General features: G+C 46.3%; 1 protein-coding gene across 2 annotated transcripts; it reads left to right on the top strand.

Moving 5' to 3' along the window:
- The first annotated feature begins 14,732 nt into the window (after window positions 1-14,732).
- On the top strand, window positions 14,733-42,376 carry LOC132207863 (utrophin-like). 2 transcript variants are annotated; one of them, XR_009443923.1, is made up of 3 exons: window positions 14,733-14,831; window positions 35,670-35,790; window positions 42,236-42,376. XR_009443923.1 is itself a non-coding variant. In XM_059643699.1 (3 exons), exons 1-3 carry the CDS (start codon window positions 18,148-18,150, stop codon window positions 42,343-42,345), a joined length of 252 nt encoding a protein of 83 aa, XP_059499682.1. In that variant the 5' UTR covers window positions 18,107-18,147; the 3' UTR covers window positions 42,346-42,376. The 2 variants fall into 2 exon arrangements, 1 of the variants encoding a protein (XP_059499682.1); XM_059643699.1 differs by lacking the exon at window positions 14,733-14,831 and adding an exon at window positions 18,107-18,168.
- The last annotated feature ends 29,713 nt before the right edge of the window (window positions 42,377-72,089 follow it).

Raw genomic sequence — 72,089 nt, 5'->3', positions numbered from 1 at the left:
CTCCAGTCAAGGGAGGCAGTTTCAGGCAGCAGATCTAGGTAACTCCAGGGCATTGTCTGATATCACTCGAGGGGCTTGGATGCAATCAGTTGGCTGCTCAGGATGACCATCGTCAGGACACTATCCTCATAGGTTGTGAGAAGTCGAACGTTAGACACCTCACTACCTGTGTTGGCTCTTTCTGCCCTACTGTGGGCTGTTTTTCCAGGATGAAACAAAGGGAGGGATTGAGTGAGATGAAATGAGCTGGTGCATTTGTTAGTGCTCATGTATGTTTGGGAAGGGAGGTGAGGTCTCCTGGGTGAGAGCAAGAGGCACAGAGACATAGAGGATTAATAGCCTTGGGCCCTCAAGTAGGCGAGAGCAAGTGAAGACAGACATTGAATGCTTTGGTGAGAATGGTATTACATGAGCTGTGCTGAAGGGTGGTGCAGAATTAGAGAGAGGGTGAATGTGAGGTAGCACAGAACAATGAGGCTCTTCTTCTGTTGGAGCAGGGGTCACTGATCTTGCAGCACTGCTGGATGGTTCTTTTGGTGGTTGAGCCTGCATTGGCACTGGACAGCCTTGGATCAGTCTGGCCGAGTCTTGTGTCGTGGCCTCCTGTGCTTGTCCTTGGGAAAGAGGACAGTTCTGCACTGCACCAATCCATCCACCAGGACCTCCAGGTCCCTAACTGTAAAGTAAGGTGCTAATTTCCCCTTTCCTGCCCTGTCTGGGACAAATGCTATGAACGGTACGAGGCAGTTCTGGATTCTGAGCAATTTACTGGTCCACAATAGCCTTCAAACATGGCACGAGTGCCAGTAATACCGGGATGGTCCAGTTACTTTGAGTGGAGAACTAACTAGCGTCGGTTGAGAGAGGCACAACAGGAGCATTGTTGCCAGTTATTGAATAGGTTTGCAACAACAGAGTGAGAAAATTTCTTCGGTCTTTTGGAGAGATACTGTCCTTGCAGTGCAATAAAAATGACACTGAACTGATTCATTCCAGTGTTTTAGACCTGAAGATTTAAGAACAGAATTAGATCATTCAGCCCATTGAGTGGGATCTATCATTCTCAATCCCATTCTCCTTTGTCCATACTAAGCAAGAACATATCTATCTATGCCTGAAATCACCTCTGACTTGGCCTCCACAGCTTTCTACATCAATGAGTTCCACAGATTCGCAACTTTCTGACTGAATAAATTCCTCCTCATCTCCATCCTGAAGGGTGGTCCCTTTGACTCTGAGGCTGTGCCCTCAGGTCCTAGTCTCTCCGACTCGTGGAAACAACATCTCCGTGTGCACTCTATCCAGGCCTGACTGACCTTCAGTGTGACCCCCTTCGTCCTTCTAAACTCCATCGAGTACAGACCCAGAGTTCTCAGCCACTCCTCACATGACAGTCCCTTCATCCCCAGGATTATGTTTGAGAACCTCCGCGAGACCCTGACAAAGGCCCGCACATCCTTCCTTAGATAGATGGCCAAAAACTGCTCTTAATATTCCAAATGCAATATGACCAGAGCCTTACACAGCCTCAGCAATACCTCTCTGCTCTTGTATTTTTGCCGTCTTGAAATGAATGCTGACATTGCATTTGCCTTCCCAACTGCCAACTGAACCTGCATGTTAAAAGAATCCTGAACTGGGGCATCTTTGTGCTTCAGATTTCTGAAGCCTTTCCCCATTTAGAAAATAGTCTATGCCTGTAATGCCACTTCTCGAAAGACTCTCTGTGACCTCCCAACCCCCTCAACACTGCCTGCCTTTCCACCTATCGAAATGTCATCTGCAAACTTAGCCACAACCCACTATGGACAACAATACCATCAGTTCCTTTGTCCAGATTGTTAAAGTATAATGTGAATGGCTGTAGTCTGAACTCTGATGACTGCGGAACTCCTATAGTTGCTGGCTGCCATCCTGAAAAAGACCCTTTTATTGCCACTCTGTGCATTCCGCCAGTTAGCCAATTCTCTGTCCGTGGCAGTACCTACTCCCGAACACCATAAGCTCATTTTTTTAAATTTTGAAGCCTCCTGTGTGGGACCTTCTCAAAGGCTTTCTGGAAATCCAAACAGATAAAGTTCAATGGTTCTCTTTTGTTTTAACTCACTGGTTACATTCTCAAAGAATCTAACAGAGACCTTCCCTTGACAAAGTTGTCTTTTCTCAGCCCAATTTAGCATGTATTTCCAAGTATTACCATGTACTTCCAAGTACTCTCCGGCCTCATCCTTAATAATGGACTCTAAAATCTGACCTAATGACCAGCGCCAGGCTAACAGGTCTATAATTTCTTGTCTTTTGCCTCCCTCCATTTTAAACAGGGGCGTTATATTTGCCATTTTGTACTCCTTTGGGACCCACCCTGACTCCAGTAATTCCTGAAAGATCACCAATAACTGCATGGTTTTTTCACTTATCTCCTTCAGAACTCTGGGGGGCAGTCCATCTGGTCCATGTAATTTACCATCTTCTCGGAATTATAGAATTCCTACAGAGCGGAAAGAGGCCATTGGGTCTGCACCATCTCCGCAAAGAACATCCCACCGAGACCCAGCCCTGTACTGTTTCCCCGCAAGCTCACATTTGCCATGGCTGATCCACCTTGCCTGCACATCTTTGGACTGTGGATGGAAATCAGAGCACCTGGCGGAGACCCGTGCAGACATGGGGAGAATGTACAAATTCCACACAGACCCTTCAGCTTCTCCTTTGAGATGGCCACCACACTCACTTCTGCTTCAGACTCCCTTAAAGTTCTACTACTGGTGCCTTCCAACCTGAAGACTGATGCAAAATACTTGTTCAGTTCCTCTGCCATTTCTTTGTTCCCCAACACGACTTATTTGGCCCCTCTTGAAATTTTTTTTGGATTTTCAGGGGTGTTTTACAATAACAATATCTACTTTATTGTGTTGACAAATGGATTATTTAGATCATCACAGAAACAAAAAGCAAAATTCATCAGTACTCTCAATTAACAATCATATATATATATTAATATCACAATCAATGCATTTCCATCAGGTAAGCACGTAGCTGGAACTTTCTAACCTGGCAGTTTTCACTTTTCATTTCTCAGATTTCACTCTCAGACAGAACAGTTGATGTTGACACACTGTTCATTAAAAATAGCATCCACTGTATTTTTCCCCATGTTGTAGCTCGTGGGCTTGTGTCACCTTAACCCATAGAGTCCATGTTCATTTTCAAGCAAGTTATTACTTTCGTGATTTCAGGTGTAACATTCAGAAGGGTACCATGCTGCAATTCGAGCCTGCAGTTTCCAGAGTCATCCCAATGTGGAAGATTTTGAAAAGTATCTAAGTTTCCCTAATTTACTTGTCTTTTAGATCCAAACTGATGAAGACCACGGTCCAGATTTCTGTTCTTAACAAGAATGCCTATTTATTACAACTGCATAGATTCTAGCTACAGTCAGATATTTACAAACATTGGACACATATCTGTACAAATTAAAACTGTAAGCCCCCTGTTAACTCATCTTCCTGCAGACAAACATCGAGGGGAGAGGGATAAAACATGGATATTATAGGTGTAAAAGAAAGGCTAAGTAAGCTGTTCAGTGGTCCCTGTTCACAGGATTTGCAAAGATGATCTTGAGGATATAAAACAAATGAATAAATATCCCGGAGTGACTTATTATCTATTAAAACATGTGTTGATGATATGGCATTGCTATGATCATAAAATAGAACGTTGTCCAATTTCCTATGAGCATTACCGTAGTTTTCATTTGTATTCTCCATGTCGGGAACATACTTAATTAGTACTTTACTGATTAAGTGACCTTTGCTCATCTACAGTGTTCAGTTGCAAACAGCCAATAGTTTATTATTCTAATTTCGTAACTTTGGTTTGGAATTTTGTCATAGGAAATGTATTTCACCTACATTACCCTGTGTAATTGTAGCCAATCCTCCATTGGCAAAGAAGCACACAACTACAGAAGTTAATAAAAGAAAGAAGTGCATTTATGTAGCTCATTTTATGGTCTCAGGCATAAAAAGTACTTTATAGGCAGCTAAACTACCTTTGAAATGTCGTCACTGATGTAGCATAAGAAAACCTGTTGTATTTAAAATAGTCAGAAGTAAAGAAATATGAAATAATAAAGAAAGAAGAAATAGTAAAATAGATATGAAATTATGAATGTAAAGAAATATAAAATCTTCAGCCCTTTGCGAGTGGAGACGTAGAATCAGGAGATGCAGAGTCAGTATGGAGCCTACCAGGGAGGAGGCAATTCTGGATCTGGTGTTGTGCAACGAACCGGATTTGATCAGGGACCTTGAAGTAAAGAAGCCATTAGAGGTAGTGACAATAATATGATAAGTTTTAATCAGCAATTTGAGAGGGAGAAGGGAGAATTGGAAGTGTCAGCATTGTAGTTGAAGAAAGGGAACTATGGAGCGATGAGGGAGGAGCTGGCCAAAGTTCAATGGTTCAATACCGTAGCAGGGATGGCAGTGGAACAACAATGGCAGGTATTTCTGGATATAATGCAAAAGGTGCGGGATCAGTTCATTCCAAAGAAAGATCCTAAGGGGAGGCAGGGGCGGCCGTGGCTGACGAGGGAAGTTAAGGACTCTCTAAAGATAAAAGAGAAGTATAACATGGCAAAGATGAGCGGGATGCCGGAGGACTGGGAAGCTTTTAAAGAGCAACAGAAGATCACTAAAAAGGCAATACGCGGAGAAAAAAATGAGGTACGAAGGAAAACTGACCAAAAATATGAAGGAGGATAGTAAGGATAACAAAGTGTGGAGCTGGATGAACACAGCAGGCCAAGCAGCATCTCAGGAGCACAAAAGCTGATGTTTCGGGCCTGGATGAAGGGTCTAGGCCCGAAACGTCAGCTTTTGTGCTCCTGAGATGCTGCTTGGCCTGCCGTGTTCATCCAGCTCCACATTTTGTTATCTTGGATTCTCCAGCATCTGCAGTTCCAATTATCAAGGAGGATAGTAAAAGGTGTGTTGAAAAAAAAATGGTTAAGACTAGAATTGGGCCCTTGAAGACAGAAACAAGTGAATTTATTATGGGGATCAAGGAAATGGCAGAAGAGTTGAGTAGGTACTTTGGAACTGTCTTCACTCGGGAAGACACAAGCAATCCCCCAGATATAATAATGGCTGAAGGACCTAGGGTAATGGATGAATTGAAGGGTATTTATGTGAGGCAAGAAATGGTGTTGGATAGACTGTTGGGTCTGGAGGCTGATAAGTCCCTGGGACCTGATGGTCTGCATCCCAGGGTACTTAAGGAGGTGGCTCTGGAAATCGTGAACGCATTGGTAATCATTTTCCAATGTTCTCTAGATTCAGGATCAGTTCCTGCGGATTGGAGGGTGGCTGATGTTGTCCCACTTTTCAAGAAAGGAGGGAGAGAGAAAACAGGAAATTATAGATCGGTTAGCCGGACGTCAGTGGTGGGAACAATGCTGGAGTGAATTATAAAAGATGAAATTACAACTCATTTGGATAGCCGTAACAGGATAGGTCAGAGTCAGCAGGAATTACGAAGGGGAAATTGTGCCTGACTGATCTTCTGGAATTTTTTGAGGATATAACTGTGAAGATGGACAAGGGAGAGCCAGTGGATGGGGTGGACCAGGACTTTCAGAAAGCCTTTGATAAAGCCCCACAGAGGAGATTAGTGAGCAAAATTAGGGCACATGGTATTTGGGGCAAAATACTGACTTGGATTGAAAATTGGCTATCTGACAGGAAGCAGAGAGTAGTGATAAACGGGTCCCTTTCGGAATGGCAGGCGGTGACCAGTGGGCTACCACAAGGTTCAGTGCTGGGACCGCAGCTGTTTACAATATACATTAATGATACAGATGAAGGCACTAAAAGTAATATTAGCAAATTTGCCAATGACACAAAGCTGGGTGGCAGTGTGAAATGTGAGGAGGATGTTATGAGAATACAGGGTGACTTGGACAGGCTAGCGGAGTGGACGGATGCATGGCGGACGCTGTTTCATATGGATAAATGTGTGGTTATCCATTTTGGTGACAAGAACAGGAAGGCAGATTACTATCTAAATGGAGTCAGGTTAGGTCAAGGGGGAAGTACAACAAGATCTAGGTGTTCTTGTACATAAGTCAATGAAAGCGAGCATGCAGGTACAGCAGGCAGTGAAGAAAGCTAATGGCATGCTGGCCTTCATAACAAGAGGAATTGAGTATAGGAGCAAAGAGGTCCTTCTGCAGCTGTACAGGGACCTGGCTTAGAAGGATGAGAGGGTGTCTGATTGAGACGTATAAGATTGTTAAAGGATTGGATACTCTGGAGGTAGGAAGCATGTTTCCGCTGATGTGTGAGTCCAGAACCAGAGGACACAGTTTAAAAATAAGGGGTAGGGCATTTAGAACAGAGTTGAGGGAAAACTTCTTCACCCAGAGAGCAGTGGATGTATGGAATGCTCTGCCCCAGAAGGCAGTGGAGGCCAAGTCTCTGGATAGTTTCAAGAAAGAGATGGATAGAGCTCTTAAAGACAGTGGAATCGAGGGTTATGGGGATAAGGCAGGGACAGGATACTGATTGTGGATGATCAGCCATGATTATAATGAATGGTGGTGCTGGCTCGAAGGGCCGAATGGCCTACTTCTGCACCTGTTGTCTATTGTAAAAGTTAATTGTATAAGAATGATTAAGACGGTCCCATATTTCTGGTGTTGGCAGCTTGTTCAGATAGGGAAAGCAAGGTTGATCTTGATTCTGCTCCTGTTTGTTACACAGAAGCCTCTTTGAGCAACAATTCTTGCATGTTGATGGGACGTTGAAACGCAGGTAGATTATCATGATCACTTGTTGAAAATGGATAGCAGCTAGTAGTTCTCTTTCCTCTCAACCAGTGACCAGTAGGCAATGGTCAAACAACACCTAACCCAGAGGTCACAAGCTCCCCTGAGACATGATGTCAGTTGAGCCTCATGAATAACTACCTGCAGATGGACTATCTGTAGATTAAACATGGTATTAAATCTCACATATACTGCTCTCAACCATTTCAATCGAAGTGTTTATCACTCGTTGCATCGAAACAGATCACACAAACTGAAATGGCATCTGCACAAATACCAACATACAAGTTCCATATAGTGGCATTTTGTTTAAAGTTGTATTTATAAAATGATCGGGTGAAGTATTAATCTTCACAAATCATATTAAGATGCTACAGAAATCTATGGAAGTGAGAAATTTGTTTTTTGATTCAATACATGTGTGACAAATGACAATTCAAAGAGATCTTTGTTTCAGCTGGAGTGGGTTGCGGAGTCGGCCTCATTCGGGGCATTTAAGTGACTATTAGACAGGCATATGGATGGTCATATAAGATAGGGGTGGAGTTAGATAGACCTGAGGTTTAGGGTAAAAGTTCGGCACAACATTGTGGGCTGAAGGGCCTGTACTGTTCGATGTTCTATGTACCTTACGCTGTATTCAAATAAGGAAAGTCAGTCAGTGACGTTCTGCAACTTCCTTTTCCAGAAGTATGAGTGGAAGAATCAGAGTGCTTTCTTTGAAAATTGGCTTGACGTGACTCTACAAGGGTCATCTGGAGGAAAAATACAAGTGTCAGTACTAAATCTATCATTGCTGATACACATGTAAACTGTAGATTTAACTGTATGTAAACTTTGTTCAACAAACTAGCACACTCAATAAACTGACAAAAATTATACACCAGATGTTTACTGTATTCTCATCATCTTGTGATGTATGGTGAGGATGCAAGTGAAAAGGCACTCTGCCAGTAAGTTTTAATTGAGGCAAAGTTGCCTCATTACTGAAGTCATTTATGCTGTAAATGAGGGAGAACAGTGATGTGTATATCCCAGATAATAAAATGTGAGGCTGGATGAACACAGCAGGCCCAGCAGCATCTCAGGAGCACAAAAGCTGACGTTTTGGGCCTGGACCCTTCATCTGATGAAGGGTCTAGGCCCGAAACGTCAGCTTTTGTTCTCCTGAGATGCTGCTGGGCCTGCTGTGTTCATCCAGCCTCAGATTTTATTATCTTGGATTCTCCAGCATCTGCAGTTCCCATTATCACTGATACAATGTGTATATCCCATGCATTATGTTCCTATTATTGAGTGTGTGTTTTTTGCGTGTGTGGACCTATTGATCAACTGGAATTTTTGATTATTCAGCTCATTCCTGGTACCGCAGGTGCTGTTTAACAAAAGGTTTGCTGTATTAGTATATTTCTGTATTTAGTCACTGCCACATGAGTGTTAAGTCATAACTTGGTCTGTGCAGAATGTGCACAGTGCATTCCTGCAAGATAAATGATGCGCTACATATGTATGATGCTATTGTTTCTCAAAGGCACTAACCTTAGCGGCTGTTTTTGTGACCAATAATGTTTTCATCATTCGCACTGGGAAAAAGATTTGGAAGTGCTGTATGACTCTACTGCTCACTTGCAGAAGTGATAACACTGAATGTGAGGTAATGTTTTTGCCCATTTGTTGTTCTGTTGGTCAGCAATGTATCTCACAAACTAATGGGCATATTTCATTGAAAGCTGGTACGTACGGGTATGGTCCAAGGAAGAACTGATTAGTTTTTGACAGATCCAGATTTATTTCTCTATTTTTTAAAGCAACAGTTAAAATTGGTCGGATAGGCAAATGATCATCTTTCTGGAATATTATTGATTGATTTAGAATGTTGTGGATTGTGTCAGCCCTGATAGTAGAATTTGTCATAACTATCAAAACATGAGCAGATTTTTGAGAGCAGATTATCAAATTGGCCTGAAGCTTTCTCAGTGAGATGGAAGCTTTTAAGAAAAGGATTTATTTTATCGGCCTTGCATTTACAAAGAATCAGTCAAGTGGAGAAATGCCTCAAAGAAAAGCTGTGTAATTATAGTCTCATGGATGTTTTTTGCACAGGAGGAGGCCATGCGGTCCGTAGTTCCTGCACTGCTCAACAAAGATCTGTCTGCATCGAACTCACTTTGGCTCATAGCCCTGGAGCCTACGGCAACACAAGTGAATATCTAAATACTTAAATATTCAGACACTTTCTGAATCAGCCACACTTTCAGTCAGTGAGCTCAGGACTCCCACCACACTGGGAAAATAGGTTCTCCTCAACTCCCCTCTTAGCTTTCTACCTGTGAACTTCAATCTATGCCCCCTGTGTATTGACATGTCTACGAATGGAAAAAGCAGCTTCCAGTTATCCTTTCTATGCCCTTCAAAATCTTAAACATCTTTACCAGTTCCCCTTGTCTGCTTCAATCTTGGCATCGGTCAGATGGGCAGGTCAGTGGCAGATTGATATAGCCTGAAGAAGGATTAAGATAAGAGAGTACTTAATGTGGCAAAGCCTGTCGTGCCCGATGGAGGTCAGCAACGGCAGTCAGCAGTGAAGTCCACCGGCAAGGATGGGCGGGCCTTAGCCCAGCGCAGGGGAATACGAACCGTCATGGGGGAAGCCTCGGTCAGAGTGTCTGAAAACTCGTGGCTTAAGAAAGGACTGTAATGTTTGACTTTTTAAACTTTTGTTTTTATTTTTCTACTGTTATACTAAGAAGACTGTAGTGCTGAACTTTTTAACGTATTCAATTATTTTTATAACATAGAGCATGGAACGGTACAGCTCAGTACAGGCCCTTCGGCCCACGATGTTGTCCCGAACTATTACCCTCATCCCAAGGTCTGTCTCACCTCCACCACTACCTTATACTGTCATCCATGTACTTGTCTAATGGCCGATTAAATGCCCCTAATGAGGCCGACTCCACTACCCTCTCCGGCTTTGCGTTCCACTCCCCTGCGACTGAGTAAAGAAGGATGGATAAATTTTCTACGTTTGCAACTGAAATTTCGTACCGAGGTACTTTGCACCTGAGATGGCACCGTCTGAGGTGGCATTGCACTCCTGTACCCTGTATTGAATATGTGTGATAATAAAACCTAAGTCTAAATCTAATGCATAGCAGGACACTGGGAAGCTGAGAGGAGAAAAGGGATCCTAGGGTGCTAGTTCATAAATTCCTGAAGGGGTCAGGTCAGGCTAGTAAGGGTTGTTACAAAGACATATGGGACATCTCCCTTTATCAGATGGTAAGAGTGGGGAGGTCACTTTGTGCTGTTTAAAAGTTTGGTTAGGCCACAGCTGGAGTTGTGTGTGGCATTTTGGTCACCACCCATCAGGAAGGATGTGATTGCACTGGAGGGAATGAAAAGGATGTTGCATATGTTGGAGCATTTTAGCTGTGAAGAAAGGCTGGAAAAATTCAGATTATTTTCTGTGAAGCAGAGAAGTTTTCGGGGTTGAGTGGAGGTCCTGATAGAGGCATATAAGATTATGAGAGGTAAAGATAGGTTGAGTAGAAAGCATTGTTCCCCTTAGTTAAATCATCAATAACGGTAGGGCATAATGTTAAAGAGAAACACGGGAAATTTAGCGGAGGTTTGAGGAAAATCGTTTTCATCCAGAGTGTGGCAAAGGTCTGGAATGCATTGCCTGGGAGGGAAGTTGAAACAGGAAACCTCACACCCTTTGAAAAGTACTTGGATGAGCACTTGTAATGGCATAATATTTTTGAGAATGGCCTAGTGTGTAAAAATGGGACTAGTATATGTCGCAGTGTGTTTTTAGAGGTACAGCCTTAGTGGGCCGTAGGACCTCTTCTGTACTCTATGATTCCATGAGAACCCCCAGCCCAGGCAGCATCTTGGTTTTTTCAGTAATGTCCAGGATCACACCCTTCATAGTGTGATCCCTTGCCTTGTTAGCCCTCCCGAGTTCGTCAGCTCACCCTTTTCCTGGTTGAGTTCCAATTGCTGTGTCCAGCTGACCAGTGTGCTGATCTCCTCCTGAAGTTTATTCTTTCTGTCTGTCAACCAATTTTGGGTCCAGTGTACCACTTTGCCTTTGATCCCATGGCTGTTATTTACATGACCATTCCGTCGATATCCTCCTCACTAAATTAGTCATTCGCTAGCAACACGGTCATACACACTGTGTTTAAGCCAAAATGATGAATCTCGTTGACAAATTTCAAGGGTCCTTGTGGCAAGCCCTGCACAACCCCACTCAAAGCAAACATCCTGTCAAATAGATATCCCTCTACCATCAATCACCCTGTGCTCTCTGCCTCAGCCAGTTTTGGCTCCAGCGTGCCTCTTTGCCTTTGATCCCGTTGACTGTTGCTTTCTTGATCAGTCTGCCAAGGGGGGCTTTACTAAGTCCACATCGAATGCATAAGCTCATCAACACTCCAACATCTCCTCAAAAAAGGATCAAATTTCTGAAACGTGACCTCACCTTAACAAATCCATACTGACTATCCCTGATTAGTTCATGCAAGTACATTCTACCCCGAAGAATGCCTCTTTATAGCTTCTCCAGTGCTGAGATTATTCTGACTGGCCTTTAATTTCCTGGTCTGTTCCTCTCTCCATTTGTTCATCGTAGGACAATGTTCATCGTCCTTCATGACTTCACGTGTGATTGACAAGGGTTTGAAAATTGCTGACAGGGGCCCAAATATCTCCTCCCTCACTTCCCTTGCTCGCTGGTATACATTTCAGTTCGGCCTGTAGATGTATCCACTTTTAAATTTGCTGAACCAGCTGCATCTTCCGATGTCTAAACTTCTGATGTTCCTAGGTCCTCTGCCCTGATATCAATACTTGCAGTGTCCTTTTCCATTGTAAAGATTGACACAAAGTATTCATTGAGGACAGTGCCCATGTTTTCCAGGTCCACACAAAGATTATCTCTGTGAAAAGAACGAGGAGATATTAGAGAGGTTTGAGATTTACAATCAAGAAAGAAATGACTTCCTTGGAGAATCATACAACATACATTGTCCATTGGTGCCAAGAAACAGAAGTTTTTGTTTCCACAGTTGTTTGCAAATAGCCAATCAAGATCATAAAATAATGTTTTAAGATAATTTACAAAGCAAGGCAATTGAGGAAGATATATTGGATGTATTGAACTCTTAACTACCTCCCTTAAGTTTCGGAATATCAAGTTTTTTCTTATGGATAACTTTTGCAGACCTCTTCAAACAAGGAGCTGAACCCACAGAATTATGTGACCAACAAAGCCTGAGCCTTTTGCTTCACAATGCAGTCCAGATCCCTCGGCAGCTGGGTGAGGTACCTTCATTTGGAGGCAGCAACATTGAACCAAGTGTCCGCAGTTGCTTCCAACATGTAAGTGTGCTCTGCGCCACTTCAGAAGGTCAAGCGGGTCTACTTGCCAGTATGAATTTTGTGCTCATTTTCGGTTTGAATTAGTTCCAGAGGCCAACATGTACCACCACTAATCCAAGGCTATCATGTTTATAAATAGTCAATGTTTTTAATCATTAATTTAATAAAAACAATGTCAGAATGTTTGGGGAAGAGGAAACTATGATGCGATTAGACACGAGTTAGGAAGCATGGACTGGGAGCAGTTGTTCCATGGTAAGGGAACTATAGACATGTGGAGATGGTTTAAGGAACAGTTGTTGGGAGTGATGAGTAAATATGTCCCTCTGAGACAGGCAAGAAGGGGTAAGATAAAGGAACCTTGGATGACGAGAGCGGTGGAGCTTCTAGTGAAAAGGAAGAAGGTAGCTTACATAAGGTGGAGGAAGCTAGGGTCAAGTTCAGCTAGAGAGGATTACATGCAGGCAAGGAAGGAGCTCAAAAATGGTCTGAGGAGAGCCAGGAGGGGGCACGAGAAAGGCTTGGCAGAAGGAATCCGGGAAAACACAAAGGCATTTTACACTTACGTGAGGAATAAGAGAATGGTCAAAGAAAGAGTAGGGCCGATCAGGGATAGCATAGGGAACTTGTGTGTGGAGCCTGAGGAGGTAGGGGAAGCCCTAAATGAGTTTTTTGCTTCTGTCTTTACGAAAGAATCGAACTGTGTAGTGAATGAAACCTTTGAAGAGCAGGTGTGCATGCTGGAGTGGATAGAGATAGAGGAAGCTGATGTACTGAAAATTTTGTCAAACATTAAGATTGACAAGTCGCCAGGCCCGGATCAGATTTGTCCTCGGCTGCTTTGGGAAGCGAGAAATGCAATTGCTTCGCCACTTGCGAAGATCTTTGCATCCTCGCTCTCCACTGGAGTCGTACCTGAGGACTGGAGAGAGGCAAATGTAATTCCTCTCTTCAAGAAAGGAAATAGGGAAATCCCCGGCAATTATAGACCGGTAAGTCTCACGTCTGTCGTCTGCAAGGTGTTAGAAAGGATTCTGAGGGATAAGATTTATGACCATCTGGAAGAGCATGGCTTGATCAAATACAGTCAACACGGCTTTGTGAGGGGTAGGTCATGCCTTACAAACCTTATCGAGTTTTTTGAGGATGTGACTAGTAAGGTTGATGAGGGTCGAGCTGTGGATGTGGTGTATATGGACTTCAGTAAGGCATTTGATAAGGTTCCCCATGGAAGGCTCATTCAGAAGGTCAGGAGGAATGGGATACAGGGGAACTTAGCTGCTTGGATACAGAATTGGCTGGCCAACAGAAGACAGCGTGTGGTAGTAGAAGGAAAATATTCTGCCTGGAAGTCAGTGGTGAGTGGGGTTCCACAGGGCTCTGTCCTTGGGCCTCTACTGTTTGTAATTTTTATTAATGACTTGGACGAGGGAATTGAAGGATGGGTCAGCAAGTTTGCAGACGACACAAAGGTCGGAGGTGTCGTTGACAGTGTAGAGGGCTGTTGTAGGCTGCAGCGGGACATTGACAGGATGCAGAGATGGGCTGAGAGGTGGCAGATGGAGTTCAACCTGGATAAATGCGAGGTGATGCATTTTGGAAGGTCGAATTTGAAAGCTGAGTACAGGATTAAGGATAGGATTCTTGGCAGCGTGGAGGAACAGAGGGATCTTGGTGTGCAGATACATAGATCCCTTAAAATGGCCACCCAAGTGGACAGGGTTGTTAAGAAAGCATATGGTGTTTTGGCTTTCATTAACAGGGGGATTGAGTTTAAGAGTCGTGAGATCTTGTTGCAGCTCTATAAAACTTTGGTTAGACCGCACTTGGAATACTGCGTCCAGTTCTGGGCGCCCTATTATAGGAAAGATGTGGATGCTTTGGAGAGGGTTCAGAGGAGGTTTACCAGGATGCTGCCTGGACTGGAGGGCTTATCTTATGAAGAGAGGTTGACTGAGCTCGGTCTCTTTTCATTGGAGAAAAGGAGGAGGAGAGGGGACCTAATTGAGGTATACAAGATAATGAGAGGCATAGATAGAGTCGATAGCCAGAGACTATTTCCCAGGGCAGAAATGGCTAGCACGAGGGGTCATAGTTTTAAGCTGGTTGGTGGAAAGTATAGAGGGGATGTCAGAGGCAGGTTCTTTACGCAGAGAGTTGTGAGAGCATGGAATGCGTTGCCAGCAGCAGTTGTGGAAGCAAGGTCATTGGGGTCATTTAAGAGACTGCTGGACATGCATATGGTCACAGAAATTTGAGGGTGCATCCATGAGGATCAATGGTCGGCACAACATTGTGGGCTGAAGGGCCTGTTCTGTGCTGTACTGTTCTATGTTCTATGTTCTATGTTCTAGAAACCCCAATGATAGTGTATTAGATATGTCTGAGGATAGCGGATGTAAACTTGACATAATTAATCATGCAGCTGATCTTTTATTTTCTTCTAGGGCCAGAACAAACCAGAGATTGATGTTAAACACTTTGTAGAGTGGATGAGATTGGAGCCTCAGTCCATGGTGTGGCTGCCTGTTCGACACTGTGTGGCAGCTGCTGAAACTGCAAAACATCAGGCTAAGTGTAACATCTGCAAAGAGTACCCACTCGTAGGTTTCAGGTGAGATGTGCAAACCAGCAGAAAGTTAGAGGGAGTTAGTTTTTAAAGAAAGCTTTTACTTTAGATGTTCTATTAGAAACTCCATCAGTCAACAACACAACTGAGATCATCACAAAACCCGAACAAATTCATGGACCAGAGAAGTAATTAGGACAAATTAAGTATCAACTTCTTTACCTTAATTTTTTGTGAGAGGTGAGTGCTGCATGCTTTTGGTATTTTGTTCGCAGTTGCATTGATCACAGACACTGTGGCTCAGAACGGATTGTGACTCGACTTCCGGTTGGTTCTGTAATTTGCAATTATTGGGAATTTACAGAAAGGCCTTTTTATTAGTCCTGTAATCAGTGTGTGTGCATCCTATGAAAGTGATTGCTGTGGTGTTGCTAAATGATCGATAAAACTTCTTGTCCATAATTAGTAAATTAAAATGCATATTTGGACAGGATTTCTAAGGGGTAATTGAACCTTTTTGGTTAACTATTCTCCTACATTTCTACGATTGACCATCTTGGAGAAGGTGCGTGTTACTGCCATTGATCTGATCAAACAACTCTCTGTCTGAGAAGAACTGGAGTGAGAGCCCAACTGTGGATGAAACTATGACTGCCATAACTAAATCAAGAGCAACAACGACCCGGAGTCACTTGAATTCCATCTGAAGCTTGAGGAATGGTGGCCTAACTCTGAAGGCCAAGATCTGTTAGCTTTTCATGGACTATGAGGAACAGGGCAGGATTTCACAGAATCTTTAAGATGCCATATCTTGTACAAAACTGAAGGAGAAATGTCAGATTGCTCAAAGAACCATGAGATCACCAGCCTTTGCATTGCTGGGAAGATTCTGGCAAGGTTACTTCTGAATAGGTTTATACCACCATGGCAAATGAAAACCTTCCGTGCGAAGGGAACTTTGTGAAAATGTTGGAGAGAGACAGAGCAGGACCAATTTACAATAACGATTCCAGGGTTGAGATATCTCATTATGAAAATTGATTAGAGGAATTGGGACAGCTTTCCTCGAAGATGCTGAGACTTAGAAGAGATTATTTTGAATCTTGCAAAATCATTCGAGGTCTGGTCAGAGTAGACGAGGGGAAGACTTTGCTACTTGTGACAGAATTGAGAATAAGATGCAGAGGTTTGAAGTGATTGACTAAAGAAGTAACTGCAGTGTAAGAAATAGCTTTATCACAGTCTATAGAATGCATTACCTAGAGGAAGCAGTTTCAGTAAAAGATGCAAGAAAGCACTAGTTGATTAATTAAAGAGAAATAATGTGCAGGTTAAGGAAAAGGCACTAATTTGTGATATGTATTTGGAGATCTAGTTCAAACATGATGGACCAAATGGCTTCCTTTTACTGTGATTTGGACTTAAAATTACTTTAAAGTAAAGTGTAATTGGCTCTGGGACACGGCGGAAAAGGGTGAGGTAAACAGGACGTGAGTGATCGCAGACTTGACAGTTCGAGGGACAGATAGGAGATTTTGTAGCCGCAATCAGGAATCCAAACACAAAACTTGCATGAAAGAACAAAGAAGAGGAATAGATTCAGTTGCCCTGAGCGAAGACTGTGACCACACCTTCACCCGCTGTTGGGGAATCTGCCTGATATGAATGAACCAACCACCAATAGGTCCGCAACCAAAAAGCACAACTTTCCTCGCGTGTTCATCCAGTGAGAAGCACCAAGAGGAAGGCAGCCTTTTTCCTACATTTTGTAAGCTTGACCATTTGGGAAGAGAGCCCCCCTTCTCTGACATTCTGTTCTCTAAAGATCAAATGTATTGGTTCCTGATGTTGCGTGAGGCCAGTGAACTTCCACAATTCTACCACACTGTTGCTTCCAAATCTATTTCTTTCCTTACCATCTTCTCATGTTTCATCTTCTCAATCAACCGTCTGTCTGTGTTTCTTCCGAATGTTGTTCAGAAAAGTAATTCCTTTCATCCCTTTAACTTCCAAATTATGTTTGTTCCTCACGGAAACTGGTTTTCTGCTTCACTTTATCTATTGCCTTGAAAATTCTGGACTAATCTGTAATTGACAGTGAGTTTCCTGTTAGCAGTGCTATTTACAAGAGGATTAACTGAACTTAACCACTTCAGTGCATAATTTAATATTGCCTTGCATATCTCCAAAAATTTTAAGAGCCTGCTGTTTGTACTTTTATGTTGGTTTTCATGGCTATTTAGTTTCTGCTCACACATTTGAGTGCTTGCTGAGTCTCAGAGTTTGGCTTCATGACAGGAATCCTGAAGGCAATATCCTCTGTTTTGCACCATCTCATCGTATTGATGACCTACATTCTGTATGCAGTTCTATCCATTCATCTGTTGATAATTTCACACTACATTGATCAAGTCCTTCCATTTCATGAGAACATTTTCCATTCTTGCAAGGGATTTGGCTATCACTGGTGAAGTTATCATTTGTTGTCCTTCACTAATTGCCGTGGAACTGAGTGGATGGCTGGGAGGGTGGTTCAGAGCTACCTACATTGCTGTGGCTCTGCAGCCACATGTAGTGGTGTAAGGATGATCGAATACTCCCCGAAAGGACATGAGTGAATCGGATGGGTTTTTACCAACATTTGTTGATAGTTTCATGATAGTGTTGCTGGAAATAACTTTTAGTTCTGAGTATTTTTTAATGAAATGTAAATTTGACCAGCTACAGTGTTGGAACATGAACCTACATTCTCCAGAGCATTTAGCTCAATGATATTGCCACTATACCACTGTGACTCGGCCATTATTGCAGTTTATTTCTTCGCTATTTCTTCTCTTTCCCTGGAGTACTTCCCTTCTGCTGTCTGAGCTGAAAATGTGTGTCCTCCTCCTTCAGTGTTGCCTTTACAGCTTCACATGTTACAATCGCTGCTCGTCAGATTTACCTTTTCCAGGAAGATTCTGGCAAGGTTACTTCTAAATAGGTTTATGCCACCGTGGCAGATGAAAACCTTCCATACTATGGGAACGTTGCAGCGCAGAAGCAATTTAAATAATTCCAGGGATGGGATATCCCATTATGAAAATTGACTGGCTGAGTTGGGACAGTTTTCCTCGACTGACCTAGCATTTGCTTCTCCCCACACAATTTTGCCGTTTCTTCAAAATAAAAAAAATACATAATTTAACTACTTAACTTGCATTCCTTGGATGGTTAAAAATATCCAAACAAAAATGAACATTTCTCTTACTTCTTGTTCTTCCTTAATAGGTGCCGCAGCCTCAAACACTTAAATTATGACATCTGCCAAAGCTGTTTCTTTTCGGGACGCACATCCAAGGGGCACAAGTTACATTACCCAATGGTGGAGTACTGCACTTCAGTGAGTAATACATTGTTCCACTTGATAGAATTATTCCGATCTGTGGAAACTTAGGGATTTAACCATTTAAATACAATCTGCCCTCAAAGTTGAAGTAGTTTGCTAAAATGATAAAAGGCCAACAGCTTAAATCAGGCTTCAATACCAGAAATACAATGTTGTGCAGAAGCTCTTTGAGGTCAAGTTGAGGCTCACGCCCACTCTTTTCTCCAGCTTTGTCACCACCATTCTTAATCTCATCAAGAACAAGCTTCTCAGTGGCCTGGACAGGATGGATGGAAAACCTTTTCACCTCAACCAGTTAAAATCACCGAAGAAAATGACACTGACCTCGCTTATGGAGCTTCAGTATGTGGTTCACAACGTCATTTCCGCTCGCAGAAGTCTTCAAATCTCCCTTAAGGCCTTTGCAGAAGTATACTGAAGAATTAGCCTCAACCTTAAATTTGCCACCCAGGTTGATGGGGTTGTTAGGAAGGCATACCGTGTGTTAGGCTTCATTGGTAGAGGGATTGAGTTTCGGAGCCATGAGGGCATGTTGCAGCTGTACAAAACTCTGGTACAGCCGCACTCGGAGTATTACGTACAGTTCTGGTCGCCGCATCATAGGAAGGATGTGGAAGCGTTGGAAAGGGTGCAGAGGAGATTTACCAGGATGTTGCCTGGTATGGAGGGAAGGCGTTATGAGGAAAGGCTGAGGGACTTGAGGCTGTTTTCGTTCGAGAGAAGAAGATTAAGAGGCGACTTAATAGAACCATACAAGATGATCAGAGCATGAGATAGGGTGGACAGTGAGAGTCGTTTGGCTCGGATGGCCATGTTTGACACGGTGGGGCATAGCTTTAAATTGAGGGGTGATAGATATAGGACAGAAGCCAGAGGTAGGTTCTTTACTCAGAGAGTAGTAACGGCATGGAATGCCCTGCCTGCAACAGTAGTAGACTTGCCAACTTGAAGGGCATTTAAATGGTCGTTGGATAAACATATGGATGATAATGGAATAGTGTAGTTTTGATGGGCTTCAGGTTGGTTTCACAACATCAAGGCCGAAAGGGCCTGTACTGCGCTGTTATGTTCTGTGTTCGAACCTCAAGATGACTCAAATCCTTTACCAATCTGTCAAGTTGTGGCCCATCTTTTCATCAAAATTAATAGAGAAATCCTCCCAAATGTAGAACATTTCCCTTAGATGGGACGCTCTCTCTCTTTTAAGGCTGACATCGATACAGAGATTCTAACATTACGTCCAATCTGCGAGTGGCACCTTTGGACTCCAGAGGATGAGAATGCACAATTGTGACATCTGTGCTGATCGCAAGATCCTTGAGTTCAAGGCATGCATCGTTCAGCCTCTTCTATATGACTGTGAAACCTGGATAACATAGAGCTGCCACTTCAAGACCCTTTCAGCACAGTTTTGTCATGGATTCTCCACATCAGCTAGGAGGAAAAACCTCCTAGCATCAGCATTGATGCCATGATGATTTGAAACAAACCCCATTGGGCTGGCCATGTACTTTGGATGCCTAAGTTATGACTACCAAAGTAAATTTTTGCCAACTCAAGGAAGGCATCTGATCAAGAAGTAAAAGGAAGCATTTCAAAGACCTTGAAATGTTCCTTCAAGAAATACTACATCGAGGTCAAAGTATGGGATATCCCCATTCAGAAGAAACCAACTTGGTGAATCTCCTGTATGAAGGCACATAATTCTTCAACAGCACCAGACAAGAAGTTGAAGTGTGGGAAAGGAACTGGAGAAAGGAATGCTGGTGTTCTCAAGGCCAAGACCACTTCCATCACACTGAAAGACCTCCTAAACATGTGGTCAGATATGTGGCTCTAGTTGAGGCTAATCAACCCGCACAGAGCTCATGACCTGTGATATGGAATTTCCAAGCTGGGCAATCATACTCATCAGCCAGTGATGGCTCTTAATATTGTGCAGAATGTGATTTGATCACAAATGAGTACTGTGTGTAGCTTTGAGCATTGCCACAGAAAGACCAGGTTTTATAGAATAATCAGAATGGTGCTGCATGAGAAACTGGAATTAGGAGGAGATAGGTGATACTTAATTGTTATTTGTTTCTGGGCCATTGGCATCGCTAACTGGGCCAGCATTTACTTCCCATCCTTAGTTACCCTTGTAATTGGTGAATCAATGTAGCCCATGTGCTGTAGGTAGACTCAGTCAGTCAGGGGAGAATTTCCAGGACTTTGACCCAGTGGTAGTGAAAGAACAGCAATATATTTCCAAGTTGAGATGGTGAGTGGCTTAGACAGGGTGTTGTAGGTGGTGCTGTTCCCATATATCTGTTACGCTTGCCCTTGTAGATGAAATTTGTCATAGGTTTGGAAAGTCCTGTCTCAGGATCTTTTGCAGATTTCTCAGTGCATCTCATAGATGGTGCACACTGCTGCTATTGAGCACTGCAGGGAGGAGGCTGCTTTTTCCTGGATGGTGTCGAACTTCTTGAGTGCTTTTGCATCTGCACCCATCTAGGCAAGTGGGGATTATTCCACCATTCTTCTGACTTGTTCCATGTAGCTGGTGGACAGGCTTGGGGAATCAGGAGGTGAGTCACTTGATGCAGTAATCGGAGCTTTGGGCCTGCTCTAGTAGCCACTGCATTTAAATAGGAAGTCCAGTTGAATTTCTGTTCAGTGGTAAAACCCGGGATTTTGATAGCGGACAATTCAGTGATGGTGACACCTTTGAATGTCAAGGGACAATTTATGGATTTTCTCTTCCTGGAGATGGTCATTACCTGGTATTTGTGCAGTATAAATGCGACTTGCCAATTACCAGCCCAAGCCGAGACATCGTTCTGGCCTTGTTGCATTTGGACATGGACAGATTCAGTATCTGAGGAGTGGTGAATGATGCTGAATATTCTGCTATCCCTGGTGAACATCCCCAGTTCTGAGCTTATGATGGAGAGATGATGGGATAAATCAGCTGAAGATGGTTAGGCTTCGGACTGTACCCTCAGGACCTCCTGCAGGTGACCTCTAACAACCAAAATGCCAATCATGAGAGGCGATGACCTAATGGTATTATGACTAGACTATTAATCCAAACACTCAGGTAATGTTCTGAGGACCTGGTTCAAATTCCACCATGGCACATAATGGAATTTAAATTCAATGAAAATCTGGAATTAAGCGTCTAATGATGATCGTAAATCCATTGTGGTGAGTTTCTGCTGGATTCCCACCAGCTCCAGTTATGCGAGCGCTCTTTGATGCCACACTCGGTCAAATGTAGCCATCCTTAGCTCACCTCGGGAATTCAACTCTTTTGACCATGTTTGAACAAAAGCTGTAATGAAGTCAGGAGCTGATGAGGTGGCAGAATTGAGGATCTTCTACAGGGATCCGAGGGATGTGGCATATCGAGATTTCCAGAAAGAATTTGACCAGTTGCTGCATAAAAAAGTGAACCAGAAGGTTAGATCCAAGGGGATTAAGGGTAGAATATTGGTTTGAATAAAGGGCTGGCTAACTGACAGAAAGCTGAGTGTCAGGATAAATGAGTCTTTGCCTGGATGGTGAATTGTTACTGGTGGGTTGCTGCGGGGTTCAGGTCTCTGACCTGAACTATTTGTAACGTATACAAATGATATGTAAGCAGAGACAAAATGTAACATAACAGAATGCGTGGATGATTCTGAAAGAGATGGGAAAACAGCCTGTGATGTGAAATAAAACAGAGACAGCTGAATATTGACAGGCGAGGAGAATGGACCAGAATCTGGCAGGTGGTTAATGTGCATAAGCACAAGGCTTGCCTATTTTGTCCATGAAAAAATGGGCGAATTTTTATTTAAATGGAGGGAAGGTTCAAAGTGTGTCAGTGCAGAGTTGTCTGGCTGTCTTTGTAGCTGAAAGTGGGTATGCAGGAAGAGCATAGCATAAGAAAGGCAGATGGAACTCTGGCATTTATCACCAAAGGACTGGCTCATTAAAGTAACACAGTGTTTTTCCGAACACATTGGGTGTTGGTGAGACCAAAGTATTGTGTCCAGTTTTGATCCCCTTACTGAGGATGGATACATCTGCACTGGAGGCAGTTCAGAGGAGGTTGGACTGATTGATTCCCGGGATGAAAGGGCTGTCATATGAGAAGTTGCTGAGTAGCTTGTGCCTGTACTTGCTGGTGTTCGAGAGAGTGAGGGGGTGGTTCTGATTGAGGTATATAAAATAGTAAAGGGGATTGAAAAGATGGGCATTGAGCACATGTTCGCCATTGTGGGACAGTCTCAAACAAGAAGCTGTAGCTATCGAGTGAGAGATGGAATGTTCAAAATGGAGATGAGGAGAGAGTTGTGAATCTGTGGAATTCATTGCCCCTGAATGCAATGGAGGCAGCACCAATCGACCGATTCAAGAAAGAAATAGATATGTTTCTGATGAAAAATAGGGAGAAAGGGCCATGGGGAGCAGGCAGGAGAGTGGAGTTGAGATCAGGAAAGGATCAGCAACCACGGCTAACAAGATAAGTCAGGGACAGGATGAAAGCAAAAGAAAAAGCATAAAATGTGTTGTGGTTAGTGGGAAGCCAGTGGATTGGGAAGCCTTTCGAAAACTAGCGGCGGACATGTAAAAAGGCAATAAGGGGGAAGATGATGAAATTTGAGGGCAATATTAATGAGGGTAATATGGAAAAAAATTGCATGAGTTTTTTTCAGCTAGAAAAGGTATGAGAAAGGCAAGAGTACAAATAAAGAGAACAAAGAAAATTACAGCACAGGAACAGGCCCTTCGGCCCTCCGAGCCTGCTCCGATCGAGATCCTCTGTCTAACCTGTCACCTATTTTCTAAGGGTCTGTGTCCATTTGCTCCCTGCCTATCCATGTACCTGTCCATAAGACCATAAGACATAGGAGTGGAAGTAAGGCCATTCGGCCCATCAAGTCCACTCCGCCATTTCAGTCATGGCTGATGGGCATTTCAACACCACTTGCCTGCACTCTCCCCATAGCCCTTGATTCCTTTTGAGATCAAGAATTTGTCGATGTCTGCCTTGAAGGCATCCAACGTCCCGGCCTCCATGCACTCTGCGGCAATGAATTCCACAAGACCACCACTCTCTGGCTGAAGAAATGTCGTCTCATTTCAGTTTTAAATTTACCCCCTCTAATTTTAAGGCTGTGCCCACGTGTCCAAGTCTCCCCGCCTAGCGGAAACAACTTCCTAGCGTCCACTCCTTCTAAACCATACATTATCTTGCAAGTTTCTATTAGATCTCCCCTCAACCTTCCAAACTCTAACGAGGACTATCCCAGGATCCTTAGCCGTTCATCATACGTTAAACCTACCATTCCAGGGATCATCCGTGTGAATCTCCGCCGGACATGCTCCAGGGCTAGTATGTCCTTCCTGAGGTTCAAAATTGGACACAGTATTCTAAATGGGGCCTAACTAGAGCCTTCTAAAGCCTCAGAAGCACATCGCTGCTTTTATATTCCAACTCTCTTGAGATAAACAACAACATTACGTTCGCTTTCTTAATTACGGACTCGACCTTCAAGTTAACTTGTAGACAATCCTGGACCAACACTTCCAGATCCCTTGGCACTTCTGACTTGCGAATTTTCTCACCATTTAGAAAATAGTCCATGCCTGTATTCTTTTTTCCAAAGTGCAAAACCTCACATTTACTCACATTGAATTTCATCAGCCATTTCCTGGGTCACTCTCCTAAACTGTCTACATCTTTCTGCAGCTTCCCCACCTCCTCAGTACGACCTGACTGTCCACCTATCTTCGTATCATCGGCAAACTTCGCCAGAATGCCCGCAGTCCCTTCATCCAGATCATTAATATATAAGGTGAACAGATGTGGCCCCAACACTGAACCCTGCGGGACACCGCTCGTCACCGGTTGCCATTCTGAAAAAGAGCCTTTTATCCCAACTCTCTGCCTTCTGTCAGACAGCCAGTCCTCAATCCAAGCCAGTAGCTCACCTTGAACACCATGGGCCCTCACCTTGCTCAGCAGCGTCCTGTGAGGCACTGTATCAAAGGCCTTTTGGAAGTCTAGATAGATAACATCTACTGGGATTCCCTGGTTTAACATACTTGTTACCTCTTCAAAGAATTCTAATAGGCACGACGTCCCCTGACTAAATCCATGCTGACTTGTTTTAATCTGACCCTGCACTTCCAGGAATTTAGAAATCTCATCCTTGACAATGGATTCTAGAATTTTACCAACTACTGAGGTTAGGCTAATCGGCCTGTAATTTTCCATCTTTTGCCTTGATCCTTTCTTAAACAAGTGAGTTACAACAGCAATTTTCCAATCATCTGGGACTTTCTCTGACTCCAGTGACTTTTGAAAGATCACGACCAATGCCTCCGCGATTTCCTCAGCCACCTCCCACAGAACTCTAGGATGTAGCCCATCGGGGCCAGGAGATTTATCAATTTTTAGACCCTTTAGGTTTGCTAGCACTTTCTCTTTTGAAATGCCTACCGTACTCAACTCTGCCCCCTGACTCTCCCTAATTGTTGGCATACTACTCATGTCTTCCACTGTGAAGACTGACGCAAAGTACTTATTGAGTTCTTCAGCTATTCCCTGATCTCCCATTACTAGCCTTCCAGCATCAATTTGGAGCGGCCCAATATCTACTTTGGCCTCTCATTTGTTTCTTGTGTATTGAATGAAGCTTTGACTATCATTTCTAATATTACTAGCTAGCCTACCTTCAAAATGATCTTCTCCTTCCTTGTTGCTCTCTTTGTTATCCTCTGTCTGTTTTAGTAGCCTTCCCAATCTTCTGATTTCCCAGTGCTCTTGGCCACTTTATAGGCTGTCTCTTTTACTTTGATATATTTCCTGACTTCCTTTGTCAGCCATGGCTGTCTAATCCCACCCCAGATAATCTTTGTTTTCTTTGGCATGAACCTCTGTACTCTGTCCTCAGTAACACGTATAAACTCCTGCCATTGTTGGTCTACTGTCTTCCCCGCTAGGCTCTGCTTCCAGTCGATCTTCGTCAATTCCCCTCTCATGCCCCTGTAATTACCTTTATTTAACTGGAATACCATTCCATCCGATTTTGCCTTCTCTCTTTCAAACTGCAGACCGAACTCTCCCATATTATGATCACTGCCTCCTAAGTGTTCCCTTACTTTAAGATCTTTTATAAAGTCTGGCTCAGTGCATAGCACCAAGTCCAGAATAGCCTGTTCCCTTCTGGGCTCCATCACAAGCTGTTCCAAAAAGCCATCCTGCAAACATTCCATGAACTCTTTTTCTTTGGATCCACCAGCAACATTATTCACCCAATCCACCTGCATGTTGAAGTCCCCCATGATCACCGTGACCTTGCCTTTCTGACGTGCCCTATTTATTTCTAGGTGCATCTTGCGCCCCTCATCCTGATCACTGTTAGGAGGTGTGTACATAACTCCCATTATAGTTTTTTTTGCCTTTGTGGTTCCTCAATTCCACCCACATAGACTCCACATCTTCTGACCCTATGTCATTTAGTGCCGTAGATCTCATTCCATTCTTAACGAACAAGGGAACCCCACCCGCTCTGCCCACCTCCCTCTCTTTTCGATATGTTGTGAATCCTTGGATGTTTAACTGCCAGTCCTGAGCTCCCTGCAACCATGTCTCTGTGCTGCCTACCACATCATAATCATTCAAGAGGATTTGTGCTGTTAATTCATCTACTTTGTTGCGAATGCTAAGAGCATTTAGATGAAGTGTCTTAATGCAAGCTTTCTTATCAATATGAGAGAGGTTGGACATGCCAAGATGCCTTAAGTTATCCTTCCTTTTTGCTGTATTCCTAGTCTGCCTCGAGCTTAAATCCTCCTGTACACATGCTATCCTGTTGCTTATCTTTCCATTTAACTCCATACTCCCTGTCTCTTTCACTTTCCCTTCCCCCCGACTCACGACTTTAAAGTCTGACTGACCACCCTATTCATCTTTTTTGCGAGAACACTGGTTCCAGATCGGTTCAGGTGGAGACTGTCCCGATGGTACAGATCCCCCCCGGTTCCAAAACTGATGCCAATGCCCCATGAAATGGAATCCCTCTTTCCCACACCAATTCCTTCGCCACATGTTTACTTCCCTAACTTTCTTTTCCCTATGCCAATTGGCACATGGCTCGGGCAGTAATCCAGAGATTATGACCCTTGAGGACCTGTACTTCAATTTCTTTCCTCGTGTTTCATAATCCCTGAGCAGGACCTCTACCCGAGCTTTGCCTATGATGTTAGTCCCAACGTGGACCACAACAACCGGATCTTCCCCCTCCTGCTCCAATATCCTTTCAACCCGGTCGGAGATGTCTCGCACCCTGGCACCGGGCAGGCAACACACCGTGCGGGACGCCCGATGCAGCTTGCACAGGATACTATCTGTCCCTCTAATTATAGAATCCCTGATAACAACTACCTGTCTTTTTGCTCCCCCCCCTCTTGAATGACCTTGTGCGCCACGGTGCCATGGTCAGCTGGCTCATCCTGTCCACAGTCCTTTTCCTCAACCGTACAGGGAGCAACAATCTCATACCTGTTGCAGGTATCTGTCCAGATATATCTGAAAAGACGCTAATGTGTCTGCGTCTACCAGCTCCGCTGGCACCGCGTTCCAGGCACCCACCACCCTCTGTGTATAGAACTTTCCACGCCTATCTCCCTTAAACTTTCCTCCTCTCACTCTGAACTCATGACCCCTAGTAATTGAGTCCCCCACTCTGGGGAATAAGCTTCTTGCTATCCACCCTGTCTCTCCCCTCATGATTTTGTAGACCTCAATCAGGTACCCCCAATCTCCATCTTTCTCATGAAAATAATCCTAATCTACTCAACCTCTCTTCATAGCTAGCACCCTCCATACCAGGCAACATCCTGGTGAACCTCCGCTGCACCCTGCCCAAAGCGTCCACGTCCTTTTGGTAACGTACACAGTACTCTAAATGTGGCTGAACCAAAGTCTTATACAACAGTACATGACCTGCCAACTCTTGTACTCAGTACCCCGTCCGATGAAGGAAAGCATGCCGTATGCCTTCTTGACCACCCTCTTCACCTGGCTTGCCACCTCCAGGGAACAATGGACCTGAACACCCAGGTCTCTCTGTTCATCAATTTTCCCTAGGACTTTACCATTTACTGTATAGTTCGCCCTTGAATTAGATCTTCCAAAATGCATCACCTCACATTTGCCCGGATCGAACTCCATCTGCCATTTATCTGCCACACTCTGCAGTCTATCTATATTCTGCTGTAATCTCTGACAGTCCCCCTCACTATCTGCTGCTCCACCAATCTTAGTGTCATCTGCAAACTTGCTGATCAGACCACCTACACCTTCCTCCAAATCATTTACGTATATAAACAACAGTGGTCCCAGCACAGAACCTTGTGGAACACCACTGGTCACAGGTCTCCAATTTGAGAAACTCCTTACTACCGCTACTCTCTGTCTCCTGTTGCCGAGCCCATTTTTTTTTTATCCATCGAGCGAGCACACCCTGGACCCCATGCGACTTCACTTTCTCCATCAGCCTGCCATGGGGAACCTTATCAAACACCTTACTGAAGTCCATGTAAATGACATCTACAGCCTTTCCCTTTCAATCAACTTTGTCACGTCGTCAAAGAATTCTATTAAGTTGGTTAGACATGACCTTCCCTGCACAAAACCATGTTGCCTATCACTGATAAGCTGATTTGCTTCCAAATGGGAACAGATCCTATCCCTCAGTATCTTCTCCAGTAGCTTCCCGACCACTGACGTCAGGCTCACTGGTCAATAATTACCTGGGTTATCCTTGCTAACCTTCTTAAACAAGGCGACAACATGAGCAAGTCTCCAGTCCTCCGGGACCTCACCCGTGTCTAAGGATGCTGCAAAGATATCTGTTAAGGCCCCGGCTATTTCCTGTCTCGCTTCCCTCAATAACCTGGTATAGATCCCCACCTTAATGCCTTTTTGGAGACCCAACACTTCATCCTTCCTTGTGTCAACTTGACCTGGAGTAAGCAAACATCTATCCCTCACATCACCATCTGTCATGTCCCTCCCCTTGATGAATACCGATGCAAAGTATTTGTTAAGAATGTCAAGATAATACAATGTGAGGCTGGATGAACACAGCAGGCCAAGCAGCATCTCAGGAGCTTTTGTGCTCCTGAGATGCTGCTTGGCCTGCTATGTTCATCCAGCCTCACATTGTATTATCTTGGAATTCTCCAGCATCTGCAGTTCCCATTATCTCTGTTAAGAATGTCACCCATTTTCTCTGACTCAGTGCATAACGTTGCTTCTTTGTCCTTAAGTGGGCCAATCCTTCCTCTAGTTATCCTCTTGCTCTTTATATATGAATAAAAGGCTTTGGGATTTTCCTTAACCATGTTTGCCAGCAATATCTCATGTCTTCTCTTAGCCCTCTTCATCCCTCGTTTCAGATGCGCTCGAAATTCCCCGTGTTCTTCCAAAGAATCATCTCTCTTCAGTCGCCTGGACCTAATCTATGCTTCCTTTTTCCTCTTGGCTAGTCTCACAATTTCATCTGTCACCCATGGTTCCCTCATCTTGCCTTTTCTGTTCCTCATTTTCACAGGAACATGTCCTGCACGCTAATCAAACTCTCTTTAAAAGCCTCCCACATATCAAATGTGGATTTACCTTCAAACAGTTTCTCCCAATCTAAATTCCCCAGATGCTGCCAAATCTTGGTATAGTTGGCCTTCCCCCAGTTTAGAACTCTTCCTTTAGGACCACTGCCATCCTTGTCGATGAGTATTGTAAAACTTAGGGAATTGTGGTCGCTATTTCCAAAGTCACTCCCTGCTGTAATTTCAACCATCTGGCTGGGTTCATTCCCCAGCACCAGGTCCAGTATGGCCCCTTCCCGAGTTGGACTACATACACACTGCTCTTGAAAACCCTCCTGGACACACCTTACAAATCCTGCTCCATCTTGACCCCTAACACTAAGTGAATCCCAGTCAATGTTGGGAAAATTAAAATCTCCCATCACCACCACCCTGTTTCTCCTACACCTTTCCATTATCTGTTTACATATTTGTACCTCTATCTCACGCTCGCTGTTGGGAGGCCTGTAGTACAGCCCCAGCATTGTTACTGCATCCTTCCTATTTCTGAGTTCTACCCATATTGCCTCAATGCTTGAGCCCTCCATGGGGCCCTCCTTCAGTACAGCTGTGATATCGTCTTCGACCAGTATTGCAACTGACATTAAAAAGTAGCAGTAGATCACTGGAAAAGGAGGCTGAAGAATCAGTATGAGGAATGAAGAAATGGAAGAGGAACTGAACAGGTACTTTGTATCAGTCTTCATGGTGGAAAACACCCATCGCATACTAAAACTTTGAGAGTTAGGGGCAGTGGTGAATTTCATAGCCATAACTAAGGAAAAGGTGCTCGGGAAGCAGAAAAGTCTGAAGGTGGACCAATCACCCCTGGACCAGATGGACTGTACTGCAGAGTTCTGAAGGAGATAGCTGAGGAAATTGTTGAGGCATTAGTGGTGATCTTTCAGGAATCACTGGAGATAGGGAGGATCTCAGGGATTTGGAAAATGGCTAAAGCAACACCCCTGTTTATGAAAAGAGAGAGGCAGAAGAAGGGAAATTATAGGCCAGTTATCCTGACCTCAATCATTGGTAAGATTTTAGAGTCCATTATTAAGGATGAGATTGCAGAGACCTTGGAAGTACATGACAAAATCGGGCTGAATCAGCACAGCTTCATCGAGGGGAAGTTATACTTGACAAATCTGTTAGAATTCTTTGAGTAGAAAGTGAGCAAGTTAGACAAAAGCAAGCCAGTGAATGTGATTTGTTTGGATTTCCAGAACGCTGTTGAGAAGGTACCAAATAAGATGAGAGCCCATCGTGTTTTAGCAAGGTACTGCCATAGATAGAGCATTGGCTGACTGTCAGAAGGCAGAGAGTGTAGATAAAGGGGTCTTTTACAGGATGGCAGCTGGTGACTAGTGGAGTCCTGCAGGGATCAGTGTTGGGACCACAACAGTTCACGTAATACCTTAATGATATGTACGAAGCAACTGAGACATTGTTGCTGAGTTTACAGTCGACACAGTGACAGATGGAGGGACAGATAGCAGTGAGGAAGTTGAAGAAGGACTTGCATAGGCTCGGAGACTGGGCAAAGAAGTGGCAGACAGAGACTGTGTGGGACACTGTGAGGTTATGTGCTTTGGTAGGAAAAATGGAGGCGTAGATTATTTTCTAAATGAGAACGGGCATTTGAGGTCTGAAGCACAACTGTCCCTCGTTGCCCTTGAGAAGGTTGCAGTTAGTTTCCTTCTTGAACTGCTGAAAGTACATTTGCTGTTGGTTGATACAATGCCATTAGGGAGGGAATTTTGGATTTTGACCCAGCATGTTACCAGCTGAGCCTGAACATTGTCCAGTTCACTCTGCACAAAATAACCCTTTTTACCCCTGGAATTAACATCATGAACGTTCTGAGAACTGCTGTTGTAAGCATATCCTCGCTTAATAGACCAAAACTGTACACTGTGCTCCTTGAGTGGCGTCACCAATGTCTTGTGTGGAAAGATTTTCACTCCTTCCCTCCTTGAAATAAAGATTTGCACCTCACGTGCCTTCTAAAATACATGCTGTGCATAGAAGCTAAATTTTTGTGCTTCATGTACGCCTTTTGGAAATCCAAATTAACGACATCTGCTAATTTCGCTTCAACGACCCGGTTTGTTGAAGAATTAGAATTCCTCAAATGGATTCACCATATTTTTAAATTTATCCTTTTCACTTAACTTATCAAATCTGCCTGAATATGATCTAAATGGTTTGCTGCTGCCTTCTCAATAATAAATTCTAGCAATTTCCCAATGACAAACTTTAGACGAAGTAAATTCGTACTTCGCTGCATTCTGCTGGGATCTTTCCACAATCTAGAAAAGATTACAGCCAATACATCCATTTGGGCAGCACGGTGACTCAGTGGTTAGCTCTTCAGCCTCACAGCGCCAGGGCCCGGGTTCGACTCCAGCCTTGGGTAACTGTCTGTGCGGAGTTTGCACATTCTCCCTGTGTCTGCATGGGTTTGCTCCATGTGCTCCAATTTCCTCCCGCAGTCCAAAGATGTGCAGGCTAGGTGGATCGGCCATGCTGAATTGCCCATCGTGTTCAGTGGTGTTTGGGTTATAGGGGTGGGGTGGGATGCTGCAAGGGGCGATGTGGACTTGTTGGGCTGTCGGACCTGTTTCCACACTGTAGGGAACCTAATTTAATCTCATCTCTGCAGTCAACTCTTATAATCCTCCATGTTATCATCTAATTTAGTCTGAAGGGATGCCTGAGAACTAACGAAGTGAGGGAACAGGTTTTATGTCTGTATTAATTGAGGATGAATTGAGTGTGAGTTGGTTGTATAAATATGGGAGCTAGTAATTAGGGGTTGAAGTTTATGGAGTATTATTAAAAGAAATAAAGCTCTGATGGTACGATGTGGGGTTGGACTCTTTGCATACCTGGGATCCAAGTCTTTAGGTCCCAGGGAACCTGTTAACTTCATCTTCTCAGTTTTCCTCAATGTTTCCTTGAGGATTTCCTTCTCCCTTTCGCTCCCTACTTTTCGCCCATTGATATTTTTTGTATGTTTTCTACTGTGAAATCAGATGGAAAATATTGGTTCAAAGCTTGTGCCATTACCCTCATTTCCCTTCATGAATTCCCCAGTCTCACCCTCTCATGAGCCATTATTCACTGTCTTTACTCTTTTCCTTTTGATACACTTGTGGAAGCCTTTACTGTATTTATATTAATGTCTCCCTCATTATTACTTTGGTCATCTTTTGTTCACATCTGAAATATTTCCAGTTCCACAATTTTCCAATCTTTCTTTCAATTTATACTATCTTTAACTTTCTTAGATAGCAACAGATGGCACCATGGTGCATTCTAGCTGTACATCCTTTCATTCTAAATTGACAATATTTTTGTTCAGAGTTATGAAATATCCCCTGAAACATCTGCCATTGTTTCTCTATGGTCTTACCTTTTAAACTGTTTTCCCAGTTCAACTCTGCCTTTATACTCCTGAATTATCTTCAATGAAAGTTTAAGATATTAAACAGTTTCAGACCGAATTCTCAACCTCGACCTTGATGTAAAATTCTCCCACATCCTGATCATTCTTATCCAGAGAATCCTATACTATTGATGAGTTGTATCTCAAAACATACTACCAGGTCTAAAATATCTTAATCCCTGCTTGGTTCCAGTGGTACAGTTTTAAGACTCCAAATGCATTCTGTGAATATATGCTGAGGGGTAGATAACTGCTCTTAACATCAAGGTGCCATTCAACCAAATATGACATCAAGGAGCCGTCGCAAAGCTGCAGTCAGTAAGAATCAGGTGAAAAACCCTCTGCTGGCTGGAACCTTACCATAAAGCAAGTGGTTGTGGTTATTGGAAATCAGTTGCCCCAACTCCAAAGCATCACTGCGGGGGTTACGTAAATTTGTGCCCTGAGCTCAACCATCTTCAACTATTTGATCAAATGCCATCCCTCCGTCAGAATGCCATACGTGGGGATGTTCTCAGTTGATTGTGTCATGTTCAGCACCACTCATAGCTCCTCAGATGCTGAAGTAGTCCATGTCCACGGAACATAAGTGATGAGAAGCAAGTGGTAGTTGTGCTGTGCAACTTACGGGCAATGAACGTCACCATTAAGGAGAATCTAACCATTACCCCATGACTTACACTCCTTTACTGCCAATATTCTGAGGCTTATCAGGTTTCCAGAAACTGAATTGGACCAAACTTATAATTATTGTGACGACAAGAGCAGGTCAGAGGTTAAGAATTCTGCAGTGAATAATGAGCCCCCTGTCTACACAAAGCCTGTCCACCATCTATCAAGCCCAAGTCAGGAATGTAATATCCACTGGTCAGGACTGGTGCAGCTCCGTCAACACTCAGGAAGCTTGAACCATATGGGACAAAGCAGCCTGTTGGATTGGTACCCCACCCACCACCTTCAACATCTGTTCTATCATCACTAATGCATAATTAGTGCCCCATGCAAGTTTCCCTCCAAGCCACACACACTATCCTGACTCGGAACGATATCACTGTTCATTAATAGTCATTGAGTTAAGATTCTGGAGCTTCTTTCTGAACAGCACTGCTCTAAGGACTGCAGTTATTCAAGAAGGCAGCTCACCACCACCTTCTCCAGGGTAATTGGGCTTAGCCAGCAACATCCACATCCCGTGAATAAAAAAGAATCTTCCAGACTACCTGTGCCAATTGAATTCACAGTTTATTGTAACATCTTTCTGACAAGATCCCATTACTTCTTGGTCTATAGCCTCTCTGCTATCCTGGACTGTATCTTCTGTCAGGGGATCTATGAATCTGAAACTGTCACAGCCGTGACTTCTTTCCTTTGCTGCTCCTTATCTCTACCCAAACTGATTCTATATTTTGCCTGGGAGCCAGTTAGCTCAGTTGGCTGGTTTGTAATTCAGAATGATACCAACAGCATGGGATACTACACTGTCTGAAGTTACAATGAAGGAGTCTCCTTCTCAACCTGTCTCCTCATCTGAGGTGTGGTAACCTTCAATTTAAACCACCTCCAGATATCTCTCTTGACTGTGAGAGCAGCCCTGTGGTCCCATCTGGGACTATAGTGACTTTGAATCTCCAAACCAAGATAATTTCTCACCAATGTATTGATCTCATCTTTGACACAGTACAGAAAACCAAAAAAATTAAACCCAATGAGATGAATTTTGGATCACTGGATTATATGGCAAAATTGGACAAAAAAATGCACTATTGTTAAAATAATTAGCAGTTCAACCAGAAAGGCCACGAATGTGAATCCTGGATCTGTGTATCATTTGAAATGACTTAATTGTATAGTTCTAGTATTTGGCCACAAGATGGAGAATTCTTCTCAGGTGATGTTGTAGCCAGAAGATAGAAAGATGACAGAAATGTTTGGAGAGATATGGGCCAAGCACAGGCAGGTGGAACTAGTTCAGTTTGGGATTGTGATCAGCATAGACTGGTTGGACCAAAGGATCTGTTTTCATGCTGTCTGACTCTATGAAACTGAAGCTTAATAGTCTGAAACTCACATTCAGACATATCTAACTTTATCATAATCTTACAGAAAGATAGCCGACTTTATCCCTCAGAGTTGCAGACTCTTCAATTTTACATCTTCAAAGACATTTAGCAGGGAGAGCATGGATTATCGAGTGAGTTGAGTCATAGAGAACATAGAACATAGAACAGTACAGCACAGAACAGGCCCTTCAGCCCACAATGTTGTGCCGACCATTGATCCTCATGGATGCACCCTCAAATTTCTGTGACCATATGCATGTCCAGCAGTCTCTTAAATGACCCCAATGACCTTGCTTCCACAACTGCTGCTGGCAACGCATTCCATGCTCTCACAACTCTGCGTAAAGAACCTGCCTCTGACATCCCCTCTATACTTTCCACCAACCAGCTTAAAACTATGACCCCTCGTGCTAGCCATTTCTGCCCTGGAAAATAGTCTCTGGCTATCGACTCTATCTATGCCTCTCATTATCTTGTATACCTCAATTAGGTCCCCTCTCCTCCTCCTTTTCTCCAATGAAAAGAGACCGAGCTCAGTCAACCTCTCTTCATAAGATAAGCCCTCCAGTCCAGGCAGCATCCTGGTAAACCTCCTCTGAACCCTCTCCAAAGCATCCACATCTTTCCTATAATAGGGCGCCCAGAACTGGACGCAGTATTCCAAGTGCGGTCTAACCAAAGTTTTATAGAGCTGCAACAAGATCTCACGACTCTTAAACTCAATCCCCCTGTTAATGAAAGCCAAAACACCATATGCTTTCTTAACAACCCTGTCCACTTGGGTGGCCATTTTAAGGGATCTATGTATCTGCACACCAAGATCCCTCTGTTCCTCCACGCTGCCAAGAATCCTATCCTTAATCCTGTACTCAGTTTTCAAATTCGACCTTCCAAAATGCATCACCTCGCATTTATCCAGGTTGAACTCCATCTGCCACCTCTCAGCCCATCTCTGCATCCTGTCAATGTCCCGCTGCAGCCTACAACAGCCCTCTACACTGTCAACGACACCTCCGACCTTTGTGTCGTCTGCAAACTTGCTGACCCATCCTTCAATTCCCTCGTCCAAGTCATTAATAAAAATTACAAACAGTAGAGGCCCAAGGACAGAGCCCTGTGGAACCCCACTCACCACTGACTTCCAGGCAGAATCTTTTCCTTCTACTACCACTCGCTGTCTTCTGTTGGCCAGCCAATTCTGTATCCAAGCAGCTAAGTTCCCCTGTATCCCATTCCTCCTGACCTTCTGAATGAGCCTTCCATGGGGAACCTTATCAAATGCCTTACTGAAGTCCATTGAGTCGATTGGTTCATTGTTAATTCTGAACTAAATTTGATTTATTTTACATTTTTAGACAACATCAGGTGAAGATGTGCGTGATTTCACCAAGGTGCTGAAAAATAAGTTCAGATCAAAGAAATACTTGGCCAAGCATCCTCGTTTGGGTTATTTCCCAGTACAAACAGTCCTAGAAGGTGAGAACCTTGAGATGTAAGTTTATTGATGTGAGATTTACTAATGTATCAATGCCCATTTGGGAGTTGACAAATATTGCAGCATTATTCATTCTGCAGCTTAGCAGGAGAGTGAGGTTGTCCATTTGCGCATATGTCAGACATACACAATACAAAAACAAGGGGGGCTTAATGATATCATTGGTCCTCTCGCCTTCAAAACAGTGTAGTTACTCAGAGAGTGCATCTGCTGAGGACTTGTTGATACTGTCACTAACGTGCAACCTTCCTTGATATCTTTCTCTGTCCTCCAGTTCTGTCTTTAAAAACGACAATCAATTCCCCGCTCCTCAAAAGAAAAGAACCTTTGGCTGAACAGAGAACAAAGAACAGTACAGGCCCTTCGGCCCACGATGTTGTGCCGACCTATTATCCCACTAAGATCAAGCTACCCTGCATACCCTTCATTTTACTGTCCTTCATGTGCCTATCCAAGAGTCGCTTAAAAGTCTCTAAATGTATCTGACTCCATTACCACTGCCAGCAGTGCATTCCACACACCCGCCACTCTCTGTGTAAAGAACTTAGCTCTGACATCTCCCCTCCTCCTTCCTCCAGTCACCTTAAAATTTCTCCCCCTCGTAATAGTCATTTCTGCTCTGGGAAAAAATCTCTGACTATCCACTCCAGCTATGCCTCTCATCATCTTGTGTACCTCAATCAAGTCACCTCTCATTCTTCTTTGCTCCAATGAAAAAAGTCCTCGCCCCCGAACCCTTTCTCCTAAGACCTGCCATCCATTCCATGCAGCATCCTGCTAACTCTCTTCTACACCCTCACTAAAGCTTCCACATCCTCCCTGTAATGAAGCAACCAGAACTGAAGGCAATATTCCAAGCGCTGCTCCATCCCCACGAACTAATGCTCGATTCCAAATCCCTTTCCTCTTGATGCTTTAAATTCATTGCTGTCTTTCGTGTAATTTCATATTTGAATTCACTGGATCAACTTGCCCCTGCATTCCTGAGACGGTCACAGTGACTTCCCCCCGGCAGTCCTGTCCCGCTCACAGTGACTTCTACCTGCAGTCCTGATCCGCCCGAAGTGACTTCTCCCCGCAGCCCTGACCCGCTCAGAGGGACTGGCCCCCGCAGCCCTGACCCGCTCACAGACTGGCCCTTGCAGCCCTGACCTGCTCACAGGGACTGGCCCCCGCAGCCCTGACCTGCTCACAGGGACTGGCCCCCGCAGCCCTGACCCGCTCACAGGGACTGGCCCCCGCAGCCCTGACCCGCTCACAGGGACTGGCCCCCGCAGCCCAGACCCGCTCACAGGGACTGGCCCCTGCAGCCCTGTCCCGCTCACAGGGACTGGCCCCCGCGGCCCTGACTTGCTCACAGGGACTGGCCCCCGCAGCCCTGACCCACTCACAGTGACTGGCCCCCGCGGCCCTGACCCGCTCACAGCGTACTGCCCCCCGCAGCCGTGTCCCGCTCACAGCGTGCTGCCCCCCGCAGCCGTGTCCCGCTCACAGCGGACTGGGCCCCGCAGCCCTGTCCCGCTCACAGGGACTGGGCCCTGAAGCCCTGTCCCGCTCACAGCGTACTTCCCCCCGCAGCCGTGTCCTGCTCAAAGCGTACTGCCCCCCGCAGCCGTGTCCCGCTCACAGCGTACTGCCCCCCGCAGCCGTGTCCTGCTCACCGCGTCCTGCCCCCCGCAGCCATGTCCCGCTCACAGGGACAGGCCCCCGTAGCCCTGACCCGCTCACAGGGACTGGCCCCCGCAGCACTGACCCGCTCACAGGGACTGAACCCCGCAGCCGTGTCCCGCTCACAGGGACTGGACCCCGCAGCACTGACCCGCTCACAGGGACTGAACCCCGCAGCCGTGTCCCGCTCACAGGGACTGGACCCCGCAGCCCTGACCCGTTGAGAGGGACTGGCCCCTGCAGCCGTGTCCCGCTCACAGGGATATGCCCCCGCAGCCCAGACCCGCTTGCATCGACATGCCCCCCGCAGTCCTCTCCTGCTCACAGCGACTTGCCCCCCGCAGTCCAGTCCCGCTCACCGCCTACTGCACCCCACAAACCTTTCCCGCTCACTGAGACTGGGCCCCGAAGCCCTGTCCCGCTCACAGCGTACTTCCCCCCGCAGCCGTGTCCTGCTCACAGCGTACTGCCCCCCGCAGCCGTGTCCTGCTCACCGCGTACTGCCCCCCGCAGCCATGTCCCGCTCACAGGGACAGGCCCCCGTAGCCCTGACCCGCTCACAGGGACTGGCCCCTGCAGCACTGACCCGCTCACAGGGACTGAACCCCGCAGCCGTGTCCCGCTCACAGGGACTGGACCCCGCAGCCCTGACCCATTGAGAGGGACTGGCCCCCGCAGCCGTGTCCCGCTCACAGGGACATGCCCCCGCAGCCCAGACCCGCTCGCATCGACTTGCCCCCCGCAGTCCTCTCCTGCTCACAGCGACTTGCCCCCCGCAGTCCAGTCCCGCTCACCGCCTACTGCACCCCGCAAACCTTTCCCGCTCACTGGGACTGGGCCCTGCAGCCCTGTCCCGCTCATCGGGACTGGCCCCCGCTGCACTGACCCGCCCACAGGGACTGGCCTCTGCAGCCCTGACCCGCTCACAGGGACTGGTCCCCGCAGCCGTGTCCTGCTCACCGCGTACTGCCCCCCGCAGCCATGTCCCGCTCACAGCGGACTGGGCCCCGCAGCCCTTTCCCGCTCACAGGGACTGGCCCCCGTCGCCCTGACCCGCTCACAGCGACTTGCCCCCCGCAGTCCTAACCCGCTCACAGCGACTTGCCCCCCGCAGTCCTGTCCCGCTCACCGCGTACTGCCCCCCACAGCCCTGTCCCGCTCAAAGGGACTGGGCCCCGCAGTGCTGTCCCGCTCACAGGGACTGACCCCTGCGGCCCTGACTCGCTCACAGGGACTGGCCCCCGCAGCCCTGACCCGCTCACAGGGACTGGCCCCCGCAGCCCTGACCCGCTCACAGGGACTGGCCCCCGATCCCTGACCCGCTCACAGCGAATTGCCCCCTGCAGTCCTGTCGCGCTCAGTGGGACTGGCCCCCGCAGCCCTGTCCCGCTGACAGGGACTGACCCCCGCAGCCCTGTCCCGCTGACAGGGATTTGCCCCTGCAGCCCTGACCCGCTCACTGTGACTTGCCCCCGCAGCCCTGACCTGCTCACAGCGACTTGCCCCTCCTTCCTGACCTGCTCACAGGCACTTGTTCCCTCCGTCGTAACCCGCTCACAACGACTTGTCCCCTCTGTCCTGACCCGCTGACAGCGTCTTGCCTCCCATCCGTCTTAGACAGGTCACCCCTTGCTCAGAAACGGTCCCAATTATCCATGAACCAGAAACCCTGCCCCCTGTGCCAGCTCCTTAACCATGCATTCATCTCACCTATCTTTCTATGACTTAGCTCACTAAGATGTGGCACTCATGGCAACCCATAAATTATTACCCTCTCGGTCCTGCCTTTCAGCCTCTTTGCTAACTCCTTGCACATAGTCCGCAGAATGTCATCCCTCTTTCTGCCGATGTCATTGGTACCAACGTGCACCGTGGCCTCTGGCTGCTCACCCTCCCCTTTTAGAATTTGTTGCAACCACTCAGAGATGTCCTTGACCTTGCACCAGGGAAGCAACACGCAGCCCTGGTGTCTCAAATGTGGCAACAGAATCTATGCCCCCAACGAATGAGTCTCCAACCACACTCGCTCACTTGGATTTGCCTTACTCTGTCCCACAGCAGGGTGGTTTGCACTATGGACCTGGCTACTGCTGATTATATAACTGACCCAGTTTAGTTTTAGATCAGTGTTAACCTTGGTTTAGTGGATAGCCAAGCACCTCAGTAGTCTACAATACAGGAGAAATGCATTCTTAAGCTGACAGATTCTGTGACAGTCAAGGACAAGCACTGAATTGTTCTGACCTCATTTCCAACACCTGGCCCGTAGCCTTGCATGGCTTGGATTGCACTTGCACATTTAAAAAAAAATAAATGTAACGATGATGTGAGGGTAAGGACATGGAATTTTTTTGATATGGCCATATTCTCTCTTGTTGGAGCTGATTGCTGCTCAGCACTTGTATGGTGCAAATGTAACTTATCCTTTCTCAGGCCAAGCCTGATCGTTGTCCAATTCTCACTGTATTTTCTCATCGTTGACTGAATGTTGGTTCGGCCCAACAGTGTTGTACATACCCTGCCTATTCTGAAACTCTGTCACTTAATATTAAGTCTAATAAAGACAAGTATCCAATCTGCCTTCCAAACCACTTCAACGACCTGGTCCATTACATTGTGGGATCAACAGGCACACACATCAAGATCCTGAGATCCCTCTGATCATTGGTGCTTGTGAGGTCCCTATGATTCATCATGGGCTCCAAGATCTGATTGTGCTGTGTCACCTCATCCTTATCCCGTTTGTCCTAACATGAAATAATGTTCTCAAACGCTTCTCAAAAATTATTCCCAATCCTACTTTTTGTAATCATGATACAAGTGAGCATAAAACTTGGAACACGACGGCAACAGGAATGTGCCCTTTGGCCCACCATGTTGGGCCAAACATGACAACAAATGAAAAAATCCCTTCTGCCTGTCCTTGATCCATAGTCCTCCATTCCTTGCATATTTGTGCACGGAACTAAAAGTCCCTTTTAAATGCTTTCATCGTATCTGCATCCACTACCACCCCGGGCAATGTATTCCACACTTTTAACATGCTCAGTGTGAAATATTTGCCCCTCACATCTCTTTTGAACTTCCCCCCTCTCAGCGTAAATGCATGCCCCCTAATAGTGGACACTTCAACTCCGGGGGAGAAGTTTTCTGACCGTTAGCTGTATTGAAATATCTCCTAATTTTATAGACTTGTATCAAGCCTGCCCTCAGCTTCTACTGCCCCAGAGAAAACGAAGAGTTTTTCCAGCTCCTCCCTCTCGTTCATACCCTCTATTCCAGTCAGCATGCTGGTAAATCTCTTCTGCACCCTGTCCAAAGCCTGCACATCCTAAGTGTAATGTGGCGGCCAGAATTGGATGCAATACTTTGTGTGGTCTCAACAAAGTCTTGTAAAGCTGCAGTGTGACATCCTGACTCTTGCACTGAGTTCCCCTATGAATAAAGGCAAACATGCGATATGCCTTCTTGACCACCCTATCTACTTGTGTGGCTACTGTCAGGGAGTTATGGTCTAGGACCCCAAGATCCCTCTGGACATCACTGCTGTTTGGGGTTCTGCCATTAACTGTGTATCCCTTTCCTTAACACTTGGTCTCCTAAAATGTAACACCTCATGCCTGCCCAGATTAAATTCCATCGGCCATTTCTCCGCTCGTGTTTGCAATTGGTCTGTATCTTGCTGTGTCCTTTGACAACCTTCCATGCTGTCCACAAGTCCACTGGTCCTTATATCATCTGCAAACTTAGTAATCCCCAATCTACATTTGCCACCAAGTCATTTACATATATCACAAACAGCAGAAGTCACATCGATGCGGAACACCACTCGTCACTGAGCTGCAGCCAGAAAAACAGCTTTCCACCACTGAGACGGCAAGAACTGTAGATGCTGGAATCAGAGTTAACCAAGTGTGGAGCTGGAGGAACGCAGCAGGTCAGGCAGCATCAGAGGAACAGGAAAGCTGACATTGTTGATGCTGCCTGGCCTGCTGTGTTCCTCCAGCCCTATACTGTGTGATCTTTGTTAGCCTTCCACCGCGACCGTCTGCCTTATATGGGCAGGCCAAGTCACCATGGATCTCATGGATCTTAATCTTCTGGATGAGCATACCATGAGGGACCTTGTTGAAAACGTTCGTAAAATCCATGTATATGCTATCAATTGTTCTACCCGAATTGATCACCCTTGTCACCTCCTTGAAAACTTCAACTGACTTGGTAAGACATAACCTGCCCCGCATAATGCCATGCTGGCTGTCCCTTATTAGCCCATACCTTTGAGACATGAGACACTCACCAGTCTGTAGTTTCCTGGAAAGTCCCTGTTTTCCTGCTTGAACAGAGGAACGACTTTATCCACTCACCAGTCTCCGCAACCCCTCCAGTGCCTGGCAAGGATATCAGATCCTGTTGAAAGTGGTGTGTTGATGCATTTGTGTCATGATTGTGTTTTGTTTGAGCCCTAACATTGAAAGCAGTGTAAGAATGTCTTTGTGCAGCAGGCGAGGTGTGATGAGACTGAGCCTTCATACAATTGCAAGATGTTGAAAATTTGCCATTATTTATGAAAACAGTGATAAATTTCCATGATCAACATTTCTGTTACACTGCGATGATTATCCTGTGGCATGTAAAATCAGAAAGATACGATAAAATGAGACTGGGTCATATGCAGGGAGAATGTTTGCCTTTCATGTCTATAGAAGTAGTGAAATATTTCCATGAAGCTAAAAGTCACTTTTCCGTTCATTGAAGGACACAATCATCGCCTTGGAAGCTTCATCACGATACTACTTTGCATTTCTGAAGAGGGAAGAAGAAATCAACATGCAAATTCAATTCCATGGTTTTGGAAGTCCCTTTGAGAACACGATTCATTTGCGCCGGCATAATGCTCTGACCAAGAAAGAATTGAAGGTGAGTTTGTAGTTTGGAAGATCGCAGCAATTTATGCATCAACTTCTTCATCGATAATGTTCCATTGCTTTCAAACTGCATTTTCCTCTCTGCAAGATAATAACTGTTAGAACAAGCAACAGCATCGGTAGATGGTCTATGGGGAATGCAATGTTACAAAACCCGATCCATTCAACAACATATTTCAGATAAGTCAACAAATTAAATATTCCAGCACAGGATAAAACAAGGAGGATGAGAATGAGGAGGCAATAGCTCTGATGACAAAAGAACAGAAATTTACCTTTATCCATTCGAGCAAAAAAGCAGGCACACAAAGAAATAATCATCTAAGAATGCACGTGTGCAACGGAGGCTACAGGGGGACTAAGAATGCCGAATTGTTGTCATGCGTATTGCTGAAAGGATGATTGAAACAGAATCTGTGGTAAATTTGTTGAAATACAGATGATGCATCTCAGGATGTTGGAGGAAGAACATTTATGGACTGAGGCAAATTGTATTGCCCTTTTCAGGAGTTATTAGGTTCATAATGAATTGAAAGACTTCCTTCTGTGCTGAAAGCTTTAGTTTAGTTGCAGCTGAATCACAATTTCTGTTCCTGGTAGTATTTAGCAAAATGTTAAAAGTGAATGTCACTGCACAGAATTCCAAATATGACTCCAATCAGTAGAGAAAATATCCAAGGGGATATGTATCCTCTCATGTTGAACAGCGCAGCTACAGATACAATGGAGGCACTGATGATAATCTTCCAAGAATCCTTAGATTGTGGAAAATTCTCAGAGGATTGAAAGATTGTGAACAGAACACCATTATTACAAAGATACTTGGACAAAGTAGTAAGCATGTATTGCCAATTTAGGTCAACCTGGGTAGATGTTCATGCCTGCAATGAAAGATGAAATAACAGGGTACTTAGTGTGCTATAACATCCTACAGAGTTAACATCCTTTTATAAAGGGGAAATAATACTTGACAAACTTGCTACAGTGCTTTGAGAAGGAAACAAACATTACTGATGAAGGACCACCAGTTGATGTCGTACATTGAGATTTCAAAAAAGCATTTGATAAGGTGCAGCTCATAAGGTGTCTCAAAAGAAAAGAGCCCATGTGTTCAAGGGTAGTATGTTCGGATGGACAGAGGACTGCATCGTAAATAGAAGTAGAGACGTAGCAGCAGGATGGTAACTTAGAAGTCATGTACGGCCACAGAGCGAATGCTGCGGAGGCCGAACACCTCATGTTGACTGGGTTGATTTGAGAAATGGCAGAGGGGATTGCTATGCTTCTGAAAGTTGGGCAGGCAGGGACTACATTCATTGGCGTTTATAAGATTGAAAAAAATCTTATTTTTTCAACATGTAAGATTCTTAAGAGGCTTGATAGTGTATATCCGTAGAGATTACTCTCATTTGTGAAAGATTTTACGACCAGAGGCCACATTTCCAAATTGGTTGCCCATGAATTCAGGGAAGAATTACTTCTTTCAGGTTGTAGCAATTTATTGAACACTTTAGCCAAGAAGATTTTAGAGGTAATGCCATTAATCATATGCTAGGCTGTAACGGCCAGGTTAATTTTTAAATCAAGAAACAATGATCATGAGAAAAGGGTCTCGGCCTGAAACGTCAGCTTTTGTGCTCCTGAGATGCTGCTTGGCCTGTTGTATTCATCCAGCTCCACACTTTGTTATCTTGGATTCTGAAGCGTCTGCAGTTCCCATTATCTCCGATACAAATGGACAGAGATGCCAGGGTTGGCTTGTCAGTAAGAAATGAGGTCGCTCTTGTGCTTGTTTATGAATGACTTGGAGGAAAGAGGTGCATGTGCTGTGGCTAAATTTGTAGATGACTGAAAAAATATTTAGAAAGACAAGGCATGGCACAGAAACAGAGATTTACCAGGATGTTACTTGGATCGGAATGTATTAGCTATTAGGAGGGTTTGGTGGAAATGCTGTGTCATGATAAATGTAATGAGATCAACCATGATCTCACCGAATGATGGAGGAATATTCAATGGGCCAAATGACTTTTTTTGTGAGCCTTCTTGTTTGACAATGCATTCATGAAGGTGTTTTTTTTCTCTCTCTTGGATAAGATGTGAAAATGAAATGTATCCGAGATAATGGGAACTGCAGATGCTGAAGAATCCAAGACCACAAAATGTGAGGCTGGATGAACACAGCAGGCCAAGCAGCATCTCAGGAGCACAAAAGTGCTCCTGAGATGCTGCTTGGCCTGCTGTGTTCATCCAGCCTCACATTTTGTTGTCATGAAATGTATACACTTCCTTTTCATCTGGGAATAAATAATTGTTCTGAACGATTTCCATTGACTAATAGCAATCTGACAAGCTTCGCAATGTAAAGAGATTTTTAGCTTCTTTTTAATTGTAAAGGTATTCTTTGGAATTAATTTGGCATATATTATTTGCATCTCAGGAAGTATGTTCATCACTGCATCTCAAAAAGTGCTCTGGTGTATGACAGCAGCTTTTTAAAGATCACTTCAATGGTTGTGATTTTCAGTTGCCATAACACACATTAAATTACACTGTTGGCCAATCTGTCCATGATTATTTCATTATCTTATGCTTCAAACAGACAAGGAAATATTGGTGATGCAATGAAGTGTTTGACTCTCAAATATAATTGCTGTTATAGTTTCCACTTGGAAGAAAGATTCACATCAAATTGACTGGTCAAGGAAATGGGACACTGACTGTGAGTACTTTGAATGTTCGACTTATTCCTAAAATGAAAGTTATGACCTTGATGATTTCTCTTTCATGCAGATATGAAGAGACTCTTTTAAAATATCCTCTCGGTTAGTGGTTCAGGCATAAAAGTGTAATATGTATATTTATGTATATACATGTACATGCGTAATCTGATCAGAAAATGACTATAAAACACTTGTTGCATGGTGAGAATGAGTTATCCAGATGGTAAGACCTGCCAATGTTGGTGTCTGAGATAACACATTGTGGAGCTGGAGGAACACAGCAGGGCAGGCAGCATCAGAGGCTGAGGAAAGTTGAGGTTTTGGGTCAGGACCCTTCCTGAGAAATGGAGGGTGGAAGGGAGCTCAGAAACAACTAGTGTGGTGGGGGAGGAGGTGCTGGGGAAGGTAGGTGGGATGGTAATAAGTGAGTACTATCCAGATTGGAACAGATTTTCCCCAGCGGGTATTGAGTACGAATTCCAAATCACTCTCAAAATCTTAGTGACTGTTAACATTGATGTTTTTTGTCTGTGTGTTTCAGTAATTGCATGACAGTTGAATGGTTCGTTGAGAGTGAGGAACCTATGGACTCTCACACACCAAGATGGAATTTAGTTCGAAGAGTGACTTCAAAATAGTTGCTTGCTTTTAAAATCTTGACCGTTTTTGCTGTCCAGTTGAATGAATTTAGCTTCATACTGCTTCAATAGGAATTAGTGTTTAAGAGGAACATATTTGTGAAACTTACAGTTCCGTAAGTTTTAGCATAAACTGGTGCAGCCTTTCGGTGCAAAAAGGCTCACCTCTCCATTAATACCGAAGGAAAATTGGAGTTTAAAAGTAAGTTCACCCGCTGTCAGGGAATGAAATGTTAATGTTGACTCAAACATAATTTTTAAAAAAGTCATATATTTGTGTAACACTGAACTCAAATTAAAATTTGGATATGCTAGTTTTACAGATGGTTGGATATTGAATTCATTTTAAATGAGGGTGAAGATCACTTTAAATCCAGCATATTTGTGAAGAAAAGAAATAGCGTGTCAAATAAAATTAACTGCATGACTCTTCATAGCCCTATATGTAGAATTTCATTCTGAACTATGAGACAGTTGTGACCCCATACTACCTCAGTGCTCATGGCAAGAGTAAGACTCCTGTTTGACGTGCTGTGCACTGCATGGAATGGCGGCAACATCAGATTCATTGATGCTTGAGAATCAAAAGAATATGACGATAAGATTTAAAATCAAAATCTCATTGAACACTTCAAGGAATGTATTACAGGAAGAGGGGGAAAGCATGTATGACTAATAGAAGGTGGTGGCGCAGATCACATAGACCTGTGTGCTAAAACTTATGACAAATTTCACATTGAATGGAACAGTTTAAACAGGCTGGAGGAAGCAGACATGCCAGCCCAAACTTTTTGAATTTGAGCATTCTGTTCGTAAACATCAGCAAAATTGTGGGAAACATGTTTATTCTTTCTCTTTTATTGCACAGAACCATACGATCAGACTGTTTTGATGAGGAATTTAAAGATTATGTGTCCCATCCATTTGACTCACAGTTTGGTACCACAGGTTGGTACGATCTTCGTTCGAGAAGGAAAAGGGATGTTCCAGATACAGAAAATCGTCAAACCATTTACTACAAAGTCCGTTTCTGGTTAGTATTAATTAATGCAGTTGACATTTTTAGCTCGACATGATTGCACAATGGAGTCAATAAGAAAATTCCATCTGATATTCCACATAAATTTTAAGTGGATGTTAAAGCAGCTCATTTCTTTTTCACGCTGTCTGCTGCTTTTAAGAATGGTTGTCTTATTGTCGAAATGTTTAGCTTTGACTCCATGGCTTCTTCCATTAGCTCACATTGAAACACATGTTTCTTCAGCCAAAAATGCACGTTTACCCGGTGTAGCTTGACTAACCTTCCCCTGTGATCGTTCCCCTGAAATCCCCTGCGGTAGCTCCCCTGAAAAACAACGATACCATTTTGGATACTATTCCGGGGGACGACTTAGCAGGGGTACGCAGGAGGGTGCAGGTCTCTGGCACAGAGTCTGTCCCTCTTGCACAGAAGGGAAGCGGGGATAGGAAGAGAGTGATAGTCATTGGGGACTCAATAGTTAGAGGGACTGATAGAAGATTTGCCGGGAACGAAAGAGACCCACGATTGGTGTGTTGCCTACCAGGTGCCAGGGTCTGTGATGTCTCGGATCGTCTCTTTCGGGTCCTGAGGGGAGAGGGTGACCAGCCCCAAGTCGTGATCCAGATAGGCACCAACGGCATGTGTAGAAAGAGGGATAGGGATGTCAGGCAGGATTTGAAGGAGCTCGGGTGGAAGCCGAGAGCGAGAACAAACAGAGTGGTCATCTCTGGTTTGTCACCCGTACCACGTGATAGCGAGGCAAAGAACAGGGAGAGATTTCAGCTGAAGACGTGGCTGCAGGGATGGTGCAGGTGGGAGGGCTTCAGGCTCATGGACAATTGGGGCTCGTTCTGGGGAAGGTGGGACCTGTACAAACAGGACGGTCTCCACTTGAACCAGAGGGGCACGAATATCCTGGGTGGGAAATTGGCTAGTGCCATTCGGTTGGATTTAAACGAGCTCAGAATGGGGATGGGAAACTGAGGTGTAGCCCTAGTACACAGGAGGATGAGCATAGGGAGGACATGGTCAGGACCTCACTGTCACAGAAGTGTGCTGGCAGACAGCAAGCTGGATTGAAGTGTGACGACTTTAATGCCGGGAGTATCCGGAATAATGTAGGTGAGCTTGCAGCTTGGATAGGTACCTGGGACTTCGATGTTGTGGCCATTTCGGAGGCATGGATAGAGCAGGGTCAGGAATAGATGTTGCAGGTTCTCGGGTTTAGATCTTTCATTAAGGTCTGGGAAGGTGGTAAAAGAGGGGGAGGTGTGGCTTTGTTGGTCAAGGACAGTATAACGGCGGCTGAAAGAACCTTTGAGGACTCGTCTACTGCGGTGGTATGGGCTGAGGTTGCCCAGGAAGGTTTGTCGACTGAGTCAGTGTGGGTGGAAGTTCGGAACAGCAAGGCAGCAGTCACTTCACTGGGGGTTTTCTACAGACCCCAAATAGCAGTTGGGAGATCGAAGAACTCATTGGCCGGCAGATTGTTGAAAAGTGCAAACGTATCAGGGTTGTTGTTATGGGTGACTTCAACTTTCCCAATATAGATTGAGACCTCCTTAGTGCAGATGGTTTGGATGGAGCCGTTTTTGTCAGGTGTGTTCAGGAGGGTTTCCTGACTCAGTATGTGGACAGGCCGACGAGGCGGGAGGCCATTTTGGATTTGGTGCTCGGCGATGAGCCAGGACAGGTGTCAGATCTCGTGGTGGGAGAACACTTTGGCGACAGTGACCGCAAGAGCCTCCCATTTACCATAGCCATGGAAAGGGAAAGGAGCAGTTACCAGGGGAAGATATTTCACTGGGGTCAAGGAAACTATGATGCTATCAGACAGGAGTTGGGAAGTACAGATTGGGAGCAATTGTTCCACAGAAAGGGAGCAGCAGACATGTGGAGGCTGTTCAAGGAGCAGTTGTTGCGAGTGATGTATAAATTGTTCCTCTGAGACAGGTAAGAAGGGGTAAGATTAAGGAGCCTTGGATGACGGGTACAGAGGTGCTTCTTGTCAAAAAGAAAAGGCAGCGTACGTAAGGTGGAGAAAGTGAAGGTCTAGCACAGCTTTAGAGTATTCCAGGCCTGCTCGGAAGGAGCTCAAAAGATATTGCCTGTACAATTGTTACCTGTTACAACCTTTGCGTCCACGCTTGCTCATTGAATGGTGTCAAGATGCCAGCAGTGCATGTACCTTCTCCATCCCCTAATGCCGTCAGCTCACACAAGACATAGTCCTTACTTAAAATCTTCTGATCAACCAAAGTTCATTGTAATGGACATTTTAGTTATCTGTCATGAAACGAAAACTGATTCTGACTGGCATGACCTGCAGTGCAAATGAATATAATCTGTGAAACGAGATTCCTTATGGGCTTGCAGCCGCTACAAATAATTGCTTTTCAAAGACGTTGCAGACATACATTTTTTTCTCCTATCACCTCAGATTATTTTTTTGTTTATGCATGTTGTGTGGGTTTCCAGTCAGGCCCATAAACACAGGTTGATGCAGTCACTGTTACAACACGGTATTGAAGGAGAATTTGTGATCTTTGGAGTTTCATTCCAGTGTCTGAAGGAGTGCACCATCAAGCCACTTCAGAGCACTACTGGCGACAAATTGTTGCAAGTTTTCAAGTGTTACCGATGGTCACATAAAATATGGCCTTTTTGTTGTTGCGCTATTCATCTTAACTGCACCTTATCTAGTATTTAGGCTTGGAAACTATTTCAATTTTTTTGATTTACTTATTCAAAATCATTTATGATTGTTGTCATGATATCTACAATATGTTATTTTGATTGGACATAGAGGATTGGATCTGTCTTAATGGAAATAATGTATGCGCTTATAAAACTCCTTCTGGGCAAGGTAGTTGCTCAGTGGTGAGAGCTGCTCATGCACTGGGGAGCCAATTGAGATTCCAGTCTTGGGTAACTATCTGTGTTGAATTGACACGTCCTCACCGCGTCTGCGAGGGGCTTCTGCCAGGTGCTGCAGTTTCCTCCCATTGTTCAAAGATGTGCAGGTCCTTATATGTGATTTGTGAAGCATTTCTGAAATGTTTCAATCCTGCCAGCATCCAGTGCCTTGGACAAAATAACTGGAGATGAATAAAAGATACTGTGCCTTTTGACACCATTTCCTGCTGGATTTTCATCAATCCTGCTTTATATCGGTGACAACTTCCATGATCTTTTTTGATGGTGTCTGAATTGACAGTCTAGTTCCAAATATTTGTTGTGCAGTATTTCAAGGTCTCTGTTACAGCATACCCATGAATGCCCACTTCAAAAGATACTTCCATATCATAGAGTCCCTACGGTGTGGAAACAAGCCCCTTTTGACCCAAGAAGTCCACGGCCACCCTCCAAAGAGCATCCCACCCTGACTCATCCCCCGACCCTTTCCTCAGTAACCGTACATTTCCCATGACTAACACACCTAATCTACACATCCCTAAACACAATGGGCAAGTTTGGCATGGCCCATACACTGAGCCTGCACATCTTTGGACTGTGGGAGGAAACCAGAGCACCCAGCAGGAACCCATGCAGGCATGGGCAGAATGTACAAACTCCGCACAGAAAATCGTCCAACGGTGGGATCGAACCTGGGTCCCTGGCGCTGTGAGTCAGCAGTGCGAACCACTGAGCCACCGTGCTGCCCTTGGAGTTAGAGCTTGCTTGTTCCTGGGTGGCCTCAAACTGCCAACCTCCACTTAGTGGCAAAAGTGCTGACCAACTGCACTCATCTTCACTGGTTTTTGCTTTGTATCATTGAATTCAATCCTTCAAACTCTATGATAAATATTTAAATTTCCATTGATGTGTGAGGGTTGTTTTTAGTACGCAGTATTGGTTTATTATGTTTCATTGGTACATAATGAATATTGTATGTATATGCAAATGGGCAAGTTGGTAACGATGCAGTCCGCAGACCTGGAGGATAATAACACTGTCCTTCAATCGCCCACGATGACCTCTGCAAATTGGTAGAAAACAAAAATTTCTATAAAATTCATCTCCCCTCCCGTCAGTCGATCAAAATTAATTCAGGATTTTGTACAGGCCAATAACCGTAAGATTACACGAGCCTAAACAAAACTACTGGCTCATATTAGTTCAGTAAAGTGAAAGGGCAACAATAGAGGTAGTAGGAACTGCAGATGCTGGAGAATCTGAGATAAGAAGGTGTAAAGCTGGATGAACACAGCAGGCCAAGCAGTATCATCCGGCTCTGCACCTTGTTATCTCAGATTCTCCAGCGCCAATTTTCTGAAGTAGGGTCTCGTCCCGAAACATCAGCTTTCTTGCTTCTCTGATGCTGCTTGACCTGCTGTGTTCATCCAGCTCCCCACCTTGGGCAACAATAGAGTATGTTTTAAGTCACTAGATATGTTACGTGGGTTTGTCTTCCTTAGGGTGGAGTTGGTGGAACCGAAAAAGATGTCTCCCTCACAGCGTTTGTGACACAAGAATTGCATAGTTCCTTGGCGGCCTTTCAACAGAAGAATATTCAGAGATTTCACGAGTGGTAAGATTGTAACTTCTTTTACTTCTCTTTATCTCACTTTTTCCAACAATTGGAAAATAGATTTTAGAAATAACATCGAGCTGATGAAGTGTGAAAAGAAGAATAATTCCAAGCATTGGTGGGAGTTGGTCAGTGAGGTGGGAGGAGTGGATAGGTGGGAGAGAAGGCGGACAGGTCATGGAGGCGGGGATGAGGGGAGGAACTAGCGTTTGAGACACAAGAATTGCATCTTGGGATGAGGCTGGCGGGTGGGGAGATTTTGAGGGTGGCAAAGTCCATATTAAGGCATATTGAGTTGGAAGCTCCCGAGGCGGAATAGGAGGTGCTGCTCCTCCAGTTTCTGGGTGGTGTGGTTGTGACACTGGAAGAGGCCCAGGATGGACATGTCGTCCAGGGAGTGGGAGGGGCAGTTGAAGTGATGCAATGATTTGGATATGAAAATAGAAGGTGTGGTTAGTAAGTTTCCCAATGATTGAAGGTGTAGTAGCCAGCCAAGAAGGTCACCTCAGAATACAATGGGACATTGACAAGGGCCAATAAACTGAGGAGTGGCAGATTGAGTTGAGGTTAGATAAATGTGAGGTGCTACATTTTGGAAAGGCAAATCAGGGCAGCACGTATACACTGAAGGTTGTGGGGAGAGTTGCTTAATAAAGAGACACTGGAGTGCAGTTTCGTAGTTCCATCAAAGTACAGCCACCGGTAGAAAGGATATGAAGGAGACATTTGGTGTGCTCGCCTTTATCGGTCAGTGCATTGAGTATAGGAGTTGGGAGATCACTTCGCAGCGATATAGGACGTTGGTTCGGCTGCTTTTGGAATACTGCAATCGATTTTGGTCTCCTTGCGAGAGGAAGGATGTCGGCGCAACATTGAGGGCCGAAGGGCCTGTTCTGCGCTGTATTGTTGTATGTTGTAAACTTGAAAGGGTTCAGAGAAGATCTACAAGGATGTTACGAGCATCGGAGGTTGGAGGTATACCGTGGGCTTGAACAGGCAGCTATTTCTTGGAACTTTGGAGTTCAGGGCTGACCATATAGAAGTTTATACAATTACGAGGGACGTGGATAGAGCGAACAGCCAAGATCTTTTCCCCGGGTTGCTGGAATCCAAAACTGGAGGGAATAGGTTAAAAATGAGAGAGGGAAGATTTAAAATGGACCGGATTTTTTTCATAGTGGTGCATGTATGGAATGAGCTGCCAGAGGAAGTGGTGGAGGCTTGTACGTTTAAAAGGCATGTGGATGGGTATATGAATAAGACGGGTTGAGAGGAATATGGGCCAAATGCTGGCAAATGGGACTAAATTAATTTAGGATATCTGGTCAACATAGACAAATTGTGCCAAAGGACCTGTTTCCCGACTGTACATCTCTCTGATTCTAAGTGTCTTTTTTCTTAACCACGTGGCCCATAATTAGAAAAACTTGAATCAGGATTTGGGAATGTGACAATTCTAATTGGATCTGTTTGATGAAATTAACTCTGTAGGTAATGGTGGTTGAATTATGATTTATCAAATTTGAGTTTATTGCAGCATCTTATAGAATAGAGGAAACACATGTAATCAAAATTGAAAATCAAAACTTGGTAAAATTTTGCATTGGAAATACATGACCAGCCATTGGAGGAGATTCATGACCATTGCATTCAAGTGAGAACAACAAATGCGATTCAGTGACTCAGTGAAACGGGATGCAGTGACTCAGTGAAATTGGATGCAGTGACTGTGTGAACTGGGATGCAGTGACTGAGGGTAATGGGATGCAGTGGCTTGTGGAAATGGGATGCAGCGACTTATGGAAATGGGATGCACTGACTGAGGGAAATGGGATGCAGTGTCTGAGTGAAATAGTTTGCAGTGACTGCGGGAAATGGGTTGCAGTGACTGACGGAAATGGGATGCAGTGACTGATGGAAATGGGATGCAGTGACTGAGTGAAATGGGATGCCGTGAATGACAAAAGGAGATGCAGTGACTGTGGGAAATGGGATGCAGTGACTGAGGGAAAGGAGATTCACTGACTGTGGGAAATGGGATGCAGTGACTCTTGGTAATGGGATGCAGTGACTGAGGGTAATGAGATGCAGTGAGTGAGGGTAATGGGATGCAGTGAGTGAGGGTCATGGGATGCAGTGAGTGAGGGTAATGAGATGCAGTGACTGCAGGAAAGGAGATGCAGTGACTGCGAGAAAGGAGATGCACTGACTGAGGGAAAGGAGATGCAGTGACTGAGTGAGATGGGATGCAGTGACTGAGTGGAATGGGATGCAGTGATTGAAGGAAATGGGGGCAGTGACCGATGGAAATGGGATGCAGTGACTGAGGGAAATGGGATGCAGTGGCTGATGGAAAGGAGATGTAGTGACTGAGTGAACTGGGATTCAGTGACTGAGCGAAATGGGATGCAGTGACTGAGCGAAATGGGATGTAGTGACTGAGGGAAATGGGATGCAGTGACTGAGGGTAATGGGATGCAGTGACTGATGGTAATGGGATGCAGTGACTAAGGGTAATGGGATGCAGTGACTGATGGTAATGGGATGCAGTGTCTCAGTGAAATGGGGTGCAGTGACTGATGGTAATGGGATGCAGTGTCTCAGTGAAATGGGGTGCAGTGTCTGAGTGAAATGAGCTGCAGTGACTGAGTGAAATGAGCTGCAGTGACTGAGTGAAATGGGATGCAGTGGCTGTGTGAAATGGGATGCAGTGACTGTGAACTGGGATGCAGTGTCTGTTTGAAATGGCATCCTGCGACTGAAGTTAATGGGATGCAGTGACTGAGGGAAATGGGATGCAGTGACTGATTGAAATGGAATGCACTGACTGATTGAAATGGAATGCACTGACTGAGTGAAATGGGATGCAGTGACTGATGGAAATGGGATGCAGTGACTGAGGGAAACAGGTTGCAGTGATTGAGTGAAATAGGATGCAGTGATTGAGTGAAATGCGATGCCGTGACTGAGTGAAATGGAAAGCATTGGCTGATGGAAATGGGATGTAGTGGCTGAGTGAAATGGGATGCAGTGGCTGAGTGAAATGGGATGCAGTGACTGAGTGAAATGCGATGCTGTGACTGAGTGAAATGGGGTGCAGTGACTGAGGGAAAGGTGATTCAGTGACTGTGGGAAATGGCAAGATGTGACTGAGGAAAGGAGATGCAGTGACTGTGGGAAATGGGATGCAGTGGCTGAGTGAAATGGGATGCCGTGTCTGTGGGAAACGGGATGCGCTGACTGTGGGGAATGTGATGCAGTGACAGCGTGAAATGGGATGCAGTGACAGCGTGAAATGGGATGCAGTGACTGAGATAAATGGGATGCAGTGACTGATGTAAATGGGATGCAGTGAGTGAGGGAAAGGAGATGCAGTGCCTGTGGAAACGGGATGCTGCGACTGAGGGTAATGGGTATGCAGTGACTGTGAGAAATGGGATGCAGTGACTGAGTGAAATGGGATGCAGTGACTGAATGGAATGGGATGCAGGGACTGAGGGAAATTGGATGCTGTGACTCAGTGGAATGGGATGCAGTTACTGAGGGAAAGGTGATTCAGTGACTGTGGGAAATGGCAAGCTGTGACTGAGGAAAGGAGATGCAGTGACTGTGGGAAATGGGACGCAATGACGGAGGGAAATGGGACGCAGTGACTGAGTGAAATGGGATGCAGTGGCTCAGTGAAATGGGATGCAGTGGCTGAGTGAAATGGGATGCCGTGGCTGAGTGAAATGGGATGCTGTGGCTGAGTGAAATGGGATGCCGTGGCTGAGTGAAATGGGACGCAGTGACCGAGTGAAACGGGGTGCAGTGACTGAGGGAAATGGGAGGCAGTGGCTGAGTGAAATGGGATGCAGTCACTGAGGGAAATGGGATGCAGTGATGGATGGTAATGGGATGCAGTGACTGAGTAAAATGGGATGCAGTTACTGAATGAAATGGGATGTAGTGACTGAATGAAATGGGGTGCAGTGACTGAGGGGAATGGGTGCAGTGACTGAGGGAAATGGCTGCAGTGACTCAGGGTAATGGGATGCACTGACTGAGTGAAATGTGATGCAGTGGCTGAGTGAAATGGGATGCAGTCACTGAGTGAAATGGGATGCAGTGACTGAGTGAAATGGGATGCAGTGACTGAGTGAAATGTGATGCAGTGGCTGAGTGAAATGGGATGCAGTCACTGAGTGAAATGGGATGCAGTGACTGAGTGAAATGGGATGCAGTGACTGAGTGAAATGGGATGCAGTGACTGACTGAAATGGGATGTAGTGAGTGAGTGAAATGGGAAGCAGTGACCGAGGGAAATGGAATGCGGTGACTGTGGGGAATAGGGTGCGGTGACTAACGGAAACGGATGCACTGTCTCAGCTGAATAGTGTTCGCTGTCTTTGTTAAATGGGATGCAGTGACTGAGGGAAAGGACATGCAGTGAATGTGGGAAAATGGATGCAGTGACTGAGGGAAATGGGAGTCAGTGACTGACTGAAATGGGAGGGAGTGACTGATTGAAATGGGAGGGAGTGACTGATTGAAATGGGAGAGAGTGACTGACTGAAATGGGAGGGAGTGACTGACTGAAATGGGAGGGAGTGACTGACTGAAATTGGAGGGAGTGACTGAGTGAAATGGGAAGCAGTGACTGAGTGAATTGGGAGGCAGTGACTGAGTGAAGTGGAAGGCAGTGACTGAGTGAAATGGGTGGCAGTCACTGAGTGAAATGGGAGGCAGTCACTGAGTGAAATGGGATGCGGTGACTGAGGGTAATGTAATGCAGTGACTGAGTGAAATGCGATGCAGTTAATGGCAAAAGGAGGTGCAGTGACTGAGTGAAGTGGGTGGCAGTGACTGAGTGAAATGGGTGGCAGTGACTGGGTGAAGTGGGAGGTAGTGACTGTGTGAAGTGGGATGCACTGACTGAGTGAAATGGGATGCACTCACTGAGTGAAATGGGATGCTGTGACTGATGGAAATGGGATACTGTGACTGAGGGTAATGTGATGCAGTGCCTGTGGGAAATGGGATGCAATGACTGTGGGAAATGGGTTGCAATGACTGAGGGAAATGGGACACAGTGACTGAGTGTAATGGGACGAATTGACTGAGTGTAATGGGACAAATTGATTGAGTGAAATGGGATGCTGTGACTGAGGGTAATGGGATGCAGTGGCTGATGGAAATGGGTTGCAGTGACTTCGTGAAATGGGAGGCAGTGACTGAGTGAAATGGGAGGCAGTGACTGAGGGGAATGGGATGCAGTGACTGAGGGAAATGAGATGCAGTGACTGAGGGGCAGGAGATGCAGTGACTGAGGGGAAGGAGATGCAGTGACTGAGGGGAAGGAGATGCAGTGACTGTGGGAAATGGAATGCTGTGTCTGAGTGTAATGGGATGCACTGTCTCAGTTCAATGAGATTCACTGTCTCAGTTAAATGGGATGCAGTGACTGAGGGAAAGGACATGCAGTGAATGTGGGAAAATGGATGCAGTGACTGAGGGAAATGGGAGTCAGTGACTGACTGAAATGGGAGGGAGTGACTGATTGAAATGGGAGGGAGTGACTGACTGAAATGGGAGGGAGTGACTGACTGAAATGGGAGGGAGTGACTGACTGAAATGGGAAGCAGTGACTGAGTGAATTGGGAGGCAGTGACTGAGAGAAGTGGAAGGCAGTGACTGCCTGAAATGGGATGGAGTGACTGAGTGAAGTGGGATGCAGTGACTGAGTGAAATGGGATGCACTCACTGAGTGAATTGGGATGCTATTACTGATGGAAATGGGATACTGTGACTGAGGGTAATGGGATGCAGTGACTGAGGATAATGGGATGCAGTGACTGTGGGAAATGGGATGCAGTGACTGTGGGAAATGGGTTGCAGTGACTGAGGGAAATGGGACGCAGTGACTGAGTGTAATGGGACGCAGTGACTGAGTGTAATGGGACGAATTGACTGAGTGAAATGGGACGCAGTCACTGAGTGAAATGGGATGCTGTGACTGAGGGAAATGTGATGCAGTGTCTGTGTGAAATGTGATTCAGTGACTGAGGGTAATGGGATGCAGTGGCTGATGGAAATGGGTTGCAGTGACTTCGTGAAATGGGAGGCAGTGACTGAGTGAAATGGGAGGCAGTGACTGAGTGAAATGGGAGGCAGTGACTGAGGGGAATGGGATGCAGTGGCTGATGGAAATGGGAGGCAGTGACTGAGGGGAATGGGATGCAGTGGCTGAGGGGAAGGAGATGTAGTGACTGAGGGGAAGGAGATGCAGTGACTGTGGGAAATGGAATGCTGTGTCTGAGTGTAATGGGATGCACTGTCTCAGTTCAATAAGATTCACTGTCTCAGTTAAATGGGATGCAGTGACTGAGTGAAATGGGATGCTCTGACTGAGTGAAGTGGGATGCTGTGACTTAGGGACATGGGATGCTGTGACTGAGGATAATGCGATGCAGTGACTGAGGGAATGGAGATGCAGTGACTGTGGGAAATGGGTTGCAATGACTGAGTGAAATGGGATGCTGTGACAGAGGGAAAGGAGACGCACTGAATATGGGAAATGGGATGCAGTGACTGAGTGTAATGGGACGCAGTGACTGAGTGTAATGGGACGAATTGACTAAGTGTAATGGGACAAATTGACTGAGTGAAATGGGACGCAGTCACTGAGTGAAATGGGATGCTGTGACTGAGGGTAATGGGATGCAGTGGCTGATGGAAATGGGTTGCAGTGACTTAGTGAAATGGGAGGCAGTGACTGAGTGAAATGGGAGGCAGTGACTGAGGGGAATGGGATGCAGTGGCTGATGGAAATGGGAGGCAGTGACTGAGGGGAATGGGATGCAGTGGCTGAGGGGAAGGAGATGTAGTGACTGAGGGGAAGGAGATGCAGTGACTGTGGGAAATGGAATGCTGTGTCTGAGTGTAATGGGATGCACTGTCTCAGTTCAATAAGATTCACTGTCTCAGTTAAATGGGATGCAGTGACTGAGTGAAATGGGATGCTCTGACTAAGTGAAGTGGGATGCTGTGACTTAGGGACATGGGATGCAGTGACTGAGGATAATGCGATGCAGTGACTGAGGGAATGGAGATGCAGTGACTGAGTGAAATGGGATGCTGTGACAGAGGGAAAGGAGACGCACTGAATGTGGGAAATGGGATGCAGTGACTGAGTGAAATGGGGTGCAGTGACTGAGTGAAATGGGATGCAGTGACTGACTGAAATGGGATGGAGTGTCTGAGTGAAATGGGATGGAGTGACTGAGTGAAATGGGATGCAGTGACTGAGTGAAATGGGATGCAGTCGCTGAGTGAAATGGGATGCAGTGACTGAGTGAAATGGGATGCAGTGACTTCGTGAAATGGGAGGCAGTGACTGAGTGAAATGGGATGCAGTGACTGAGTGAAATGGGATGCAGTGACTGAGTGAAATGGGGTGCAGTGACTGAGTGAAATGGGGTGCAGTGACTGAGTGAAATGGGATGCAGTGACTGAGTGTAATGGGATGCAGTGACTGAGTGAAATGGGATGCAGTGACTGAGTGAAATGGGATGCGGTGGCTGAGGGAAATGGGATGTAGTGACTGAGAGAAATGGGACGCAGTGACTGAGGGAAATGGGACGCAGTGACTGAGGGAAATGGGACGCAGTGACTGGGGGAAATGGGACGCAGTGGCTGAGTGAAATGGGACGCAGTTACTGAGTGAAATGGGATGCAGTGACTGAGGGCAATGGGATGCAGTGACTGAGGGCAATGGGATGCAGTGATTGAGGGAAATGGGATCAAGTGACTGAGTGAAATGGGATGCGGTGACTGAGGGAAATGGAATGTGGTGACTGTGGGGAATAGGGTGCGGTGATTGACGGAAACGGATGCACTGTCTCAGCTGAATAGTACTCACTGTCTCTGTTAAGTGGGATGCAGTGACTGAGGGACAGGAGATGCAGTGAATGTGGGGAATGGGATGCAGTGACTGAGTGAAATGGGAGGCAGTGACTGAGTGAAATGGGAGGCAGTGACTGAGTGAAATGGGAGGCAGTGACTTTGGGAAATGGGATGCAGTGACTGAGTGAAATGGGAGGCAGTGACTGAGTGAAATGGGATGCAGTGACTGAGTGAAATGTGATGCAGTGACTGAGTGAAATGTGATGCAGTGGACAGAGTGAAATGGGCTGCAGTCGCTGAGTGAAATGGGATGCAGTCGCTGAGTGAAATGGGATGCAGTGACTGAGTGAAATGGGATGCAGTGACTGCGTGAAATGGGATGCAGTGACTGAGGGAAATGGGATGCAGTGGCTGAAGGAAAGGAGACGCAGTGACTTTTGGAAATGGGTTGCAGTGATTGAGTGAAATAGGATGCAGTGACTGAGTGAAATGGGAGTCAGTGACTGAGTGAAATGGGAGGCAGTGACTGAGTGAAATGGGATGCAGTGACTGAGTGAAATGGGAGGCAGTGACTGAGTGAAATGGGATGCAGTGACTGAGTGAAATGTGATGCAGTGGACGGAGTGAAATGGGATGCAGTCGCTGAGTGAAATGGGAAGCAGTGGCTGAGTGAAATGGGAAGCAGTGGCTGAGTGAAATGGGAAGCAGTGGCTGAGTGAAATGGGATGCAGTGACTGAGTGAAATGGGATGCAGTGACTGAGGGAATTGGGATGCAGTGGCTGAAGGAAAGGAGACGCAGTGACTTTTGGAAACGGGTTGCAGTGATTGAGTGAAATAGGATGCAGTGATTGAGTGAAATGCGATGCAGTGACTGAGTGAAATGGGATGCAGTGGCTGAGTGAAATGGGGTGCAGTGACTGAGTGAAATGCGATGCAGGGACTGAGGGAAATGGGATGGAGTCACTGAGGAAAGGAGATGCAGTGACGATGGGAAATTGTATGCAGTGACTGCCTGAAATGGGATGCAGTGACTGAATGAAATGGGATGGAGTGACTGAGTGAAATGGGATGGAGTGACTGAGTGAAATGGGAGGCAGTGACTGAGTGAAATGGGAGGCAGTGACTGAGTGAAATGGGAGGCAGTGACTTTGGGAAATGGGATGCAGTGACTGAGTGAAATGGGAGGCAGTGACTGAGTGAAATGTGATGCAGTGACTGAGTGAAATGTGATGCAGTGACTGAGTGAAATGTGATGCAGTGGACGGAGTGAAATGGGCTGCAGTCGCTGAGTGAAATGGGATGCAGTCGCTGAGTGAAATGGGATGCAGTGACTGAGTGAAATGGGATGCAGTGACTGAGGGAATTGGGATTGCAGTGGCTGAAGGAAAGGAGACGCAGTGACTTTTGGAAACGGGTTGCAGTGATTGAGTGAAATAGGATGCAGTGACTGAGTGAAATGGGAGTCAGTGACTGAGTGAAATGGGAGGCAGTGACTGAGTGAAATGGGATGCAGTGACTGAGTGAAATGGGAGGCAGTGACTGAGTGAAATGGGATGCAGTGACTGAGTGAAATGGGATGCAGTGACTGAGTGAAATGTGATGCAGTGGACGGAGTGAAATGGGATGCCGTGGCTGAGTGAAATGGGATGCCGTGGCGAAGTGAAATGGGACGCCGTGGCTGAGTGAAATGGGACGCCGTGGCTGAGTGAAATGGGACGTGGTGGCTGTGTGAAATGGGACGCATTGACCGAGTGAAATGGGACGCAGTGACCGAGTGAAACGGACGCAGTGACCGAGTGAAACGGGGTGCAGTGACTGAGGGAAATGGGATGCAGTGACTGAGTGAAAAGGCAGGCAGTGACTGAGTGAAATGGCAGGCAGTGACTGAGTGAAATGGGAGGCAGTGACTGAGGGGAATGGGATGCAGTGGCTGATGGAAATGGGATGCAGTGACTGAGGGAATTGGGATGCAGTGGCTGAAGGAAAGGAGACGCAGTGACTTTTGGAAACGGGTTGCAGTGATTGAGTGAAATAGGATGCAGTGATTGAGTGAAATGCGATGCAGTGACTGAGTGAAATGGGATGCAGTGGCTGAGTGAAATGGGGTGCAGTGGCTGAGGGAAATGGGATGGAGTCACTGAGGAAAGGAGATGCAGTGACGATGGGAAATTGTATGCAGTGACTGCCTGAAATGGGATGCAGTGACTGAATGAAATGGGATGGAGTGACTGAGTGAAATGGGATGGAGTGACTGAGTGAAATGGGAGGCAGTGACTGAGTGAAATGGGAGGCAGTGACTGAGTGAAATGGGAGGCAGTGACTTTGGGAAATGGGATGCAGTGACTGAGTGAAATGGGAGGCAGTGACTGAGTGAAATGTGATGCAGTGACTGAGTGAAATGTGATGCAGTGACTGAGTGAAATGTGATGCAGTGGACGGAGTGAAATGGGCTGCAGTCGCTGAGTGAAATGGGATGCAGTCGCTGAGTGAAATGGGATGCAGTGACTGAGTGAAATGGGATGCAGTGACTGCGTGAAATGGGATGCAGTGACTGAGGGAATTGGGATGCAGTGGCTGAAGGAAAGGAGACGCAGTGACTTTTGGAAATGGGTTGCAGTGATTGAGTGAAATAGGATGCAGTGACTGAGTGAAATGGGAGTCAGTGACTGAGTGAAATGGGAGGCAGTGACTGAGTGAAATGGGATGCAGTGACTGAGTGAAATGGGAGGCAGTGACTGAGTGAAATGGGATGCAGTGACTGAGTGAAATGGGATGCAGTGACTGAGTGAAATGTGATGCAGTGGACGGAGTGAAATGGGATGCAGTGGCTGAGTGAAATGGGATGCCGTGGCGAAGTGAAATGGGATGCCGTGGCTGAGTGAAATGGGACGCCGTGGCTGAGTGAAATGGGACGCGGTGGCTGTGTGAAATGGGACGCATTGACCGAGTGAAATGGGACGCAGTGACCGAGTGAAACGGACGCAGTGACCGAGTGAAACGGGGTGCAGTGACTGAGGGAAATGGGATGCAGTGACTGAGTGAAAAGGCAGGCAGTGACTGAGTGAAATGGCAGGCAGTGACTGAGTGAAATGGGAGGCAGTGACTGAGTGAAATGGGAGGCAGTGGCTGAGTGAAATGGGAGGCAGTGGCTGAGTGAAATGGGAGGCAGTGACTGAGTGAAATGGGATGCAGTGACTGAGTGAAATGTGATGCAGTGGACGGAGTGAAATGGGATGCAGTCGCTGAGTGAAATGGGAGGCAGTGACTGAGTGAAATGGGATGCAGTGGCTGAAGGAAAGGAGACGCAGTGACTTTTGGAAACGGGTTGCAGTGATTGAGTGAAATAGGGTGCAGTGATTGAGTGAAATGCGATGCAGTGACTGAGTGAAATGGGATGCAGTGGCTGAGTGAAATGGGGTGCAGTGACTGAGTGAAATGCGACGCAGGGACTGAGGGAAATGGGATGCTGTGACTCAGTGGAATGGGATGCAGTGACTGTGGGAAAGGTGATTCAGTGACTGTGGGAAATGGCAAGCTGTGACTGAGGAAAGGAGATGCAGTGACTGTGGGAAATGGGACACAATGACGGAGGAAAATGGGACGCAGTGACTGAGTGAAATGGGATGCAGTGGCTCAGTGAAATGGGATGCAGTCACTGAGTGAAATGGGATGCCGTGGCTGAGTGAAATGGGATGCCGTGGCTGAGTGAAATGGGATGCCGTGGCAAAGTGAAATGGGACGCCGTGGCTGAGTGAAATGGGACGCCGTGGCTGAGTGAAATGGGACGCCGTGGCTGAGTGAAATGAGACGCATTGACCGAGTGAAATGGGACGCAGTGACCGAGTGAAACGGACGCAGTGACCGAGTGAAACGGGGTGCAGTGACCGAGGGAAATGGGATGCAGTCGCTGAGTGAAATGGGAGGCAGTGGCTGAGTGAAATGGGAGGCAGTGGCTGAGTGAAATGGGAGGCAGTGGCTGAGTGAAATGGGAGGCAGTGACTGAGTGAAATGGGATGCAGTGATGGATGGTAATGGGATGCAGTGACTGAGTGAAATGGGATGCAGTGACGGAATGAAATGGGATGTAGTGACTGAATGAAATGGGATGTAGTGACTGAATGAAATGGGGTGCGGTGACTGAGGGAAATGGAATGCGGTGACTGTGGGGAATAGGGTGCGGTGACTAACGGAAACGGATGCACTGCCTCAGCTGAATAGTGTTCACTGTCTTCGTTAAATGGGATGCAGTGACTGAGGGAAAGGACATGCAGTGAATGTGGGAAATTGGATGCAGTGACTGAGGGAAATGGGAGGGAGTGACTGTCTGAAATGGGAGGGAGTGACTGAGTGAAATGGGAGGCAGTGACTGAGTGAAATGGGAGGCAGTGACTGAGTGAATTGGGAGGCAGTGACTGAGTGAATTGGGAGGCAGTGACTGAGTGAAGTGGGAGGCAGTGACTGAGTGAAGTAGGATACAGTGACTGAGTGAAATGGGTGGCAGTCACTGAGTGAAATGGGATGCTGTGACTGAGGGTAATGTAATGCAGTGACTGAGTGAAATGCGATGCAGTTACTGCCAAAAGGAGATGCAGTGACTGAGTGAAGTGGGTGGCAGTGACTGTGTGAAGTGGGAGGCAGTGACTGTGTGAAGTGGGAGGCAGTGACTCGGTGAAATGGGATGCAGAGACTGAGTGAAGTGGGTGGCAGTGACTGAGTGAAATGGGTGGCAGTGACTGGGTGAAGTGGGAGGCAGTGACTCGGTGAAATGGGATGCAGTGATTGCGTGAAGTGGGAGGCAGTGACTGAGTGAAATGGGATGCACTCACTGAGTGAAATGGGATGCTGTGACTGATGGAAATGGGATACTGTGACTGAGGGTAATGGGATGCAGTGACTGTGGGAAATGGGATGCAGTGACTGTGGGAAATGGGTTGCAGTGACTGAGGGAAATGGGACGCAGTGACTGAGTGTAATGGGACGCAGTCACTGAGTGAAATGGGATGCTGTGACTGAGGGAAATGCGATGCAGTGTCTGTGTGAAATGTGATGCAGTGACTGAGGGTAATGGGATGCAGTGGCTGATGGAAATGGGTTGCAGTGACTTCGTGAAATGGGAGGCAGTGACTGAGTGAAATGGGAGGCAGTGACTGAGTGAAATGGGAGGCAGTGACTGAGGGGAATGGGATGCAGTGACTGAGTGAAATGGGAGGCAGTGACTGAGGGGAATGGGATGCAGTGACTGAGTGAAATGTGATGCAGTGACTGAGTGAAATGTGATGCAGTGGACGGAGTGAAATGGGCTGCAGTCGCTGAGTGAAATGGGATGCAGTCGCTGAGTGAAATGGGATGCAGTGACTGAGTGAAATGGGATGCAGTGACTGCGTGAAATGGGATGCAGTGACTGAGGGAATTGGGATGCAGTGGCTGAAGGAAAGGAGACGCAGTGACTTTTGGAAACGGGTTGCAGTGATTGAGTGAAATAGGATGCAGTGACTGAGTGAAATGGGAGTCAGTGACTGAGTGAAATGGGAGGCAGTGACTGAGTGAAATGGGATGCAGTGACTGAGTGAAATGGGAGGCAGTGACTGAGTGAAATGGGATGCAGTGACTGAGTGAAATGGGATGCCGTGGCGAAGTGAAATGGGATGCCGTGGCTGAGTGAAATGGGATGCCGTGGCTGAGTGAAATGGGACGCCGTGGCTGAGTGAAATGGGACGCGGTGGCTGTGTGAAATGGGACGCATTGACCGAGTGAAATGGGACGCAGTGACCGAGTGAAACGGACGCAGTGACCGAGTGAAACGGGGTGCAGTGACTGAGGGAAATGGGATGCAGTGACTGAGTGAAAAGGCAGGCAGTGACTGAGTGAAATGGCAGGCTGTGACTGAGTGAAATGGGAGGCAGTGACTGAGTGAAATGGGAGGCAGTGGCTGAGTGAAATGGGAGGCAGTGGCTGAGTGAAATGGGAGGCAGTGACAGAGTGAAATGGGAGGCAGTGACAGAGTGAAATGGGAGGCAGTGACTGAGTGAAATGGGATGCAGTGACTGAGTGAAATGTGATGCAGTGACTGAGTGAAATGTGATGCAGTGGACGGAGTGAAATGGGATGCAGTCGCTGAGTGAAATGGGAGGCAGTGACTGAGTGAAATGGGATGCAGTGGCTGAAGGAAAGGAGACGCAGTGACTTTTGGAAACGGGTTGCAGTGATTGAGTGAAATAGGGTGCAGTGATTGAGTGAAATGCGATGCAGTGACTGAGTGAAATGGGATGCAGTGGCTGAGTGAAATGGGGTGCAGTGACTGAGTGAAATGCGACGCAGGGACTGAGGGAAATGGGATGCTGTGACTCAGTGGAATGGGATGCAGTGACTGTGGGAAAGGTGATTCAGTGACTGTGGGAAATGGCAAGCTGTGACTGAGGAAAGGAGATGCAGTGACTGTGGGAAATGGGACACAATGACGGAGGAAAATGGGACGCAGTGACTGAGTGAAATGGGATGCAGTGGCTCAGTGAAATGGGATGCAGTCACTGAGTGAAATGGGATGCCGTGGCTGAGTGAAATGGTATGCCGTGGCTGAGTGAAATGGGATGCCGTGGCAAAGTGAAATGGGACGCCGTGGCTGAGTGAAATGGGACGCCGTGGCTGAGTGAAATGGGACGCCGTGGCTGAGTGAAATGGGACGCATTGACCGAGTGAAATGGGACGCAGTGACCGAGTGAAACGGACGCAGTGACCGAGTGAAACGGGGTGCAGTGACCGAGGGAAATGGGATGCAGTGACTGAGTGAAAAGGCAGGCAGTGACTGAGTGAAATGGGAGGCAGTGGCTGAGTGAAATGGGAGGCAGTGGCTGAGTGAAATGGGAGGCAGTGACTGAGTGAAATGGGATGCAGTGATGGATGGTAATGGGATGCAGTGACTGAGTGAAATGGGATGCAGTGACTGAGTGAAATGGGATGCAGTGACGGAATGAAATGGGATGTAGTGACTGAATGAAATGGGATGTAGTGACTGAATGAAATGGGGTGCGGTGACTGAGGGAAATGGAATGCGGTGACTGTGGGGAATAGGGTGCGGTGACTAACGGAAACGGATGCACTGCCTCAGCTGAATAGTGTTCACTGTCTTCGTTAAATGGGATGCAGTGACTGAGGGAAAGGACATGCAGTGAATGTGGGAAATTGGATGCAGTGACTGAGGGAAATGGGAGGGAGTGACTGTCTGAAATGGGAGGGAGTGACTGAGTGAAATGGGAGGCAGTGACTGAGTGAAATGGGAGGCAGTGACTGAGTGAATTGGGAGGCAGTGACTGAGTGAATTGGGAGGCAGTGACTGAGTGAAGTGGGAGGCAGTGACTGAGTGAAGTAGGATACAGTGACTGAGTGAAATGGGTGGCAGTCACTGAGTGAAATGGGATGCTGTGACTGAGGGTAATGTAATGCAGTGACTGAGTGAAATGCGATGCAGTTACTGCCAAAAGGAGATGCAGTGACTGAGTGAAGTGGGTGGCAGTGACTGAGTGAAGTGGGTGGCAGTGACTGAGTGAAATGGGTGGCAGTGACTGGGTGAAGTGGGAGGCAGTGACTGTGTGAAGTGGGAGGCAGTGACTCGGTGAAATGGGATGCAGAGACTGAGTGAAGTGGGTGGCAGTGACTGAGTGAAATGGGTGGCAGTGACTGGGTGAAGTGGGAGGCAGTGACTCGGTGAAATGGGATGCAGTGATTGCGTGAAGTGGGAGGCAGTGACTGAGTGAAATGGGATGCACTCACTGAGTGAAATGGGATGCTGTGACTGATGGAAATGGGATACTGTGACTGAGGGTAATGGGATGCAGTGACTGTGGGAAATGGGAGGCAGTGACTGAGTGAAATGGGAGGCAGTGACTGAGTGAAATGGGATGCTGTGACTGATGGAAATGGGAGGCAGTGACTGAGGGGAAGGAGATGTAGTGACTGTGGGAAATGGGATGCAGTGACTGTGGGAAATGGGATGCTCTGACTGAGTGAAGTGGGATGCTGTGACTTAGGGACATGGGATGCTGTGACTGAGGATAATGCGATGCAGTGACTGAGGGAATGGAGATGCAGTGACTGTGGGAAATGGGTTGCAATGACTGAGTGAAATGGGATGCTGTGACAGAGGGAAAGGAGACGCACTGAATATGGGAAATGGGATGCAGTGACTGAGTGTAATGGGACGCAGTGACTGAGTGTAATGGGACGAATTGACTAAGTGTAATGGGACAAATTGACTGAGTGAAATGGGACGCAGTCACTGAGTGAAATGGGTTGCTGTGACTGAGGGTAATGGGATGCAGTGGCTGATGGAAATGGGTTGCAGTGACTGAGTGAAATGGGAGGCAGTGACTGAGTGAAATGGGAGGCAGTGACTGAGGGGAATGGGATGCAGTGGCTGATGGAAATGGGAGGCAGTGACTGAGGGGAATGGGATGCAGTGGCTGAGGGGAAGGAGATGTAGTGACTGAGGGGAAGGAGATGCAGTGACTGTGGGAAATGGAATGCTGTGTCTGAGTGTAATGGGATGCACTGTCTCAGTTCAATAAGATTCACTGTCTCAGTTAAATGGGATGCAGTGACTGAGTGAAATGGGATGCTCTGACTGAGTGAAGTGGGATGCTGTGACTTAGGGACATGGGATGCAGTGACTGAGGATAATGCGATGCAGTGACTGAGGGAATGGAGATGCAGTGACTGAGTGAAATGGGATGCTGTGACAGAGGGAAAGGAGACGCACTGAATGTGGGAAATGGGATGGAGTGTCTGAGTGAAATGGGATGGAGTGACTGAGTGAAATGGGAGTCAGTGACTTCGTGAAATGGGAGGCAGTGACTGAGTGAAATGGGATGCAGTGACTGAGTGAAATGGGGTGCAGTGACTGAGTGAAATGGGGTGCAGTGACTGAGTGAAATGGGATGCAGTGACTGAGTGAAATGGGATGCAGTGACTGAGTGTAATGGGATGCAGTGACTGAGTGAAATGGGATGCAGTGACTGAGTGAAATGGGATGCGGTGGCTGAGGGAAATGGGATGTAGTGACTGAGAGAAATGGGACGCAGTGACTGAGGGAAATGGGACGCAGTGACTGAGGGAAATGGGACGCAGTGACTGGGGGAAATGGGACGCAGTGGCTGAGTGAAATGGGATGCAGTTACTGAGTGAAATGGGATGCAGTGACTGAGGGCAATGGGATGCAGTGAATGAGGGCAATGGGATGCAGTGATTGAGGGAAATGGGATCAAGTGACTGAGTGAAATGGGATGCGGTGACTGAGGGAAATGGAATGTGGTGACTGTGGGGAATAGGGTGCGGTGATTGACGGAAACGGATGCACTGTCTCAGCTGAATAGTACTCACTGTCTCTGTTAAGTGGGATGCAGTGACTGAGGGACAGGAGATGCAGTGAATGTGGGGAATGGGATGCAGTGACTGAGTGAAATGGGAGGCAGTGTCTGAGTGAAATGGGAGGCAGTGACTGAGTGAAATGGGAGGCAGTGACTTTGGGAAATGGGATGCAGTGACTGAGTGAAATGGGAGGCAGTGACTGAGTGAAATGGGATGCAGTGACTGAGTGAAATGTGATGCAGTGACTGAGTGAAATGTGATGCAGTGGACGGAGTGAAATGGGCTGCAGTCGCTGAGTGAAATGGGATGCAGTCGCTGAGTGAAATGGGATGCAGTGACTGAGTGAAATGGGATGCAGTGACTGCGTGAAATGGGATGCAGTGACTGAGGGAATTGGGATGCAGTGGCTGAAGGAAAGGAGACGCAGTGACTTTTGGAAATGGGTTGCAGTGATTGAGTGAAATAGGATGCAGTGACTGAGTGAAATGGGAGTCAGTGACTGAGTGAAATGGGAGGCAGTGACTGAGTGAAATGGGATGCAGTGACTGAGTGAAATGGGAGGCAGTGACTGAGTGAAATGGGATGCAGTGACTGAGTGAAATGTGATGCAGTGGACGGAGTGAAATGGGATGCAGTCGCTGAGTGAAATGGGATGCAGTGGCTGAGTGAAATGGGAAGCAGTGGCTGAGTGAAATGGGAAGCAGTGGCTGAGTGAAATGGGATGCAGTGACTGAGTGAAATGGGATGCAGTGACTGAGTGAAATGGGATGCAGTGACTGAGTGAAATGGGATGCAGTGACTGAGGGAATTGGGATGCAGTGGCTGAAGGAAAGGAGACGCAGTGACTTTTGGAAACGGGTTGCAGTGATTGAGTGAAATAGGATGCAGTGATTGAGTGAAATGCGATGCAGTGACTGAGTGAAATGGGATGCAGTGGCTGAGTGAAATGGGGTGCAGTGACTGAGTGAAATGCGATGCAGGGACTGAGGGAAATGGGATGGAGTCACTGAGGAAAGGAGATGCAGTGACGATGGGAAATTGTATGCAGTGACTGCCTGAAATGGGATGCAGTGACTGAATGAAATGGGATGGAGTGACTGAGTGAAATGGGATGGAGTGACTGAGTGAAATGGGAGGCAGTGACTGAGTGAAATGGGAGGCAGTGACTGAGTGAAATGGGAGGCAGTGACTTTGGGAAATGGGATGCAGTGACTGAGTGAAATGGGAGGCAGTGACTGAGTGAAATGTGATGCAGTGACTGAGTGAAATGTGATGCAGTGACTGAGTGAAATGTGATGCAGTGGACGGAGTGAAATGGGCTGCAGTCGCTGAGTGAAATGGGATGCAGTCGCTGAGTGAAATGGGATGCAGTCGCTGAGTGAAATGGGATGCAGTGACTGAGTGAAATGGGATGCAGTGACTGCGTGAAATGGGATGCAGTGACTGAGGGAATTGGGATGCAGTGGCTGATGGAAATGGGTTGCAGTGACTTAGTGAAATGGGAGGCAGTGACTGAGTGAAATGGGAGGCAGTGACTGAGTGAAATGGGACGCAGTGACTGAGTGAAATGGGATGCAGTGACTGAGTGAAATGGGATGCAGTGACTGAGTGTAATGGGATGCAGTGACTGAGTCAAATGGGATGCAGTGACTGAGTGAAATGGGATGCGGTGGCTGAGGGAAATGGGATGTAGTGACTGAGAGAAATGGGATGCAGTGACTGAGGGAAATGGGACGCAGTGACTGGGGGAAATGGGACGCAGTGGCTGAGTGAAATGGGATGCAGTTACTGAGTGAAATGGGATGCAGTGACTGAGGGCAATGGGATGCAGTGACTGAGGGCAATGGGATGCAGTGATTGAGGGAAATGGGATCAAGTGACTGAGTGAAATGGGATGCGGTGACTGAGGGAAATGGAATGTGGTGACTGTGGGGAATAGGGTGTGGTGACTGACGGAAACGGATGCACTGTCTCAGCTGAATAGTACTCACTGTCTCTGTTAAGTGGGATGCAGTGACTGAGGGACAGGAGATGCAGTGAATGTGGGGAATGGGATGCAGTGACTGAGGGAAATGGAATGCAGTGACTGACTGAAATGGGGATGCAGTGACTGAGGGAAATGAGATGCAGTGACTGAGGGAAATGAGATGCAGTGACTGAGGGAAATGAGATGCAGTGACTGAGGAAAATGAGATGCAGTGACTGAGGGAAAGGAGATGCAGTGACTGTGGGAAATGGAATGCTGTGACTGTGGGAAATCGTTTTCAGTGACTGTGGGAAATGGGTTGCAGTGACTGAGGGAAATGGGAGGCAGTGACTGAGTGAAGTGGGAGGCAGTGACTGCGTTAAGTGGGATGCACTCACTGAGTGAAATGGGATGCTGTGACTGAGTGAAATGGGATACTGTGACTGAGGGTAATGTGATGCAGTGACCGAGGGTAAGGGGACGCAGTGACTGAGTGAAATGGGATGCAGTGACTGAGTGAAATGGGATGCAGTGACTGAGTGAAATGGCAGGCAGTGACTCAGTGAAATGGGAGGCAGTGGCTGAGTGAAATGGGATGCAGTCACTGAGTGAAATGGGATGCAGTGTCGGATGGTAATGGGATGCATTGACTGAGTGAAATGGGATGCCGTGACGGAGTGAAATGGGATGCCGTGACTGAGTGAAATGGGATGCAGTGACTGACTGAAATGGGATGCTGTGACTGACTGAAATGGGATGCAGTGACTGAGTGAAATGGGACTCAGTGATGGATGGTAATGGGATGCAGTGAGTGAGTGAAATGGGAAGCAGTGACCGAGGGAAATGGAATGCGGTGACTGTGGGGAATAGGGTGCGGTGACTGACGGAAACGGATGCACTGTCTCAGCTGAATAGTGTTCACTGTCTTTGTTAAATGGGCTGCAGTGACTGAGGGAAAGGACCTGCAGTGTATGTGGGAAATTGGATGCAGTGACTGAGGGAAATGGGAGGGAGTGACTGACTGAAATGGGAGGGAGTGACTGACTGAAATGGGAGGGAGTGACTGACTGAAATGGGAGGGAGTGACTGAGTGAATTGGGATGCTGTGACTGAGTGAAATGCGATGCAGTTAATTGGGATGCAGTGACTGAGTGAAGTGGGAGGCAGTGACTGAGTGAAATGGGTGGCAGTGACTGTGTGAAGTGGCAGGCAGTGACTCGGTGAAATGGGATGCAGTGACTGCGTGAAGTGGGAGGCAGTGACTGAGTGAAATGGGATGCACTCACTGAGTGAAATGGGATGCTGTGACTGAGGGTAATTTGATGCAGTGACTGAGGGTAAGGGGACGCAGTGACTGAGTGAAATCGGACGCAGTGACTGAGTGAAATGGGAAGCAGTGAGCGAGGGTCATGGGATGCATTGACTGAGGAAAATGAGATGCAGTGACTGAGGGAAAAGAGATGCAGTGACTGAGGGTAATGGGATGCACCGTCTCAGTTCAATGAGATTCACTGTCTCAGTTAAATGGGACGCAGTGACTGAGTGAAATGGGACGCAGTG

This window comes from Stegostoma tigrinum, unplaced genomic scaffold (genome assembly GCF_030684315.1).
Source record: "Stegostoma tigrinum isolate sSteTig4 unplaced genomic scaffold, sSteTig4.hap1 scaffold_181, whole genome shotgun sequence".
NCBI classification, from domain to species: Eukaryota; Metazoa; Chordata; class Chondrichthyes; order Orectolobiformes; family Stegostomatidae; genus Stegostoma; species Stegostoma tigrinum.
This window is presented reverse-complemented; position numbering and strand designations above follow the sequence as displayed.

Excerpts from the sequence above, each read along its gene's own strand:
- LOC132207863 (XM_059643699.1), top strand. The coding sequence starts at position 18,148 with ATGGTGGAGTACTGCACTTCA. Across the intron at positions 18,169-35,669 it reads TGGTGGAGTACTGCACTTCA|ACAACATCAGGTGAAGATGT; the intron begins GTGAGTAATACA and ends TTACATTTTTAG. Across the intron at positions 35,791-42,235 it reads AGTACAAACAGTCCTAGAAG|GACACAATCATCGCCTTGGA; the intron begins GTGAGAACCTTG and ends CGTTCATTGAAG.